Here is a 69,583-nt window from a genome sequence, read left to right on the forward strand (position 1 = left end):
GGGCTCCTCTCGAATTGAGTCCGTAAAGTGTGTTCTCCTTTCCAAAGGGGACGGCTGTGTGAGGGAACTTTCTGAGTCGAATAAAGGGTGTCAAGTACCTTTTTGCCTTTCCAGAGGGAATGTGGTATTTCTCTTGAGATGCTGCATCGCCAAATTTCCTCAACTCGCATGGAGGCGATAATTTTGGGGTGTTTCTCGAGTAGCGGCGGGAAGCTGGGTGTGCTTCTCGAGTTGCGACCGAAACCTCAGGAACTCGCTGGGGTTGCTTCAGGAAAGTCAGGTCCCCTTTTTTGTTGGAAGGAGAACTTCCGGTTTCCTCTCGAGCCCTTCAATGTGCACAGGGGCTCCTCTCGAACTGAGTCCGTGAAGTGTGTACTCCTCTGAAAGGGGATGGCTGTGTGAGGGAACTTTCTGAGTCGAATAAAGGGTGTCAAGTATCTTTTTGCCTTTCCAGAGGGAATGTGGTATTTCTCTTGAGATGCTGCATCGCCAAATTTCCTCATCTCGCATGGAGGGGATAATTTTGGGGTGTTTTTCGAGTTGCGGCGGGAAGCTGGGGGTGCTTCTCGAGTTGCGACGGGGACCTCAGGAACTCGCTGGGGTTGCTTCAGGGAAGTCAGGTCCCCTTTGGTGTTGGAAGGGGAACTTCCGGTTTCCTCTCGAGTCCTTCAATGTGCACAGGTGCTCCTGTCGAATTGAGTCCGTAAAGTGTGTTCTCCTCTCAAAGGGGACGGCTGTGTGAGGGAACTTTCTGAGTCGAATAAAGGGTGTCAAGTACCTTTTTGCCTTTCCAGAGGGAATGTGGTATTTCTCTTGAGATGCTGCATCGTCAAATTTCCTCATCTCGCATGGAGGGGATAATTTTGGGGTGTTTCTCCAGTTGCGGCAGGAAGCTGGGGGTGCTTCTCGAGTTGCGACGGGGACCTCAGGAACTCGCTGGGGTTGCTTCAGGGAAGTCAAGTCCCCTTTGGGGATGGAAGGGGAACTTCCGGATTCCTCTCGAGCCCTTCAATGTGCACAGGGGCTCCTCTCGAATTGAGTCGGTGAAGTGTGTTCTCCTCTCAAAGGGGATGGCTGTGTGAGGGAACTTTCTGAGTCGAATAAAGGGTGTCAAGTACCTTTTTGCCTTTCCAGAGGGAATGTGGTATTTCCCTTGAGATGCTGCATCGCAAATTTCCTCATCTGGCATGGAGGGGATAATTTTGGGGTGTTTCTCGAGTTGCGGCGGGAAGCTGGGGGTGCTTCTCGAGTTGCGACGGGGACCTCAGGAACTCGCTGGGGTTGCTTCAGGGAAGTCAGGTCCCCTTTGGTGTTGGAAGGGGAACTTCCCGTTTCCTCTCGAGCCCTTCAATGTGCACAGGGGCTCCTCTCGAACTGAGTCCGTAAAGTGTGTTCTCCTCTCCAAAGGGGACGGCTGTGTGAGGGAACTTTCTGAGTCGAATAAAGGCTGTCAAGTACCTTTTAGCCTTTCCAGAGGGAATGTGGTATTTCTCTTGAGATGCTGCATCGCCAAATTTCCTCAACTCGCATGGAGGGGATAATTTTGGGGTGTTTCTCGAGTAGCGGCGGGAAGCTGGGGGTGCTTCTCGAGTTGCGACCGAAACCTCAGGAACTCGCTGGGGTTGCTTCAGGAAAGTCAGGTCCCCTTTTTTGTTGGAAGGAGAACTTCCGGTTTCCTCTCGAGCCCTTCATTGTGCACAGGGGCTCCTCTCGAATTGAGTCCGTGAAGTGTGTTCTCCTCTCAAAGGGGACGGCTGTGTGAGGGAACTTTCTGAGTCGAATAAAGGGTGTCAAGTACCTTTGTGCCTTCCAGAGGGAATGTGGTATTTCTCTTGAGATGCTGCGTCGCCAAATTTCCTCATCTCGCATGGAGGGGATAATTTTGGGGTGTTTCTCGAGTTGCGGCGGGAAGCTGGGGGTGCTTCTCGAGTAGCGACGGGGACGTCAGGAACTCGCTGAGGTTGCTTCAGGGAAGTCAGGTTCCCTTTGGTGTTGGAAGGGGAACTTCCGGTTTCCTCTCGAGCCCTTCAATGTGCACAGGGGCTCCTCTAGAATTGAGTCCGTAAAGTGTGTTCTCCTCTCCAAAGGGGACGGCTGTGTGAGGGAACTTTCTGAGTCGAATAAAGGGTGTCAAGTACCTTTTTGCCTTTCCAGAGGGAATGTGGTATTTCTCTTGAGATGCTGCATCGCCAAATTTCCTCATCTCGCATGGAGGGGATAATTTTGGGCTGTTTCTCGAGTTGCGGTGGGAAGCTGGGGGTGCTTCTCGAGTTGCGACGGGGACCTCAGGAACTCGCTGGGGTTGCTTCAGGGAAGTCAGGTCCCCTTTGTAGAAAGAAGGGGAACTTCCGGTTTCCTCTCGAGTCCTTCAATGTGCACAGGGGCTCCTCTCGAATTGAGTAAGTGAAGTGTGTTCTCCTCTCAAAGGGGACGGCTGTGTGAGGGAGCTTTCTGAGTCGAATAAAGGGTGTCAAGTACCTTTTTGCTTTCCAGAGGGAATGTGCTATTTCTCTTGAGATGCTGCATCGCCAAATTTCCTCATCTCGCATGGAGGGGAGAATTTTGGGGTGTTTCTCGAGTTGCGGCGGGAAGCTGGGGGTGCTTCTCGAGTTGCGACGGGGACCTCAGGAACTCGCTGGGGTTGCTTCAGGGAAGTCAGGTCCCCTTTGGTGTTGGAAGGGGAACTTCCGGTTTCCTCTCGAGCCCTTCAATGTGCACAGGGGCTCCACTGGAATTGAGTCCGTAAAGTGTGTACTCCTCTCCAAAGGGGACGGCTGTGTGAGGGAACTTTCTGAGTCGAATAAAGGGTGTCAAGTACCTTTTTGCCTTTCCAGAGGGAATGTGGTATTTCTCTTGAGATGCTGCATCGCCAAATTTCCTCATCTCCCATGGAGGGGATAATGTTGGGGTGTTTCTCGAGTTGCGGCTGGAAGCTGGGGGTGCTTCTCGAGTTGCGACAGGGACCTCAGTAACTCGCTGCGGTTGCTTCAGGAAGTCAGGTCCCCTTTGGTGTTGGAAGGGGAACTTCCGGTTTCCAGAGGGAATGTGGTATTTATCTTGAGTTGCTGCTTCGCCAAATTTCCTCATCTCGCATGGAGGGTATAATTTTGGGGTGTTTCTCGAGTTGCGGCGGGAAGCTGGGGGTGCTTCTCGAGTTGCGACGGGGACCTCAGGAACTCGCTAGGCTTGCTTCAGGGAAGTCAGGTCCCCTTTGGTGTTGGAAGGGCAACTTCCGGTTTCCTCTCGAGCCCTTCAATGGGCACAGGTGCTACTCTCGAATTCAGTCCGTGAAGTGTGTTCTCCTCTCCAAAGGGGACGGTTGTGAAGGAACTTTCTGAGTCGAATAAAGTTTGTCAAGTACCTTTTTGCCTTTCCAGAGGGAATGTGGTATTTCTCGTGAGATGCTGCATCGCCAAATTTCCTCATCTCGCATGGAGGGGAGAATTTTGTGCTTTTTCTAGAGTTGCAGTGGGAAGCTGGAGGTGCTTCTCGAGTTGCGATGGGAACCTCAGGAACTCGCTGGGGTTGCTTCAGGGAAGTCAGGTCCCCTTTGGTGTTGCAAGGGGAACTTCCGGTTTCCTCTCGAGCCCTTCAATGTGCACCGGGGCTCCTCTCGAATTGAGTCCGTAAAGTGTGTTCTCCTCTCCAAAGGGGACGGCTGTGTGAGGGAACTTTCTGAGTCGAATAAAGGGTGTCAAGTACCTTTTTGCCTTTCCAGAGGGAATGTGGTATTTCTCTTGAGATGCTGCATCGCCAAATTTCCTCATCTCGCATGGAGGGGATAATTTTGGGGTGTTTCACGAGTTGCGGCAGGAAGCTGGGGGTGCTTCTTGAGTTGCGACGGGGACCTCAGGAACTCGCTGGGGTTGCTTCAGGGAAGTCAGGTCCCCTTTGGTGTTGGAAGGGAACTTCCGTTTTCCTCTCTAGCCCTTCAATGTGCACAGGGGCTCCTCTCGAATTGAGTCCGTAAAGATTCTTCTCCTCTCCAAAGGGGACGGCTGTGTGAGGGAACTTTCTGAGTCGAATAAAGGGTGTCAAGTACCTTTTTGCCTTTCCAGAGGGAATCTGGTATTTCTCTTGAGATGCTGCATCGCCAAATTTCCTCATCTCGCATGGAGGAGATAATTTTGGGGTGTTTCTCGAGTTGCGGCGCGAAGCTGGGGGTGCTTCTCGAGTTGCGACGGGGACCTCAGGAACTCGCTGGGGTTGGTTCAAGGAAGTCAGGTCCCCTTTGGTATTGGAAGGGGAACTTCCGGTTTCCTCTCGAGCCCTTCAATGTGCACAGGGGCTCCTCTCGAATTGAGTCCGTAAAGTGTGTTCTCCTCTCCAAAGGGGACGGCTGTGTGAGGGAACTTTCTGAGTCGAATAAAGGGTGTCAAGTACCTTTTTGCCTTTCCAGAGGGAATGTGGTATTTCTCTTGAGATGCTGCATCGCCAAATTTCCTCATCTCGCATGGAGGGGATAATTTTGGGGTGTTTTTCGAGTTGCGGCGGGAAGCTGGGTGTGCTTCTCGAGTTGGGACGGGGACCTCAGGAACTCGCTGGGGTTGCTTCAGGGAAATCAGGTCCCCTTTGGTGTTGGAAGTGGAACTTCCGGTTTCCTCTCGAGCCCTTCAATGTGCACAGGGTCTCCTCTCGAATTGAGTCCGTAAAGTGTGTTCTCCTCTCCAAAGGGGACGGCTGTGTGAGGGAACTTTCTGAGTCGAATAAAGGGTGCCAAGTACCTTTTTGCCTTTCCAGAGGGAATGTGGTATTTCTCTTCAGATGCTGCATCGCCAAATTTCCTCATCTCGCATGGAGGGGATTATTTTGGGGTGTTTGCGAGTTGCGGCAAGAAGCTGGGGCTGCTTCTCGAGTTGCGACGGGGACCTCAGGAGCTCGCTGGGGTTGCTTCAGGGAAGTCAGGTCCCCTTTGGTGTTGGAAGGGGAACTTCTGGTTTACTCTCGAGCCCTTCAATGTTTACATGGGCTCCTCTAGAATTGAGTCTGTAAACTGTGTTCTCCTCTCCAAAGGGGGCGGCAGTGTGAGGGAACTTTCTGAGTCGAATAAATGGTGTCAAGTACCTCTTTGCCTTTCCAGAGGGAATGTGGAATTTCTCGTGAGATGCTGCATCGCCAAATTTCCTCATCTCGCATGGAGGGGAGAATTTTCTGGTGTTTCTCGAGTTGCGGCGGGACGCTGGAGGTGCTTCTCGAGTTACGACGGGGACCTCAGGAACTCGCTGGTGTTGCTTCAGGGAAGTCAGGTCCTGTTTGGTGTTGGAAGGGGAACTTCCGGTTTCCTCTCGAGCCCTTCAAAGTGCACAGGGGCTCCTCTCGAATTGAGTCCGTGAAGTGTGTTCTCCTCTCCAAAAAAGACGGCTGTGTGAGGGAAGTTTCTGAGTCGAATAAAGAGTGTCAAGTACCTTTTTGCCTTACAAGAGGGAATGTGGTATTTCTCTTGAGATGCTGCATAGCCATATTTCCTCATCTAGCATGGAGGGGATAATTTTGGGGTGTTTCTCGAGTTGCGGCGGGAAGCTGGGGGTGTTAATCTACTTGCGACGGGGACCTCAGGAATTCGCTGGGGTTGCTTCAGGGAAGTCAGGTCCCCTTTGCTGTTGGAAGGGGAACTTCTGGTTTACTCTCGAGCCCTTCAATGTTTACAGGGGCTCCTCTCGAATTGAGTCTGTAAACTGTGTTCTCCTCTCCAAAGGGGACGGCTGTGTGAGGAAACTTTCTGAGTCGAATAAAGGGTGTCAAGTACCTTTTTGCCTTTCCAGAGGGAATGTGGTATTTCTCGTGAGATGCTGCATCGCCAAATTTCCTCATCTTGCATGGAGGGGAGAATTTTCTGGTGATTCTCGAGTTGCGGCTGGAAGCTGGAGGTGCTTCTCGAGTTACGACGGGGACCTCAGGAAGTCGCTGGGGTTTCTTCAGGGAAGTAGGTCCCCTTTGGTATTGGAAGGGGAACTTCCGATTTCCTCTCGAGCCCTTCAATATGCACAGGGGCTCCTCTCGAATTGAGCCCATAAAGTGTGCTCTCCTCTCCAAAGGGGACGGCTGTGTGAGGGAACTTTCTGAGTCGAATAAAGAGTGTCAAGTCCCTTTATGCCTTTCCAGAGGAAATGTGTTATTCTCGTGAGATGCTGCATCGCCAAATTTCCTCATCTCGCATGGAGCGGAGAATTTTGGTGTGTTTCTCGAGTTGTGGCGGGAAGCTGGGGGTGCTTCTCGAGTTGCGACGGGGACCTCAGGAACTCGCTGGGGTTGCTTCAGGGAAGTCAGGTCCCCTTTGGTGTTGGAAGGGGAACTTCCGATTTTCTCTCGAGCCCTTCCATGTGCACAGGGGCTCCTCTCGAATTGAGTCCGTAACGTGTGCTCTCCCTTCCAAAGGGGACGGCTGTGTGAGGGAACTTTCTGAGTCTAATAAAAGGTGTCAAGTACCTTTTTGCCTTTCAAGAGGGAATGTGATATTTCTCGTGATATGCTGCATACCCAAATTTCCTCATCTCGCATGTAGGGGAGAATTTTGGGCTGTTTCTCGAGTTTTGGCGGGAAGCTGGGGGTGCTTCTCGAGTTGCGACGAGGACCTCAGGAACTCGATGGGGATGCTTCAGGGAAGTCAGGTCCCCTTTGGTGTTGGAAGGGGAACTTCCGGTTTCCTCTCGAGCCCTTCAATGTGCACAGGGGCTCCTCTCGATTTGAGTCCGTAAAGTGTGTTCTCCTCTCCAAAGGGGACGGCTGTGTGAGGGAACTTTCTGAGTCGAATAAAGGGTGTCAAGTACCTTTTTGCCTTTCCAGAGGGAATGTGGTATTTCTCGTGCGATGCTGCATCGCCAAATTTCCTCATCTCGCATGGATGGGAGAATTTTGAGCTGTTTCTCGAGTTGTGGCGGGAAGCTGGGGTTGCTTCTCGAGTTGCGACGGGGCCCTCAGGAACTCGCTGGGGTTGCTTCAGGGAAGTCAGGTCCCCTTTGGTGTTGGAAGGGGAACTTCCGGTTTCCTCTCGAGCCCTTCAATGTGCACAGGGTCTCCTCTCGAATTGAGTCCGTAAAGTGAGTTCTCCTCTCCAAAGGGGAAGGCTGTGTGAGGGAACTTTCTGAGTCGAATAAAGGGTGTCAAGTACCTTTTTGCCTTTCCAGAGGGAATGTGGTATTTCACTTGAGAGGCTGCATCGCCAAATTTCCTCATCTCGCATGGAGGGGAGAATTTTGTGCTTTTTCTCGAGTGGCGGTGGGAAGCTGGAGGTGCTTCTCGAGTTGCGATGGGGACCTCAGGAACTCGCTGGGGTTGCTTCAGGGAAGTCAGGTCCCCTTTGGTGTTGGAAGGGGAACTTCTGGATTCCTCTCGAGCCCTTCAATGTGCACAGGGGCTCCTCTCGAATTGAGTCCGTAAAGTGTTCTCCTCTCCAAAGGGGACGGCTGTGTGAGAGAACTTTCTGATTCGAATAAAGGGTGTCAAGTACCTTTTTGCCTTTCCAGAGGGAATGTGGCATTTCTCGTGAGATGCTGCATCGCCCAATTTCCTCATTTCGCATTGAGGGGATAATTTTGGGGTGTTTCTCGAGTTGCGGCGGGAAGCTGGGGGTGCTTCTCGAGTTGCGACGGGGACCTCAGGAACTCGCTGTGGTTGCTTCGGGGATGTCAGGTCCCCTTTGGTGTTGGAAGGGAAAATTCCGGTTTCCTCTCGAGCCCTTCAATGTGCACAGGGGCTCCTCTCGAATTGAGTCCGAAAATTGTGTTCTGTCCAAAGAGGACGGCTGTGTGAGGGAACTTTCTGAGTCGAATAAAGGGTGTCAAGTACCTTTTTGCCTTCCAGAGGAAATGTGGTATTTCACGTGAGATGCTGCATCGCCAAATTTCCTCATCTCGCATGGAGGGGATAATTGTGGGGTGTTTCTCGAGTTGCGGCGGGAAGCTGGGGGTGTTTCTCGAGTTGAGACGGGGACCTCAGGAACTCGATGTGGTTTCTTCAAGGATGTCAGGTCCCCTTTGGTGTTGGAAGGGCAACTTCCGGTTTCCTCTGGAGCCCTTCAATGTGCACAGGGGCTCCTCTCGAATTGAGTCCGTAAAGTGTGTTCTCCTCTCCAAAAGTGACGGCTGTGTGTGGGAAATTTCTGAGTCGAACAAAGGGTGTCAAGTACCTTTTTGCCTTTCCAGAGGGAATGTGGTATTTCTCGTTAGATGCTGCATCGCCAAATTTCCTCATCTCGCAGGGAGGGGATAATTTTGGCGTGTTTCTCGAGTTGCGGCGGAAAGCTGGGGGTGCTTCTCGAGTTGCGACGGGGACCTCAGGAACTCGCTGGGGTTGATTCAGGGAAGTCAGGTCCCCTTTGGTGTTGGAAGGGGAACTTTCGGTTTCCTCTCGAGCCCTTCAATGTGCACAGGGGCTCCTCTCGAATTGAGTCCGTATACTGTGTTCTCCTCTCCAAAGGGGACGGCTGTGTCAGGGAAATTTCTGATTCGAATAAAGGGTGTCAAATACCTTTTTTCCTTTCCAGAGGGAATGTGGTATTTCTCGTGAGATGCTGCATCGCCAAATTTTCTCATCTCGCATGGAGGGGATAATTGTGGGGTGTTTCTCGAGTTGCGGCGGGAAGCTCGTGGTGCTTCTGGAGTGCGACGGGGACCTCAGGAACTCGCTGGGGTTGCTTCAGGGAAGTCAGGTCCCCTTTGGTGTTGGAAGGGGAACTTCCGGTTTCCTCTCGAGCCCTTCAATGTGCACAGGGGCTCCTCTCGAATTGAGTCCGTAAAGTGTGTTCTCCTCTTCAAGGGGACGGCTGTGTGAGGGAACTTTCTGAGTCGAATAAAGGGTGTCAAGTAGCCTTTTGCCTTTCCAGAGGGAAAGTGGCATTTCTCTTGAGATGCTGCATCGCTAAATTTCCTCATCTCGCTTGGACGGGATAATTTTGGGGTGTTTATAAAGTTGCGGTGGCAAGCTGGGGGTGCTTCTCGAGTTGCGACGGGGACCTCAGGAACTCGCTGGGGTTGCTTCAGGGAAGTCAGGTCCCCTTTGGTGTTGGAAGGGGAACTTCCAGTTTCCTCTCGAGCCCTTCAATGTGCACAGGGGCTCCCCTCGAATTGAGTCCGTAAAGTGTGTTATCCTCTCCAAAGGTGACGGCTGTGTGAGGGAAATTTCTGTGTCGAATAAAGGGTGTCAAGTACCTTTTTGCCTTTCAGAGGGAATGTGGTATTTCTCGTGAGATGCTGCATCGCCAAATTTCCTCATCTCGCAAGGAGGGGATAATTTTGGGGTGTTTCTCGAGTTGCGGCGGGAAGCTGGGGGTGCTTCTCGAGTTGCGACGGGGACCTCAGGAACTCGCTGTGGTTGCTTCGGGGAAGTCAAGTCCCCTTTGGTGTTGGAAGGGAAACTTCCGGTTTACTCTCGAGCCCTTCAATGTGCACAGGGGCTCCTCTCGAATTGAGTCCGAAAATTGTGTTCTGTCCAAAGAGGACGGCTGTGTGAGGGAACTTTCTGAGTCAAATACCGGGTGTCAAGTACCTTTTTGCCTTTCCAGAGGGAATGTGGTATTTCTCGTGAGATGCTGCATCGCCAAATTTCCTCATCTCGCATGGAGGGGAGAATTTTGGGTGGTTTCTCGAGTTGCGGCGGGAAGCTGGGGGTGCTTCTCGAGTTGCGACGGGGACTTCAGGAACCCGATGTGGTTGCTTCAGGGAAGTCAGGCCCCCTGTGGTGTTGGAAGGGGAACTTCCGGTTTCCTCTCGAGCCCTTAATGTGCACAGGGGCTCCTCTCGAATTGAGTCCGTAAAGTGTGTTCTCCTCTCCAAAGGGGACGGCTGTGTGAGGGAACTTTCTAAGTCGAATAAAGGGTGTCAAGTACCTTTTTGCCTTTCCAGAGGGAATGTGGCATTTCTCTTGAGATGCTCCATCGCTAAATTTCCTCATCTCGCATGGAGAGGATAATTTTGGGGTGTTCCTAAAGTTGCGATGGCAAGCTGGGGCTGCTTCTGGAGTTGCTACGGGGAACTCAGGAACTCGCTGGGGTTGCTTCAGGGAAGTCAGGTCCCCTTTGGTGTTGGAAGGGGAACTTCCGGTTTCCTCTCGAGCCCTTCAATGTGCACAGGGGCTCCTCTCGAATTGAGTCCGTAAAGTGTGTTCTCCTCTCCAAAGGTGACGGCTGTGTGAGGGAACTTTCTGAGTCGAATAAAGGGTGTCAAGTACCTTTTTGCCTTTCCAGAGGGAATGTGGTATTTTTCTTGAGATGCTGCATCGCCAAATTTCCTCATCTAGCATGGAGGGGATAATTTTGGGGTGTTTCGCTTGTTGCGGCGGGGACCTCAGTTACTCGCTGGGGTTGCTTCAGGGAAGTCAGGTCCCCTTTGTTGTTGGTAGGGGAACTTCCCGTTTCCTCTCGAGCCCTTCAATGTGCACAGGGGCTCCTCTCGAATTGAGTCCGTAAAGTTTGTTCTTCTCTCCAAAGGGGCGGCTGTGTGAGGGAACTTTCTGAGTCGATTAAAGAATGTCAAGTACCTTTTTGCCTTTCCAGAGGGAATGTGGTATTTCCCTTGAGATGGTGCATCGCCAAATTTCGACATCTCGCATAGAGGGGATAATTTTGGGGTGTTTCTCGAGTTGCGGCGGGGACCTCAGGAATTCGCTGGGGTTGCTTCAGGGAAGTCAGGTCCCCTTTGGTGTTGGAAGGGGAACTTCCGGTTTCCTCTCGAGCCCTTCAACGTGCACAGGGGCTCCTCTCGAATTGAGTCCCTAAAGTGTATTCTCCTCCCCAAAGGGGACGGCTGTGTAAGGGAACTTCCTGAGTCGAATAAAGGGTGTCAAGTACCTATTTGCCTTTCCAGAGGGAATGTGGTATTTCTCGTGAGATGCTGCATCGCCAAATTTCCTCATGTCGCATGGAGGGGAGAATTTTGGGGTGTTTGTCGAGTTGCGGCGGGAAGCTGGGGGTGCTTCTTGAATTGAGACGGGGATCCCAGGAACTCGCTGGGGTTGCTTCAGGGAAGTCAGGTCCACTTTGGTGTTGGAAGGGGAACTTCCGGTTTCCTCTCGAGCCATTCAATGTGCACAGGGGCTAATCTCGAATTGTGTCCCTAAAGTGTGTTCTGCTTTCCAAAGGGGACGGCTGTGTGACGGAACTTTCTGAGTCGAATAAAGGGTGTCAAGTACCTTTTTACCTTTCCAGAGGGAATGTGGTATTTCTCGTGAGATGCTGCATCGCCAAATTTCCTCATCTCGCATGGAGGGGATAATTTTGGGGTGTTTCTCGAGTTACGGCCTGAAGCTGGGGGTGCTTCTTTAGTTGCGACGGGGACCTCAGGAACTCGCTGGGGTTGCTTCAGGGAAGTCAGGTCCCCTTGGTGTTGGAAGGGGAACTTCCAGTTTCCTCTGGAGCCCTTCAATGTGCACAGGGGCTCCTCTCTAATTGAGTCCGTACAGTGTGTTCTCCTCTCCAAAGGGGACGGCTGTGTGAGGGAACTTTCTGACTCGAATAAAGGGTGTCAAGTACCTTTTTGCCTTCCAGAGGGAATGTGGTATTTCTCTTGAGATGCTGCATCGCCAAATTTCCTCATCTCGCATGGAGGGGATAATTTTGGGGTGTTTCTCGAGTTCCGGCGGGAAGCTGGGGGTGCTTCTCGAGTTGCGACGGGGACCTCAGGAACTCGCTGGGGTTGCTTCAGGGAAGTCAGGTCCCCTTTGGTGTTGGCAGGGGAACTTCCGGTTTCCTCTCGAGCCCTTCAATGTGCACAGGGGCTCCTCTCAAATTGAGTCCGTAAGGTGTGTTCTCCTCTCCAAAGGGGACGGCTGTGTGAGGGAACTTTCTGAGTCGAATACAGGGTGTCAAGTACCTTTTTGCCTTTCCAGAGGGAATGTGGTATTTCTCTTGAGATGCTGCATCGCCAAATTTCCTCATCTCGCATGGAGGGGATAATTTTGGGGTGTTTCTCGAGTTGCGGCGGGAAGCTGGGGGTGCTCCTGGAGTTGCGATGGGGACCTCAGGAACTCGCCGGGGTTGCTTCAGGGAAGTCAGGTCCCCTTTGGTGTTGGAAGGGGAACTTCCGGTTTCCTCTCGAGCCCTTCAATGTGCACAGGGGCTCCTCTTGAATTTCGTCCGTAAAGTGTGTTCTCTTCTCCAAAGGGGACGGGTGTGTGAGGTAACTTTCTGAATCGAATAAAGGGTGTCAAGTATCTTTCTGCCTTTCCAGGGGGAATGTGGTATTTCTCTTGAGATGTTGCGTCGCCAAATTTCCTCATCTCGGACGGAGGGGTAATTTTGGGGTGTTTCTCGAGTTGCGGCGGGAAGCTGGGGGTGTTTCTCGAGTTGCGACGGGGACCTCAGGAACTCGCTGGAGTTGCTTTAGGGAAGTCAGGTCCCCTTTGGTGTTGGAAGGGGAACTTCCGGTTTCCTCTCGAGCCCTTCATTGTGCACAGGGGCTCCTCTCGAATTGAGTCCGTAAAGTGTGTTCTCCTCTCCAAAGGGGACGGCTGTGTGAGGGAAATTTCTGAGTCGAATAAAGGGTGTCAAGTACCTTTTTGCCTTTCCAGAGGGAATTTGCTATTTCTCTTGAGATGCTGCATCGCCAAATTTCCTCGTCTCGCATGGAGGGGATAATTTTGGGGTGTTTCTCGACTTCCGGCGGGAAGCTGGGGGTGCTTCTCGAGTTGCGACGGGGACCTCAGGAACTCGCTGGGGTTGCTTCAGGGAAGTCAGGTCCCCTTTGGTGTTGGAAGGGGAACTTCCGGTTTCCTCTCGAGCCCTTCAATGTGCACAGGGGCTCCTCTCGAATTGAGTCCGTGAATTGTGTTCTCCTCACAAAGGGTACGGCTGTGTGAGGGAACTTTCTGAGTCTAATAAAGGGTGTAAAGTACCTTTTTGCCTTTCCAGAGGGAATGTGGTAATTCTCCTGAGATGCTGCATCGCCAAACTTCCTCATCTCACATGGAGGTAAGAATTTTGTGGTGTTTCCCGAGTTGCGGCGGGAAGCTGGGGGTGTTTCTCGAGTTAATCGGAGACCTCAGGAACTCGCTGGGGTTGCTTCAGGGAAGTCAGGTCCCCTTTGATGTTGGAAGGGGAACTTCCGGTTTCCTCTCGAGCCCTTCAATGTGCACAGGGGCTCCTCTCGAATTGAGTCCGTAAAGTGTGTTCTCCTCTCCAAAGGGGACGGCTGTGTGAGGGAACTTTCTGAGTCGAATAAAGGGTGTCAAGTACCTTTTTTCCTTTCCAGAGGGAATGTGGAATTTCTCTTCAGATGCTGCATCGCCAAATTTCCTCATCTCACTTGGAGGGGAGAATTATGGGGTGTTTCTCGAGTGGCGGCGGGAAGCTGGGTGTGCTTCTCGAGTTGCGACGGGGACCTCAGGAACTCGCTGGGGTTGCTTCAGGGAAGTCAGGTCCCCTTTGGTGTTGGAAGGGGAACTTCCGGTTTCCTCTCGAGCACTTCAATGTGCACAGGGGCTCCTCTCGAACTGAGTCCGTAAAGTGTGTTCTCCTCTCCAAAGGGGACGGCTGTGTGAGGGAACTTTCTGACTCGAATAAAGGGTGTCAAGTATCTTTTTGCCTTTCCAGAGGGAATGTGGTATTTCTCTTGAGATGCTGCATCGCCAAATTTCCTCATCTCGCATGGAGGGGATAATTTTGGGGTGTTTCTCGAGTTGCGGCGGGAAGCTGGGGGTGCTTCTCGAGTTGCGACGTGGACCTCAGGAACTCGCTGGGGTTGCTTCAGGGAAGAAGGTCCCCTTTGGTGTTGGAAGGGGAACTTCCGATTTCCTCTCGAGCTCTTCAATGTGCACAGGGGCTCCTCTCGAATTTAGTCCGTGAAGTGTTTTCTCCTCTCAAATTGGACGGATCTGTGAGGTAACTTTCTGAGTCGAATAAAGGGTGTCAAGAACCTTTTTGCCTTTCCAGAGGGAATTTGGTATTTCTCTTGAGATGCTGCGTCGCCAAATTTCCTCATCTCGCATGGAGGGGATAATTTTGGGGTGTTTCTCGAGTTGCGGCGGGAAGCAGGGGGTGCTTCTCGAGTTGCGACGGGGACCTCAGGAACTCGCTGGGGTTGCTTCAGGGAAGTCAGGTCCCCTTTGTTGTTGGAAGGGGAACTTCCGGTTTCCCCTCGAGCCCTTCATTGTGCACAGGGGCTCCTCTCGAATTGAGTCCGTAAAGTGTGTTCTCCTCTCCAAAGTGGACGGCTGTGTGAGGGAAGTTTCTGAGTCGAATAAAGGGTGTCAAGTACCTTTTTGCCTTTCCAGAGGGAATGTGCTATTTCTCTTGAGATGCTGCATCGCCAAATTTCCTCGTCTCTCATGGAGGGGATAATTGTGGGGTGTTTCTCGAGTTGCGACGGGAAGCTGTGGGTGCTTCTCGAGTTGCGACGGGGACCTCAGGAACTCGCTGGGGTTGCTTCAGGGAAGTCAGTTCCCCTTTGGTGTTGGAAGGGGAACTTCCGGTTTCCTCTCGAGCCATTCAATGTGCACAGGGGCTCCTCTCGAATTGAGTCTGTAAAGTGTGTTCTCCACTCCAAAGTGGACGGCTGTGTGAGGGAAATTTCTGAGTCGAACAAAGGGTGTCAAGTACCTTTTGTTCCTTTCCAGAGGGAATGTGGTATTTCTCTTGAGATGCTGCATCCCCAAATTTCCTCATCTCGCATGGAGGGGATAATTTTGGGTTGTTTCTCGAGTTGCGGTGGGAAGCTGGGGGTGCTTCTCGAGTTGCGACGGGGACCTCAGGAACTCGCGGGGGTTGCTTCAGGGAAGTCAGGTCCCCTTTGATGTTGGAAGGGGAACTTCCGGTTTCCTCTCGAGCCCTTCAATGTGCACAGGGGCTCCTCTCGAATTTAGTCAGTAAAGTGTGTTCTCCTCTCAAAGGAGAGGGCTGTGTGAGGGAACATTCTTAGTCGAATAAAGGGTGTCAAGTACCTTTTTGCCTTTCCAGAGGGAATGTGGTATTTCTCTTGAGATGCTGCATCGCCAAATTTGCTCATCTCGCATGGAGGGGATAATTTTGGGGTGTTTCTCGAGTTGCGGCGGGAAGCTGGGGGTGCTTCTCGAGTTGCGACGGGGACCTCAGGAACTCGCTGGGGTTGCTTCAGGGAAGTCAGGTCCCCTTTGGTGTTGGAAGGGTAACATCCGGTTTCCTCTCGAGCCCTTCAATATGCACAGGGGCTCCTCTCGAATTGAGTCCGTGAAGTGTGTTCTCCTCGCAAAGGGGACGGCTGTGTGAGGGACCTTTCTGAGTCGAATAAAGGGTGTCAAGTACCTTTTTGCCTTTCCAGTGGCATGTGGTATTTCTCTTGAGATGCTGCATCGCCAAATTTCCTCATCTCTCATGGAGGGAAGAATTATGGGGTGTTTCTCGAGTTGCTGCGGGAAGTTGGGGGTGCTTCTCGAGTTGCGACGGCGACCTCAGGAACTCGCTTGGGTTGCTTCAGGGAAGTCAGGTCCCCTTTGGTGTTGGAAGGGGAACTTCCGGGTTCCTCTCGAGCCCTTCAATGTGCACAGGGGCTCCTCTCGAATTGAGTCCGTAAAGTGTGTTCTCATCTCCAAAGGGGACGGCTGTGTGAGGGAACTTTCTGAGTCGAATAAAGGGTGTCAAGTACCTTTTTGCGTTTCCAGAGGGAATGTGGTATTTCTCTTGAGATGCTACATCGCCAAATTTCCTCATCTCGCATGGAGGGGATAATTTTGGGTTTTTTCTCGAGTTGCGGCGGGAAGCTCGCGGTGCTTCTCGAGTTGCGACGGGGACCTAAGGAACTCGCGGGGGTTGCTTCAGGGAAGTCAGGTCCCCTTTGGTGTTTCAAGGGGAACGTCCGGTTTCCTCTCGAGGCCTTCAATGTGCACAGGGTCTCCTCTCGAATTGAGTCAGTGAAGTGTGTTCTCCTCTCAAAGGGGACGGCTGTGTGAGGGAACTTTCTGAGTCGAATAAAGGGTGTCAAGTACCTTTTTGCCTTTCCAGTGGCATGTGGTATTTCTCTTGAGATGCTGCATCGCCAAATTTCCTCATCTCTCATGGAGGGAAGAATTATGGGGTGTTTCTCGAGTTGCTGCGGGAAATTGGGGGTGCTTCTCGAGTTGCCACGGGGACCTCAGGAACTCGGTTGGGTTGCTTCAGGGAAGTCAGGTCCCCTTTTTGTTGGAAGGGGAACTTCCGGGTTCCTCTCGAGCCCTTCAATGTGCACAGGGGCTCCTCTCGAATTGAGTCCGTAAAGTGTGTTCTCCTCTCCAAAGGGTACGGCTCTGTGAGGGAACTTTCTGAGTCGAATAAAGGGTGTCAAGTACCTTTTTGCTTTTCCAGAGGGAATGTGGTATTTCTCGTGAGATGCTGCATCGCCAAATTTCCTCATCTCGCATGGAGGGGATAATTTTGGGGTGTTTCTCGAGTTGCGGCGGGAAGCTGGGGGTGCTTCTCCTGTTGCGACGGGGACCTCAGGAACTCGCTGGGGTTGCTTCAGGGAAGTCAGGTACCCTTGGTGTTGGAAGCTGAACTTCCGGTTTCCTCTCGAGCCCTTCAATGTGCACAGGGGCTCCTCTCGATTTGAGTCCGTAAAGTGTGTAGTCCTTTCCAAAGGGGATGGCTGTGTGAGGGAACTTTCTGAGTCGAATAAAGGGTGTCAAGTACATTTTTGCCTTTCCAGAGAGAATGTGATATATCTCTTGAGATGCTGCATCGCCAAATTTCCTCAACTCGCTTGGAGGGGATAATTTTGGGGTGTTTCTCGAGTTGCGGCGGGAAGCTGGGGGTGCTTCTCGAGTTGCGACGGGGACCTCAGGAACTCGCTGGGGTTGCTTCAGGGAAGTCAGGTCCCCTATGGTGTTGGCAGGGGAAGTTCCGGTTTCCTCTTGAGCCCTTCAGTGTGCACAGGGGCTCCTCTCGAATTGAGACCGTAAAGTGTGTTCTACTCTCAAAGGGGACGGCTGTGTGAGGAAACTCTCTGAGTCGAATAAAGGGTGTCAAGTACCTTTTTGCCTTTCCAGAGGGAATGTGGTATTTCTCTTGAGATGCTGCATCGCCAAATTTCCTCATCTCGCATGGAGGGGATAATTTTGGGGTGTTTCTCGAGGTGCGGCGGGAAGCTGGGGGTGTTTCTCGAGTTGCGACGGGGACCTCAGGAACTCGCTGGGGTTTCTTCAGGGAAGTCAGGTCCCCTTTGGTGTTGGAAGGGGAACTTCCGGTTTCCTCTCGAGCCCTTCAATGTGCACAGGGGCTCCTCTCGAATTTAGTCAGTAAAGTGTGTTCTCCTCTCAAAGGAGAGGGCTGTGTGAGGGAACATTCTTAGTCGAATAAAGGGTGTCAAGTACCTTTTTGCCTTTCCAGAGGGAATGTGGTATTTCTCTTAAGATGCTGCATCGCCAAATTTGCTCATCTCGCATGGAGGGGATAATTTTGGGGTGTTTCTCGAGTTGCGGCGGGAAGCTGGGGGTGCTTCTCGAGTTGCGACGGGGACCTCAGGAACTCGCTGGGGTTGCTTCAGGGAAGTCAGGTCCCCTTTGGTGTTGGAAGGGGAACGTCCGGTTTCCTCTCGAGCCCTTCAATATGCACAGGGGCTCCTCTCGAATTGAGTCAGTGAAGTGTGTTCTCCTCGCAAAGGGGACGGCTGTGTGAGGGACCTTTCTGAGTCGATTAAAGGGTGTCAAGTACCTTTTTGCCTTTCCAGAGGGAATGTGGTATTTCTCTTGAGATGCTGCATCGCCAAATTTCCTCATCTCGGATGGAGGGGAGAATTTTGGGGTGTTTCTCGAGTTGCAGCGGGAAGCTGGGGGTGCTTCTCAAGTTGCGACGGGGACCTCAGGAACTCGTGTGGTTGCGTCAGGGAAGTCAGGTTCCCTTTGGTGTTGGAAGGGGAACTTCCGGTTTCCTCTCGAGCCCTTCAATGTGCACAGGGGCTCCTCTCGAATTGAGTCCGTAAAGTGTGTTCTCCTCTCCAAAGGGGACGGCTGTGTGAGGGAACTTTCTGAGTCGAATAAAGGATGCGAAGTACCTTTTTGCCTTTCCAGAGGAATGTGGTATTTCTCTTGAGATGCTGCATCGCCAAATTTCCTCATCTCGCATGGAGGGGATAATTTTGGGGTGTTTCTCGAGTTGCGGCGGGAAGCTGATGGTGCTTCTCGAGTTGCGACGGGGACCTCAGGAATTCGCTGGGGTTGCTTCAGGAAAATCAGGTCCCCTTTGGTGTTGGAAGGGGAACTTCCGGTTTCCTCTCGAGCCCTTCAATGTGCACAGGGGCTCCTCTCGAATTGAGTCCGTAAAGTTTGTTCTTCTCTCCAAAGGGGCGGCTGTGTGAGGGAACTTTCTGAGTCGAATAAAGGATGTCAAGTACCTTTTTGCCTTTCCAGAGGGAATGTGGTATTTCCCTTGAGATGGTGCATCGCCAAATTTCGTCATCTCGCATAGAGGGGATAATTTTGGGGTGTTTCTCGAGTTGCGGCGGGGACCTCAGGAATTCGCTGGGGTTGCTTCAGGGAAGTCAGGTCCCCTTTGGTGTTGGAAGGGGAACTTCCGGTTTCCTTTCGAGCCCTTAAACGTGCACAGGGGCTCCTCTCGAATTGAGTCACTAAAGTGTATTCTCCTCCCCAAAGGGGACGGCTGTGTAAGGGAACTTCCTGAGTCGAATAAAGGGTGTCAAGTACCTATTTGCCTTTCCAGAGGGAATGTGGTATTTCTCGTGAGATGCTGCATCGCCAAATTTCCTCATGTCGCATGGAGGGGAGAATTTTGGGGTGTTTGTCGAGTTGCGGCGGGAAGCTGGGGGTGCTTCTTGAGTTGAGACGGGGATCCCAGGAACTCGCTGGGGTTGCTTCAGGGAAGTCAGGTCCACTTTGGTGTAGGAAGGGGAACTTCCGGTTTCCTCTCGAGCCATTCAATGTGCACAGGGGCTAATCTCGAATGGAGTCCCTAAAGTGTGTTCTGCTTTCCAAAGGGGACGGCTGTGTGACGGAACTTTCTGAGTCGAATAAAGGGTGTCAAGTACCTTTTTACCTTTCCAGAGGGAATGTGGTATTTCTCGTGAGATGCTGCATCGCCAAATTTCCTCATCTCGCATGGAGGGGATAATTTTGGGGTGTTTATCGAGTTACGGCCTGAAGCTGGGGGTGCTTCTTTAGTTGCGACGGGGACCTCAGGAACTCGCTGGGGTTGCTTCAGGTAAGTCAGGTCCCCTTTGGTGTTGGAAGGGGAACTTCCAGTTTCCTCTGGAGCCCTTCAATGTGCACAGGGGCTCCTCTCAAATTGAGTCCGTATAGTGTGTTCTCCTCTCCAAAGGGGACGGCTGTGTGAGGGAACTTTCTGAGTCGAATACAGGGTGTCAAGTACCTTTTTGCCTTTCCAGAGGGAATGTGGTATTTCTCTTGAGATGCTGCATCGCCAAATTTCCTCATCTCGCATGGAGGGGATAATTTTGGGGTGTTTCTCTAGTTGCGGCGGGAAGCTGGGGGTGCTTCTCGAGTTGCGACGGGGACCTCAGGAACTCGCTGGGGTTGCTTCAGGGAAGTCAGGTCCCCTTTGGTGTTGGCAGGGGAACTTCCGGTTTCCTCTCGAGCCCTTCAATGTGCACAGGGGCTCCTCTCAAATTGAGTCCGTAAGGTGTGTTCTCCTCTCCAAAGGGGACGGCTGTGTGAGGGAACTTTCTGAGTCGAATACAGGGTGTCAAGTACCTTTTTGCCTTTCCAGAGGGAATGTGGTATTTCTCTTGAGATGCTGCATCGCCAAATTTCCTCATCTCGCATGAAGGGGATAATTTTGGGGTGTTTCTCGAGTTGCGGCGGGAAGCTGGGGGTGCTCCTGGAGTTGCGACGGGGACCTCAGGAACTCGCCGGGGTTGCTTCAGGGAAGTCAGGTCCCCTTTGGTGTTGGAAGGGGAACTTCCGGTTTCCTCTCGAGCCCTTCAATGTGCACCGGGGCTCCTCTCGAATTTCGTCCGTAAAGTGTGTTCTCCTCTCCAAAGGGGACGGGTGTGTGAGGGAACTTTCTGAATCGAATAAAGGGTGTCAAGTATCTTTCTGCCTTTCCAGGGGGAATGTGGTATTTCTCTTGAGATGCTGCGTCGCCAAATTTCCTCATCTCGCACGGAGGGGTAATTTTGGGTTGTTTCTCGAGTTGCGGCGGGAAGCTGGGGGTGTTTCTCGAGTTGCGACGGGAACCTCAGGAACTCGCTGGAGTTGCTTTAGGGAAGTCAGGTCCCCTTTGGTGTTGGAAGGGGAACTTCCGGTTTCCTCTCGAGCCCTTCATTGTGCACAGGGGCTCCTCTCGAATTGAGTCCGTAAAGTGTGTTCTCCTCTCCAAAGGGGACGGCTGTGTGAGGGAAATTTCTGAGTCGAATAAAGGGTGTCAAGTACCTTTTTGCCTTTCCAGAGGGAATTTGCTATTTCTCTTGAGATGCTGCGTCGCCAAATTTCCTCGTCTCGCATGGAGGGGATAATTTTGGGGTGTTTCTCGACTTCCGGCGGGAAGCTGGGGGTGCTACTCGAGTTGCGACGGGGACTTCAGGAACTCGCTGGGGTTGCTTCAGGGAAGTCAGGTCCCCTTTGGTGTTGGAAGGGGAACTTCCGGTTTCCTCTCGAGCCCTTCAATGTGCACAGGGGCTCCTCTCGAATTGAGTCCGTGAATTGTGTTCTCCTCACAAAGGGTACGGCTGTGTGAGGGAACTTTCTGAGTCTAATAAAGGGTGTCAAGTACCTTTTTGCCTTTCCAGAGGGAATGTGGTAATTCTCCTGAGATGCTGCATCGCCAAATTTCCTCATCTCGCATGGAGGGGATAATTTTGGGGTGTTTCTCTAGTTGCGGCGGGAAGCTGGGGGTGCTTCTCGAGTTGCGACGGGGACCTCAGGAACTCGCTGGGGTTGCTTCAGGGAAGTCAGGTCCCCTTTGGTGTTGGCAGGGGAACTTCCGGTTTCCTCTCGAGCCCTTCAATGTGCACATGGGCTCCTCTCAAATTGAGTCCGTAAGGTGTGTTCTCCTCTCCAAAGGGGACGGCTGTGTGAGGGAACTTTCTGAGTCGAATACAGGGTGTCAAGTACCTTTTTGCCTTTCCAGAGGGAATGTGGTATTTCTCTTGAGATGCTGCATCGCCAAATTTCCTCATCTCGCATGGAGGGGATAATTTTGGGGTGTTTCTCGAGTTGCGGCGGGAAGCTGGGGGTGCTTCTCGAGTTGCGACGGGGACCTCAGGAACTCGCTGGGGTTGCTTCAGGGAAGTCAGGTCCCCTTTGGTGTTGGAAGGGGAACTTCCGGTTTCCTCTCGAGCCCTTCAATGTGCACAGGGGCTCCTCTCGAATTGAGTCCGTAAAGTGTGTTCTCCTCTCCAAAGGGGACGGCTGTGTGAGGGAACTTTCTGAGTCGAATAAAGGGTGTCAAGTACCTTTTTGCGTTTCCAGAGGGAATGTGGTATTTCTCTTGAGATGCTACATCGCCAAATTTCCTCATCTCGCATGGAGGGGATAATTTTGGGTTTTTTCTCGAGTTGCGGCGGGAAGCTCGCGGTGCTTCTCGAGTTGCGACGGGGACCTAAGGAACTCGCGGGGGTTGCTTCAGGGAAGTCAGGTCCCCTTTGGTGTTGCAAGGGGAACGTCCGGTTTCCTCTCGAGCCCTTCAATGTGCACAGGGTCTCCTCTCGAATTGAGTCAGTGAAGTGTGTTCTCCTCTCAAAGGGGACGGCTGTGTGAGGGAACTTTCTGAGTCGAATAAAGGGTGTCAAGTACCTTTTTGCCTTTCCAGTGGCATGTGGTATTTCTCTTGAGATGCTGCATCGCCAAATTTCCTCATCTCTCATGGAGGGAAGAATTATGGGGTGTTTCTCGAGTTGCTGCGGGAAGTTGGGGGTGCTTCTCGAGTTGCCACGGGGACCTCAGGAACTCGCTTGGGTTGCTTCAGGGAAGTCAGGTCCCCTTTGGTGTTGGCAGGGGAACTTCCGGGTTCCTCTCGAGCCCTTCAATGTGCACAGGGGCTCCTCTCGAATTGAGTCCGTAAAGTGTGTTCTCCTCTCCAAAGGGTACGGCTGTGTGAGGGAACTTTCTGAGTCGAATAAAGGGTTTCAAGTACCTTTTTGCCTTTCCAGAGGGAATGTGGTATTTCTCGTGAGATGCTGCATCGCCAAATTTCCTCATCTCGCATGGAGGGGATAATTTTGGGGTGATTCTCGAGTTGCGGCGGGAAGCTGGGGGTGCTTCTCCTGTTGCGACGGGGACCTCAGGAACTCGCTGGGGTTGCTTCAGGGAAGTCAGGTACCCTTTGGTGTTGGAAGCTGAACTTCCGGTTTCCTCTCGAGCCCTTCAATGTGCACAGGGGCTCCTCTCGATTTGAGTCCGTAAAGTGTGTAGTCCTTTCCAAAGGGGATGGCTGTGTGAGGGAACTTTCTGAGTCGAATAAAGGGTGTCAAGTACATTTTTGCCTTTCCAGAGAGAATGTGCTATATCTCTTGAGATGCTGCATCGCCAAATTTCCTCAACTCGGTTGGAGGGGATAATTTTGGGGTGTTTCTCGAGTTGCGGCGGGAAGCTGGGGGTGCTTCTCGAGTTGCGACGGGGACCTCAGGAACTCGCTGGGGTTGCTTCAGGGAAGTCAGGTCCCCTATGCTGTTGGCAGGGGAAGTTCCGGTTTCCTCTTGAGCCCTTCAATGTGCACAGGGGCTCCTCTCGAATTGAGACCGTAAAGTGTGTTCTACTCTCAAAGGGGACGGCTGTGTGAGGAAACTCTCTGAGTCGAATAAAGGGTGTCAAGTACCTTTTTGCCTTTCCAGAGGGAATGTGGTATTTCTCTTGAGATGCTGCATCGCCAAATTTGCTCATCTCGCATGGAGGGGATAATTTTGGGGTGTTCCTAAAGTTGCGATGGCAAGCTGGGGGTGCTTCTCGAGTTGCGACGGGGAACTCAGGAACTCGCTGTGGTTGCTTCAGGGAAGTCAGGTCCCCTTTGGGGTTGGAAGGGGAACTTCCGGTTTCCTCTCGAGCCCTTCAATGTGCACAGGGGCTCCTCTCGAATTGAGTCTGTAAAGTATGTTCTCCTCTCCAAAGGGGACGGCTGTGTGAGGGAACTTTCTGAGTCGAATAAAGGGTGTCAAGTACCTTTTTGCCTTTCCAGAGGGAATGTGGTATTTCTCGTGAAATGCTGCATCGCCAAATTTCCTCATCTCGCATGGAGGGGATAATTTTGGGGTGTCTCTCGACTTGCGCCGGAAGCTGGGGGTGCTTCTCTATTTTTCGACGGGTAGCTCAGGAACTCGCTGGGGCTGCTTCAGGGAAGTCAGGTCCCCTTTGATGTTGGAAGGGAAACTTCCGGTTTCCTCTGGAGCCCTTCAATGTGCACAGGGGCTCCTCTGGAATTGAGTCCGTAAAGTGTGTTCTACTCTGCAAAGGGGACGGCTGTGTGAGGGAACTTTCTGAGTCGAATAAAGGGTGTCAAGTACAATTTTGCGTTTCCAGATGCAATGTGGAATTTCTCGTGAGATGCTGCATTGCCAAATTTCCTCATCTCGCATGGAGGGGATAATTTTGGGGTGTTTCTCGAGTTGCGGCGGGAAGCTGGGGGTGCTTCTCGAGTTGCGACGGGGACCTCAGGAACCCGCTGGGGTTGCTTCAGGAAAGTCAGGTCCCCTTTGGTGTTGGAAGGGGAACTTCCGGTTTCCTCTCGAGCCCTTCAATGTGCACAGGGGCTCCCCTCGAATTGAGTCCGTATAGTGTGTTCTCCGCTCCAAAGGGGACGGCTGTGTGAGGGAAATTTCTGATTCGAATAAAGGGTGTCAAATACCTTTTTTCCTTTCCAGAGGGAATGTGGTATTTCTCGTGAGATGCTGCAACGCCAAATTTTCTCATCTTGCATAGAGGGGATAATTGTGGGGTGTTTCTCGAGTTGCGGCGGGAAGCTCGGGGTGTTTCTCGAGTGCGACGGGGACCTCAGGAACCCGCTAGGGTTGCTTCAGGAAAGTCAGGTCCCCTTTGGTGTTGGAAGTGGAACTTCCGTTTACCTCTCGAGCCCTTCAATGTGCACAGGGGCTCCTCTCGAATTGAGGCCGCTTTGTGTGTTCTCCTCTCCAAAGGGGACGGCTGTGTGAGGGAACTTTCTGAGTCTAATAAAGGGTGTCAAGTAACTTTTTGCCTTTCCAGAGGGAATGTGGTATTTCTCGTGAGATGCTGCATCGCCAAATTTCCTCATCTCGCATGGAGGGGATAATTTTGGGGTGTTTCTCGAGTTACGGCGTGAAGCTGGGGGTGCTTCTCGAGTTGCGACGGGGACCTCAGAAACTCGCCGGGGTTGCTTCAGGGAGGTCAGGTCCCCTTTGGGTTGGAAGGGGAACTTCCAGTTTCCTCTGGAGCCCTTCAATGTGCACAGGGGCTCCTCTCGATATTGAGTCCGTATAGTGTGTTCTCCTCTCCAAAGGGGACGGCTGTGTGAGGGAACTTTCTGAGTCGAATAAAGGGTGTTAAGTACACTTTTTGCCTTTCCAGAGGGAATGTGGTATTTCTCGTGAGATGCTGCATCGCCAAATTTCCTCATCTCGCATGGAGGGGAGAATATTGGGGTGTTTCTCGAGTTGCGGCGGGAAGCTGGGGGTGCTTCTCAAGTTGCGACGGGGACCTCAGGAACACGCTGGGGTTGCTTCGGGGAAGTCAGGTCCCCTTTCATGTTGGAAGGGGAACTCCGGTTTCCTCTCGAGCCCTTCAATGTGCACAGTGGCTCCTCTCGAATTGAGTCCATAAAGTGATTTCTCCTCTCCAAAGGGGACGGAAGTGTGAGGGAACTTTCTGAGTCGAATAAAGAGTGTCAAGTAACTTTTTGCCTTTCCAGAGGAAATGTGGTATTTCTCGTGAGATGCTGCATCGCCAAATTTCCTCATCTCTCATGGAGGGGATAATTGTGGCGTGTTTCTCGAGTTGCGGCGGGAAGCTCGGGGTGCTTCTCGAGTGCGACGGGGACCTCAGGAACTCGCTGGGGTTGCTTCAGGGAAGTCAGGTCCCTTTTGGTGTTGGAAGAGGAACTTTCGGTTTCCTCTCGAGCCTTTCAATGTGCACAGGGGCTCCTCTCGAATTGAGTCCGTAAAGTGTGTTCTCCTCTCCAAAGGGGACGGCTGTGTGAGGGAACTTTCTGAGTCGAATAAAGGGTGTCAAGTACCTTTTTGCCTTTCCAGAGGGAATGTGGCATTTCTCTTGAGATGCTCCATCGCTAAATTTCCTCATCTCGCATGGAGGGGATAATTTTGGGGTGTTCCTAAAGTTGCGATGGCAAGCTGGGGGTGCTTCTCTAGTTGCGACGGAGACCTCAGGAACTCGCTGGGGTTGCTTCATGGAAGTCAGGTCCCCTTTGGTGTTGGAAGGGGAACTTCCGGTTTCCTCTCGAGCCCTTCAATGTGCACAGGGGCTCCTCTCGAATTGAGTCCGTAAAGTGTGTTCTCCTCTCCAAAGGGGACGGCTGTGTGAGGGAACTTTCTGAGTCGAATAAAGGGTGTCAAGTACCTTTTTGCCTTTCCAGAGGGAATGTGGTATTTCTCTTGAGATGCTTCATCGCCAAATTTCCTCATCTCGCATGGAGGGGATAATTTTGGGGTGTCTCTCGACTTGCGGCGGGAAGCTGGGGGTGCTTCTCTATTTTTCGACGGGTAGCTCAGGAACTCGCTGGGGTTGCTTCAGGGAAGTCAGGTCCCCTTTGGTGTTGGAGGGCAACTTCCGGTTTCCTCTGGAGCCCTTCAATGTGCACAGGGGCTCCTCTGGAATTGAGTCCGTAAAGTGTGTTCTACTCTCCAAAGGGGACGGCTGTGTGAGGGAACTTTCTGAGTCGAATAAAGGGTGTCAAGTACAATTTTGCCTTTCCAGAGGCAATGTGGAATTTCTCGTGAGATGCTGCATTGCCAAATTTCCTCATCTCACATGGAGGGGATAATTTTGGGGTGTTTCTCGAGTTGCGGCGGGAAGCTGGGGGTGCTTCTCGAGTTGCGACGGGGACCTCAGGAACCCGCTGGGGTTGCTTCAGGAAAGTCAGGTCCCCTTTGGTGTTGGAAGGGGAACTTCCGGTTTCCTCTCGAGCCCTTCAATGTGCACAGGGGCTCCTCTCGAATTGAGGCCGCTTTGTGTGTTCTCCTCTTCAAAGGGGACGGCTGTGTGAGGGAACTTTCTGAGTCGAATAAATTGTGTCAAGTACCATTTTGCCTTTCCAGAGGGAATGTGGAATTTCACGTGAGATGCTGCATCGCCAAATTTCCTCATCTCGCATGGAGGGGATAATTGTGGGGTGTTTCTCGAGTTGCGGCGGGAAGCTGGGGGTGCTTCTCGAGTTGAGACGGGGACCTCAGGAACTCGATGTGGTTTCTTCAAGGATGTCAGGTCCCCTTTGGTGTTGGAAGGGCAACTTCCGGTTTCCTCTGGAGCCCTTCGAAGTGCACAGGGGCTCCTCTCGAATTGAGTCCGTAAAGTGTGTTCTCCTCTCCAAAAGGGACGGCTGTGTGTGGGAATTTCTGAGTCGAACAAAGGGTGTCAAGTACCTTTTTGCCTTTCCAGAGGGAATGTGGTATTTCTCGTGAGATGCTGCATCGCCAAATTTCCTCATCTCGCAGGGAGGGGATAATTGTGGCGTGTTTCACGAGTTGCGGCGGCAAGCTGGGGGTGCTTCAAGAGTTGCGACGGGGACCTCAGAAACTCGAAGTTGCTGCTTCAGGGAAGTCAGGTCCCCTTTGCTGTTGGAAGGGGAACTTCCGGGTTCCTCTCTAGCCATTAAATGTGCACAGGGGTCATCTCGAATTGAGTCCATAAAGTGTTTTCTCTCCAAAGTGGACGGCTGTTTTCGGGAACTTTCTGAGTCGAATAAAGGGTGTCAGTAACATTTTGCCTTTCAAGAGGGAATGTGGTATTTCTCTTGAGATGCTGCATCGCAAAATTTCCTCATCTCGCATTGAGGGGATAATTTTGGGGTGTTTCTCGAGTTGCAGTGGGAAGGTGTGTGTGCTTCAAGAGTTGCAACGGAGACCTCAGGTACTCGCTGGCGTTGCTTCAGGGAAGTCAGGTCCCCTTTTGTGTTGGAAGGGGAACTTCCGGGTTCCTCTCGAGCCCTTAAATGTGCACATGGGCTCATCTCGAATTGAGTCCATAAAGTGTGTTCTCCTCTAAAAGGGGACGGCTGTGTGAGGGAACTTTCTGAGTCTAATAAAGGTTGTCAGGTACCTTTTTACCTTTCAAGAGGAAATGTGGTATTTCTCTTGAGATGCTGCATCGCAAAATTTCCTCATCTCGCATTGAGCGGATAATTTTGGGGTGATTCTCGAGTTGCGGTGGGAAGCTGGGGGTGCTTCTCGAGTTGCGACGGGGACCTCAGGAACTCCCTGGGGTTGCTACAGGGAAGTCAGTTCCCCTTTGGTGTTGGAAGGGGAAATTCCGGGTTCCTCTCGAGCCCTTAAATGTGCACAGGGGCTCATCTCGAATTGAGTCCGTAAAGTGTGTTCTCCTCTAAAAGTGGACGGCTGTGTGAGGGAACTTTCTGAGTCGAATAAAGGGTGTCAAGTAAATTTTTGCCTTTCAAGAGGGAATGTGGCATTTCTCTTGAGATACTGCATAGCAAAATTTCCTCTTCTCGCATTGAGGGGATAATTTTGGTGTTTTCTCGACTTGCGGCGGGAAGATGGGGGTGCTTCTCGAGTTGCGACGGGGACCTCAGGAACTCGCTGGGGTTGCTTCAGGGAAGTCAGGTCCCCTTTGGTGTTGGAAGGGGAACTTCCGGGTACCTCTCGAGCCCTTAAATGTGGACAGGGGCTCATCTCGAATTGAGACCATAAAGTGTTTTCTCTCCAAAGGGGACGGCTGTGTGAGGAAACTTTCTGAGTCGAATAAAGTGTGTCAAGTACCTTTTTGCCTTTCAAGAGGGAATGTGGTATTTCTCTTGACATGCTGCATCGCAATATTTCCTCATCTCGCATTGAGGGGATAATTTTGGGGTGTTTCTCGTGTTGCGGCGGAAAGCAGGGGATGTTTCTTGAGTTGCGACGGGGACTTCAGGAACTCGCTGGGGTTTCCTCAGGGAAGTCAGTTCCTTGTTGGTGTCAGAAGGTGAACTTCCGGGTTCCTCTAAAGCCCTTCAATGTGCACAGGGGCTCCTCTCAAATTGAGTACATAAAGTGTGTTCTCCTCTCCAAAGGAATGTCTGTGTGAGGAAACTTTCTGATTCGAATAAAGGGTGTCAAGTACCTTTTTGCCTTTCAAGAGGGAATGTGTTATTTCTCTTGAGATGCTGCATTGCAAAATTTCCTCATCTCGCATTGAGGGAATAATTTTGGAGTGTTTCTCCAGTTTCGGCGGGAAGCTGGGTGTGCTTCAAGAGTTGCGACGGGGACCTCAGAAACTCGAAGTTGCTGCTTCAGGGACGTCAGGTCCCCTTTGCTGTTGGAAGGGGAACTTCCGGGTTCCTCTCTAGCCATTAAATGTGCACAGGGGTCATCTCGAATTGAGTCCATAAAGTGTTTTCTCTCCAAAGTGGACGGCTGTTTTCGGGAACTTTCTGAGTCGAATAAAGGGTGTCAGTAACATTTTGCCTTTCAAGAGGGAATGTGGTATTTCTCTTGAGATGCTGCATCGCAAAATTTCCTCATCTCGCATTGAAGGGATAATTTTGGGGTGTTTCTTGAGTTGCAGCGGGAAGCTGGGGGTGCTTCTCGAGTTGCGACGGGGACCTCAGGAACTCGCTGGGGTTGCTTCAGGGAAGTCAGGTCCCCTTTGCTGTTGGAAGGGGAACGTCCGGTTTCCTCTCAAGCCCTTCAATGTGCACAGGGGCTCATCTCTAATTGAGTCCATAAATTGTGGTCTCTCCAAAGGGTATGGCTGTGTGAGGGAACTTTATGAGTCGAATAAAGCGTGTCAAGTACCTTTTTGCCTTTCAAGAGGGAATGTGGCATTTCTCTTGAGATTCTGAATTCCAAAATATCCTCATCTCGAATTGAGGGGACAATTTGGGGTGTTTCTCGAGTTGCAGCCGGAAGCTGGGGGTGCTTCTCGAGTTGCGACGGGGACCTCAGGAACTCTCTGGGGTTGCTTCAGGGAAGTCAGGTCCCCTTTGGTGTTGGAAAGGGAACTTCCGGGTTCCTGTGGAGACCTTAAATGTGCACAGGGGCTCTTCTCGAATTGAGGACATAACGTGTGTTTTCCTTTAAAAGGGGACGGCATGTGAGGGAAATTTCTGAGTCGAATAAAAAGTGTCAAGTACCTTTTTGCCTTTCAAGAGTGAATGTGGTATTTTTCTTGAGATGCTGCATCGCAAAATTTCCTCATCTCGCATTGAGGGGATAATTTTGGGGTGTTTCTCAGGTTGTGGCGGGAAGCTGGGGGTGCTTCAATAGTTGCGACGGGGACCTCAGGAACTCGCTGGGGTTGCTTCAGGGAAGTCAGGTCCCCTTTGGTGTTGGAAGGGGCACTTCCGCTTTCCTCTCGAGCCATTAATGTGAACAGGGGCTCATCTCGAATTGAGTCCATCATGTGTGTTCTCCGCTCCAAAGGGGACGGCTGTGTGAGGGAACTTTCTGAGTCGAATAAAGGGTGTCAAGTAAATTTTTTGCCTTTCCAGAGGGAATGTGGTATTTCTCTTGAGATGCTGCATCGCCAAATTTCCTCATCTCGCATGGAGGGGATAATTTTGTGGTGTTTCTCGAGTTGCAGCGGGAAGCTGGGGGTGCTTCTCGAGTTGCGACGGGGACCTCAGGAACTCGCTGGGGTTGCTTCAGGGAAGTCAGGTCCCCTTTGCTGTTGGAAGGGGAACGTCCGGTTTCCTCTCGAGCCCTTCAATGTGCACAGGGGCTCATCTCTAATTGAGTCCATAAATTGTGGTCTCTCCAAAGGGTATGGCTGTGTGAGGGAACTTTATGAGTCGAATAAAGCGTGTCAAGTACCTTTTTGCCTTTCAAGAGGGAATGTGGCATTTCTCTTGAGATTCTGAATTCCAAAATATCCTCATCTCGAATTGAGGGGACAATTTGGGGTGTTTCTCGAGTTGCAGCCGGAAGCTGGGGGTGCTTCTCGAGTTGCGACGGGGACCTCAGGAACTCTCTGGGGTTGCTTCAGGGAAGTCAGTTCCCCTTTGGTGTTGGAAAGGGAACTTCCGGGTTCCTGTGGAGACCTTAAATGTGCACAGGGGCTCTTCTCGAATTGAGGACATAACGTGTGTTTTCCTTTAAAAGGCGACGGCATGTGAGGGAAATTTCTGAGTCGAATAAAAAGTGTCAAGTACCTTTTTGCCTTTCAAGAGTGAATGTGGTATTTTTCTTGAGATGCTGCATCGCAAAATTTCCTCATCTCGCATTGAGGGGATAATTTTGGGGTGTTTCTCAGGTTGCGGCGGGAAGCTGGGCGTGCTTCAATAGTTGCGACGGGGACCTCAGGAACTCGCTGGGGTTGCTTCAGGGAAGTCAGGTCCCCTTTGGTTTTGGAAGGGGCACTTCCGCTTTCCTCTCGAGCCATTAATGTGAACAGGGGCTCATCTCGAATTGAGTCCATCATGTGTGTTCTCCGCTCTAAAGGGGACGGCTGTGTGAGGGAACTTTCTGAGTCGAATAAAGGGTGTCAAGTAAATTTTTTGCCTTTCCAGAGGGAATGTGGTATTTCTCTTGAGATGCTGCATCGCCAAATTTCCTCATCTCGCATGGAGGGGATAATTTTGTGGTGTTTCTCGAGTTGCAGCGGGAAGCTGGGGGTGCTTCTCGAGTTGCGACGGGGACCTCAGGAACTCGCTGGGGTTGCTTCAGGGAAGTCAGGTCCCCTATGGTGTTGGAAGGGGAACTTCCGGTTTCCTCGCGAGCCCTTAAATGTGCACAAGGACTCATCTCGTATTGAGTTCATAACGTGTGTTCTCCTATCCAAAGGGGACGGCTGTCTGAGGGAACTTTCTGAGTCTAATAAAGGGTGTCAAGTACCTTTTTGCCCTTCAAGAGGGAATGTGGTATTTCTCTTGAGATGCTGCATCGTCGAATTTCCTCATCTGGCATTGAGGGGATAATTTTGGTGTGTCCTCGTGTTGCGGCGGGAAGCTGGGGGTGCTCCTCGAGTTGCGACGGGGACGTCAGGAACTCGCTGAGGTTTCTTCAGCGATGTCAGGTAACCTTTGTTGTTTGCAGGGGAACTTCCGGTTTCCTCTCGAGCCCTTAAATGTGCTCAGGGGCTCATCTCGAATTGAGTCCGTAAAATGTCTTCTCCTCTCCAAAGGGGACTGCTGTGTGAGGGAACTTTCTGAGTCGAATAAAGGGTGTCAAGTACCTTTTTGCCTTTCAAGAGTGAATGTGGTATTTCTCTTCAGATGCTGCATCGCAAAATTTCCTCATCTCGCAATGAGGGGATAAGTTTGGTGTGTTCTTGAGTTGCGGCCGGAAGCTGGGGGTGCTTCTCGAGTTGGGAAGGGGACCTCAGGAACTCGCTGGGATTGCTTCAGGGAAGTGAGGTCCCCTTTGGTGTTGGAAGGGGAACTTCCGGGTTCCTATTGAGCCCTTAAATGTGCACAGGGGCTCATTTCAAATTGAGTCCATAAAGTGTGTTCTCATGTAAAAGGGGACAGCTGTGTGAGGGAACTTTCTGAGTCGAATAAAGGGTGTTAGTACCTTTTTGCGTTTCCAGAGGGATTGTGGTATTTCTCTTGAGATGCTGCTTCGCAAAATTTTTTCATCTCGCATTGAGGAGATAATTGTGGGGTGTTTCTCGAGTTGCGGAGGGAACCTGGGGGTGCTTCTCGAGTTGGGATGGGACCTAAGGAACTCGCTGGGGTTGCTTCAGGGAAGTCAGGTCCCCTTTGGTGTTGGAAGGGGAACTTCCGGGTTCCTCTGGAGCCCTTAAATGTGCAGAGTGGCTCATCTCGAATTGAGCCCATAAATATTGTTCTCCTCTCCAAAGGGGACGGCTGTGGGAGGGAACTTTCTGAATCGAATAAAGGGTGTCAGGTACTTTTTGCCTTTCAAGAGGGAATGTGGTATTTCTCTTGAGATGCTGCATCGCAAAATTTCCTCATCTCGCATTGAGGGGATAATTTTGAGGTGTTTCTCGAGTTGCGGCGGGAAGCTGGGGGTGCTGCTAGAGTTTTGACAGGGACCTCAGGAACTCTCTGGGGTTGCTTCAGGGAAGTCAGGTTCCCTTTGGTGTTGGAAGGGGAACTTCCGGGTTCCTCTCGAGCCCTTAAATGTGCACAGGGGCTCATCTCGAATTGAGTCCATAGAGCATTTTCTCCTTTAAATGGGGGCCGCTGTGTGAGGGAACTTTCTGAGTCGACTAAAGGGTGTCAAGTACCTTTTTGCCTTTCAAGAGGGAATGTGGTATTTCTTTTGAGATGCTGCATCGCAAAATTTCCTCATCTCACATTGAGGGGATAATTTTGAGGTGTTTCTCGAGTTGGGGCGGGAAGCTGGGGGTGCTGCTAGAGTTGCGAAGGGGACCTCAGGAACTCGCTGGGGTTGCTTAAGGGAAGTCAGGTCCCGTTTGTTGTTGGAAGGGGAAGTTCCGGGTTCCTCTCCAGCCCTTAAATGTGCACAGGGGCTCATCTTGAATTGAGTCCATAAAGTGTGTTCTCTCCAAAGGGGACGGCTGTGTGAGGGAACTTTCTGAGTCGATTGAAGAGTGTCAAGTACCATTTTGCCTTTCAAGAGGGAATGTGGTATTTCTCTTCAGATGATGTATCGCAAAATTTCCTCATCTCGCATTGACGGGATAATTTTGGGGTGTTTCTCGAGTTGCGGCGGAAAGCTGGGGGTGCTTCTCAAGTTGCGACGGGGACCTCAGGAATTCGCTGTGGTTGCTTCAGGGAAGTCAGGTCCCCTTTAGTGTTGGAAGGAGAACTTCCGGGTCCTCTCGAGCCCTTAAATGTGCACAGGGGCTCATCTCGAGTTGAATCCTTAAAGTGTGTTCTCTCCAAAGGGGATGGCTGTGTGAGGGAACGTTCTGAGTCGAATAAAGGGTGTCAAGTACCTTTTTGCATTTCAAGAGGGAATGTGGTATTTCTCTTGAGATGCTGCATCGCAAAATTTCCTCATCTCGCATTGAGGGGATAATTTTGAGGTGTTTCTCGAGTTGCGTCGGGAAGGTGGGGGTGCTGCTAGAGTTGTGACGGGGACCTCAGGAACTCGCTGGGGTTGCTTCAAGGAAGTCAGGTCCCATTTGCTGTTGGAAGGGGAACTCCGGGTTCCTCTCGAGCCTTAAAATGTGCACAGGGGCTCATCTCAAATTGAGTCCTAAAGTGTGTTCTCCTCTCCAAAGGGGACGGCTGTGAGAGGGAACTTTCTGAGTCGAATAAAGGGTGTCAAGTACCTTTTTGCCTTTCAAGAGGCAATGTGGTATTTCTCTTGAGATGCTGCATCGCAGAATTTCCTCATCTCGCATTGAGGGGATAATTTTGGGGTGTTTCTCTAGTCGCGGAGGGAAGCTGGGGGTGCTTCTCGAGTTGCGAAGGTGACCTAAGGAACTCGCTGTGGTTGCTTCAGGGAAGTTAGGTCCATATTAGTATTGGAAGGGGAACTTCCGAGTTCCTCTCGAAGCCTTCAATGTGAACAGGGGCCATCTCGAACTGAGTCCATAAAGTGTGATCTCCTCTCCAAAGGGGACGGATGTGTGAGGAAACTTTCTCATTCGAATAAATGGTTTCAAGTACATTTTTTCCTTTCAAGAGGAAGTGTGGTATTTCTCTTGAGATGCTGCATCGCAAAATTTCCTCATCTAGCATTGAGGGGATAATTTTGGTGTGTTTCCCGAGTTGCGGCGGGAAGCTGGGGGTGCTTCTCGAGTTGAGACGGGGACCTCCGGAACTTGCTGGGATTGCTTCAGGGAAGTCAAGTCCCCTTTGGTGTTGGAAGGGGAACTTCCGGGTTCCTCTCGAGCCCTTAAATGTGCACAGGGGCTCTTCTCGAATTGAGTCCTTAAAGTGTGTTCTCTCCAAAGGGGTCGGCTGTGTGAGGGAACTTTCTAGGTCGAATAAAGGGTGTCTGGTACCTTTTTGCCTTTCAAGAGGGAATGTGGTATTTCTGTTGAGATGCTGCATCGAAAATTTCCTCATCTCGCATTGATGGGATAATTTTGGGGTGTTTCTCGAGTTGCGGCGGGAAGCTGGGTGTGCTTCTCGAGTTGCGACGGGGACCTCAGGAACTCGCTGGGGTTGCTTCAGGGAAGTCAGGTCCCCTTTGTTGTTGGAAGGGGAACTTCCGGGTTCCTCTGGATCCCTTAAATGTGCATTGGGGCTCATCTCGAATTGAGTCCATAAAGTGTGTTCTCTCCAAAGGGGACGGCTCTGTGAGGGAAATTTCTGAGTGGAATAAAGGGTGTCAAGTAACTTTTTGCCTTTCAAGAGGGAATGTGGTATTTCTCTTGAGATGCTGCATCACAAAATATCCTCATCTCTCATTGAGGGAATAATTGTGGGGTGTTTCACGAGTTGCGGCGGGAGCTAGGGGTGCTTCAAGAGTTGCGACGGGGACCTCAATAACTCGCTGGGGGTGCTTCAGGGAAGTCACGTACCCTTTGGTGTTGGAAGGGGAACATCCGGGTTCCTCTCGAGCCCTTCAATATTCACAGGGGCTCATCTCAAATTGAGTCCATAAAATGTGTTCTCCTTTAAAAGGGGACGGCTGTGTGAGGGAACTTTGTGAATCGAATAAAGGGTGTAAAGTACCTTTTTGCGTTTCAAGAGGGAATGTGGTATTTCTCTTGAGATGCTGCATCGCAAAATTTCCTCATCTCGCATTGAGGCGATAATTTTGGGGTGTTTCTCGAGTTGCGACGGGAAGCTGGGGGTGCTTAAAAAATTGTGACGGGGACCTCAGGAACTCGCTGGGGTTGCTTCAGGGAAGTCAGTTCCCCTTTGGTGTTGGAAGGGGAAATTCTGGGTTCCTCTCGAGCCCTTAAATGTGCACAGGGGCTCATCTCGATTTGGGTACATAAAGTGTGTTCTCTCCAAAGGCGACAGCTGTGTGACGGAATTTTCTGACTCGAATAAATGGTTTCAAGTAGCTTATTGCCTTTCAAGAGGGAATGTAGTATTTCTCTTGAGATGCTGCATCGCAAAATTTCCTTATCTGGCATTACGTGTATAATTTTGGGGTGTTTTTCGAGCTAAGGCGGGAATCTGGGGGTGCATCTCCAGTTGTGATGGGGACCTCAGGAACTCGGAGGGGTTGCTACAGGGAATTCAGTTCCCATTTGGTGTTGGAAGGGGATTTTCCAGGTTCCTCTCGAGCCCTTAAATGTGCACAGAGGCTCATCTCTAATTGAGTCCATAAAGTGTGTTCTCCTCTAAAAGGGTCGGCTGTGTGAGGGAACTTTCTGAGTCGAATAAAGGGTGTCAAGTACCTTTTTGCCTTTCAAGAGGGAATGCGGTATTTATCTTGAGTTGCTGCATCGCAAAATCTCCTCATCTCGCATTGAGGGGATAATTATGGGGTGTTTCTCGAGTTGAGGCGGGAAGCTGGGGTTGCTTAAAAAATTGCGACAGGAACCTCAGGAACTCGCTCGGGTTGCTTCAGGGAAGTAGGTTCCCCTTTGGTGTTGGAAGGGGAACTTCTGGGTTCCTCTCGAGCCGTTAAATATGCACAGTGGCTCATCTCGATTTGAGTCCATAAAGTGTGTTCTCTCCAATGGGGACAGCTGTGTGAGGGAATTTTCTGACTCGAATAAAGGGTTTCAAGTAGCTTTTTGCCTTTCAAGAGGGAATGTGGTATTTCTCTTGAGATGCTGCATCGCAAAATTTCCTTATCTGGCATTAAAGGTATAATTTTGCGGTGTTTTTCGAGTTGCGGCGGGAAGCTGGGGGTGCATCTCCAGTTGCGACGGGGACCTCAGCAACTTGGAGGGGTTGCTTCAGGGAAATCTGGTCCCCTCTTCTGTTGGAAGGGGAACTTCCGGGTTCCTCTGGAGCCCTTACATGTGCACAGGGGCTCATCTCGAATTGAGGGAATAATTTTGGTGTTTCTCGTGTTGCGGCGGGAAGCTGGGGGTGCTTCTCGAGTTGCGACGGGCACCTCAGGAACTCGCTGGGGTTGCTTCAGGTAAGTCAGGTCCCCTTTGGTGTTGGAAGGGGAACTTCCGGTTTCCTCTCGAGCCCTTAAATGTGCACAGGGGCTCATCTCGAATTGAGTCCATAAAGTGTGTTCTCCTCTCCAAAGGGAACGGCTGTGTGAGGGAACTTTCTGAGTCGAATAAAGGGTGTCAAGTACCTTTTTTCCTTTCAAGAGGGAATGTCGTATTTCTCTTGAGATGCTGCATCACAAAATTTCCTCATCTCGCATTGAGGGGATAATTTTGGTGTGTTTCTCAGGTTGCGGCTAGAAGCTGGGGGTGCTTCTCGAGTTGCAACGGGGACCTCACGAATTCGCTGGGGTTGCTTCAGGGAAGTCAGGTCCCCTTTGGTGTTGGAAGGGGAACTTCCGGTTTCATTTCGAGCCTTTAAATGTGCACAGGGGCTCATCTCGAATTGAGTCCATAAAGTGTGTTCTCCTCTAAAAGGGGACGGCTGTGTGAGGGAACTTTCTGAGTCGAATAAAGGGTGTCAAGTAACTTTTTGCCTTTCAAGAGGGAATGTGGTATTTCTCTTGAGATGCTGCATTGTAAAATTTCCTCCTCTCGCATTGAGGGGATAATTTTGGGGTGTTTCTCGAGTTGCGGTGGGAAGCTAGGGGTGCTTCTCGAGTTGCGACGGGGACCTCAGGAACTCGCTGGGATTGCTTCAGGGAAGTCAGGTCCCCTTTGTTGTTGGAAGGGGAACTTCCGGTTTCCTCTCGAGCCCTTCAATGTGCACAGGGACTCATCTCGATTTGAGTCCATAAAGTGTATTCTCATCTCAAATGGCGACGGCAGTGTGAGGGAACTTTCTAAGTCGAATATAGGGTGTCAAGTACTTTTTCCCTTTCAAGAGGGAACGTGGTATTTCTCTTGAGATTCTGCATCGGAACATTTCCTCCTCTCGCATTGAGGGTATATTTTTTGGTGTTTCTCCAGTTGCTTCGGGAAGAGGAGGTATATCTTGAGTTGCAACGGGGACTTCAGGAACTCGCTGGTGTTGCTTCAGGGAAGTCAAGTCCTTTTTTGTGTTCGAAGGGGAACTTCTTGATTACTCTCTAGGCTTTAAATGGGAATATTTCCTGTTTTTGATTTCAGTCCATTAGGTGTGTTTTCCTCTCCACTGAGGCAGGATGTTAGGGAACATTCTGAGTCGCATGAACGGAATCAGTACCCTTTTGCCTTTCTAGACGGAATGTAGGATTTCTCTTGAGATTCTGCACTGCAAAATTTCCTCATCTCGCAGTAAGGGGAATATTTTGTGGTGTTTCTCGAATTGTGGCGGGACGCTGGGGTTTCTTCTTGAGTTTAGATGGCGAACCCAGGAACTCACTCGAGTTTCTTCAGGGAAGTCAAGTCCCCTTTTGTGCTGTAGGGGAACTTCCTGATTAGTCTAGAGCCCTTAAATAGAAATAGGGCCTCTTCTAGAGTTGAGTCCATAAAGTGTGTATGCCGCTCCAATGGGGACGGATGTTAGAGAACATTCTGAGTGGCATAAAGTCTTTAAGTTCCCTTTTGCTTTCAAGCGGGAATGCGGGATTTCTCTTGAGACTCTACAGCAGAAAATTACCTCATCTCGCACTGAGGGGATAATATTGTGTCATTTCTCGAGTTGGGGCCGGAAGCAGGGGACACTTTTGGAATTGAGACGGAACCCTCAGGAACTCGCTCAAGTTGCTTCAGGGAAGTCAAGTCCTTTTTTGTGTTGGAAGGGGAACTTCTTGATTACTCTTGATCCTTTAAATGGGAATATTGCCTCTTTTCGATTTGAGTCCATGAAGTGTGTTTTCCTCTCCAATGAGGAAGGACGTTAGGGAACATTCTGAGTCGTCTAAAAGTAGTCAGGTACCCTTATGCCTTTCAAGCTGGAATGTGGGATTTCTCTTGAGATTCTGCAGCGAAAATTTTCCTCTTCTCGCATTGAGGGTATATTTTTTGGTGTTTCTCCAGTTGCTTCGGGAAGAGGAGGTATGTCTCGAGTTGCGACGGGGACCTCAGGAACTCGCTCGGGTTGCTTCAGGGAAGTCAAGTCCCCTTTTGTGTTGGAAGGGGAACTTTCCGATGACTCTTGAGCTGTTAAATGTGAATAATGCCTCTTCTCTATTTGAGTCCATAAAGTGTGTTTTCCTCTCCAGTGAGGAAGGATGTTAGGGAAATTTCTGAGTCGCCTAAAGGGAGTCAAGTATCCTTTTGCCCTTCAAGCGGGAATGTGGGATTTCTCTTGAGATTCTGCAGCGCAAAATTTCCTCATCTCGCATTGAGGGGATAATTTTGTTGTGTTTCTCGAGTTTCGATGAGGACCTCAGGAACTTTCTCGAGTTACTTCAGGGAATCAGGCCCCTTTTTTCCTGGAAGGAGTACTTCCGGATTACTCTTGAGCCCTTTAATGGGATTATGGCCTCTTCTGGAGTTGAGTCCATAAAGTGTGTTTTCCTCTCCACTGAGGACAAATGTTAGGGACCATTTTGAGTCGCCTAAAGGGAGTCAAGTAACCTTTTGCCTTTCAAGTGGAAATGTGGGACTTCACTTGAGATTCTGTAGCGCAAAATTTCCTCATCTCACATTGTGGGGATAATTTTGTGGTGTTTCTCGAGTTGCGAATATCTCAGAAACTTACTCGAAATACTTCAGGGAATCAGGTGCCATTTGTGCTGGAAGGGGAACTTCCGGAATACTTTTGAGCCCTGTAATGGGAATAGGGCCTCTTTTCCAGTTGAGTCCCTAAAGTGTGATTTCCTCTCCAATGGAGACGGAGCTTAGGGAACTTTCTGAGTGGCGTAAAGTGTGTCAAGTAAGCTTCTGCCTTTCAATGGTAATATGGATTTTCTTCTGAGATTCTGCAGTGAAAAATTTCCTCATCTCGCATTGAGGGGATAATTTTGTGGTGTTTCTCCAGTTGTGGTGGGTAGCAGGGGGCACTTCTCTAGCTATGGCGGGGACCTCAGTAACTCGCTCGGTTTGCTTCAGGGAAGTCAAGTCGCCTTTTGTGTTGGAAGGGGAACTTCCGGATTACTGTCCAGACGTTAAAAGGGAATATTGCCTCCTCTCCATTTAAGTAAATAAAATATGTTCTCCTCTCCACTGAGGATGGATGTTAGGGAACATTCTGATTCGCCTAAAGGGAGTCAAGTACCCTTCTGCCTTTCAAGCGGGAATGTGGGATTTCTCTTGAGATTCTGCAGCGCAAAATGTCCTCATATCACATTGAGGGGATAATTTTGTGGTGTTTCTCGAGTTGCGGCAGGAAGCTGGGGGTACTTCTCGAGTTGCAGCGGGGACCTCAGGAACTCGCTCGGGGTGCTTCAGGGAAGTCAAGTCCTTTTTTGTGTTGGAAGGGGAACTTCCGGTTTCCTCTCGAGCCATTAAATGTGAACAGGTGATCATCTCGAATTGAGTCCATAAAGTGTGTTCTCCTCTCCAAAAGGACTGGTGTGTGAGGGAACATTCTGAGTCGAATAAAGGGTGTCAAGTACTTTTTGCCTTTCAAGAGGGAATGTGGTATTTCTCTTGAGATGCTGCATCGCAAAATTTCCTCATCTCGCATTGAGGAAATAATTTTGTGGTGTTTCTCGGGTTGTGGCGGGAAGCTGGGGGAGCTTCTCGAGTTGCGACGGGGACCTCAGGAAATCGCTCTGGTTGCTTCAGGGAAGTCAGGTCCCCTTTGGTGTTGGAAGGGGAACTTCCGGTTTCCTCTCGAGCCCTTAAATATTAACAGGGGCTCATCTCAAGTTGAGTCCAAAAGTGTGTTCTCCTCTAAAAGGGGACGGCTGTGTGAGAGAAATTTCTGAGTCGAATAAACGGTGTCAAGTACCTTTCTGCCTTTCAAGAAGTAATGTGGTATTTCTCTTAAGATTCTGCTTGGCAAAATTTCCTCATCTCGCATTGAGGGGATCATTTTGTGGTGTTTCTCGAGTTGCGGCGGGAAGCTGGGGGTGATTCTCGAGTTGGGACGGGGACCTTAGCAACTCGCTGGGGTTGCTTCAGGGAAATCACGTCCGCTTTTGTGCTGGAAGGCTATTTCCGGGTTACTCTGGAGCCTTTAAATGGCAATATTGCCTCTTCTCGATTTGAGTCCATAAAGTGTGTTCTCCTCTCCACTGAGGACAGATGTTAAGGAACTTTCTGAGTCGTATAAAGGGAGTCAAGTACCCTTTTGCCTTTCAAGCGGGAATGTGGGAATTCTCTTCAGATCTGCAGTGCAAAATGACCTCATCTCGAATTGAGGGGATAATTTTGTGGTGTTGGTCAAGTTGCCGGCTGAAGCAGTGATTACTTCTCGAGTTGCGACGGGGACCTCAGAAACTCACTCACTTGCTTCAGTGATGTCAAGTCCCCTTTGGTGTTCGAAGGGGAACTTCTGGATTACTCTCGAGCCGTTAAATGGGAATATTAGGTCTTCTCGATTTCAGTCCATAAAGTGCGTTCCCCTCTCCACTGAGGACGGATGTTAGGGACCATTCTGAGTCGCCTAAAGGTTGTCAAGTACCCTTTTGCCTCAAGCGGGAATGTGGGATTTCTCTTGAGATTCTGCAGGGCAAAATTACCTCATCTCACATTGAGAGCATAATTTTGTGGTGTTTCTCGAATTGCAATTGCGGCGGGAACCTGGGGGTACTTCTCCAGTTGCGATGGAACCTTAGGAACTCACTCGAGTTACTTCAGGGAAGTCAGATCCCCTTTTTTGCTGTAAGGGAACTTCCGGATTACTCTCGAGCACTTTACTGGGAATAGGGTCTCTTCTCTAGTCCATAAAATGTGTTCTCCTCTCCAATAAGGAAGGTTTTTCGGGACCAACCTGAGTCGCCTAAGGGGAGTCAAGTACCGTTTTGCCTTTCAAGCGGGAATGTGGGATTCCTCTTTAGATTCTGTAGCACAAAATTTCATCTCGCATTGAGTGGATAATTTTATGCTGTATCTCGAATTGCGGCGGGAAGCTGGCGGTACTGCTCCAGTTGCGAGGGGACCTCAGGAACTCACTCGAGTTGCTTCAGGGAAGTCAGGTCCCCTTTTGTGCTTGAAGGGGAACTTCCGGATTACTCTCGAGCCCTTTAAGGGGAATATGGCCTATTCACTATTTGAGTCAATAAGGTGTGTTCTCCTCTCCAATGGGGACAGATGTTAGGGAACTTTCTTAGTGGCATAAAGTGAGTCAAGTACCCTTTTGCCTTTCAATCGGGAATACGGGAATTGTCTTAAGATTCTGTAGCGCAAAATTACCTCATCTCGCATTGAGGGGATAATATTGTGGTGTTTCTCGAGTTTCGCCGGGAAGTAGAGGGTACTTCTCGAGTTGCGACGGAGACCTCAGAAACTCGTTCAGGATGATTCAGGGCGGGCAGGTCCCCTTTTGAGTTGGAAGGGGAACTTCCAGTTTACTCTCGAGCCATTAATTGGGGATAGGACCTAAACTCAAATTGAGTCCATAAGGTGTGTTCTCCTCTCCAGTGGGAACTGACATTAGTGAAATTTCTGAGTCACATAAAGGGAGTCAAGTACCCTTTTGCCTTTCAAGAGTGAATGTGGTATTTCTCTTGAGATTATGCAGCGTATATTTTCCTCATCTCGCATTAGGGGATAATTTTTAGTGTTTCTCAGTTGCGAAGTGAAGATGTGGGTACTTCTCAAGGTTCGACGGGGACCTCAGGAACTCCCTTGGGTTTCATCAGGGAAGTCAGGTCCCCTTTGGTGTTGGAATGTGAATTTCCGGTTTACTCTCGAGCCGTTAAATGGGAATAGGTTCTGATCTCGAACTGAGTCCTGAAAATGTGTTCTCCTTTCCAATGGGGACTGAGGTTAGTGAAATTTCTGAGTCGTATAAAGGGTGTCAAGTACCCTTTTGCCTTTCAAGAGGTAATGTGGTATTTCTCTTGAGATTCTGCAACGTAAAATTTCCTCATCTCGCATTGAGGGGATAATTTTGTGGTGTTTCTCGAGTTGCGACGGGGACCTCAGGAAATCTCTCGGGTTTCTTCAGGGAAGGCAGGTCCCCTTTTTTGTTGGAACGGAACTCCCGTTTTACTCTCGAGCCGTTAAATGGGAATAGGTCCTCAACTCGAATTGAGTCCATAAAGTGTGTTCTCCTCTCCAATGGGGACGGCTGTGTGAGGAAACTTTCTGAGTCGCATAAAGAGTGTCAAGTACCCTTTTGCCTTTCAAGCGGGAATGTGGGAATTCTCTTCAGATCTGCAGCGCAAAATGACCTCATCTCGAATTGAGGGGATAATTTTGTGGTGTTTGTCAAGTTGCCGGCAGAAGCAGTGATTACTTCTCAAGTTGCGACGGGGACCTCAGGAACTCTCACTTGCTTCAGTGAAGTCAAGTCCCCCTTGGTGTTGGAAGGGGAACTTCCGGATTACTCTCAAGCCGTTAAATGGGAATATTAGCTCTTCTCGATTTCAGTCCATAAAGTGTGTTCTCCTCTCCACTGAGGACGGATGTTAGGGAACATTCTGAGTCGCCTAAAGGGAGTCAAGTACCCTTTTGACTTTCAAGCCGGAATGTGGAATTTCTCTTGAGATTCTGCAGCGCAAAATTTCCTCATCTCGCATTGAGGGGATAATTTTGTGGTGTTTCTCCACTTGTGGTGGGAAGCAGGGGACACTTCTCTAGCTATGGCGGGGACCTCAGGAACTCGCTCGGGTTGCTTCAGGGAAGTTAAGTCGCCTTTTGTTTTGGAAGGGGAACTTCCGGATTACTGTCGAGATGTTAAAAGGGAATATTGCCTCCTCTCCATTTGAGTCCATAAAATATGTTCTCCTCTCCACTGAGGATGGATGTTAGGGAACATTCTGAGTCGCCTAAAGGGAGTCAAGTACCCTTTTGACTTTCAAGCGGAAATGTGGGATTTCTCTTGAGATTCTGCAGCGCAAAATTTCCTCATCTCCCATTGAGGGGATAATTTTGTGGTGTTTCTCCAGTTGCGGCGGGAAGCTGGGAGTACTTCTCGAGGTGCGTCAGGGACCTCAGAAACTCGCTTGGGTTGCTTCAGGGAAGTCAAGTCCTTTTTTGTGTTGGAAGGGGAACTTCCCGATTACTCTCGAGCTGTTAAATGGGAAAAATGCCTCTTCTGGATTTGAGTCCATAAAGTGTGTTTTCCTCTCCACTGAGGAAGTATATTAGGGAACATTCTGAGTCGCATAAACGGAGTCAGTACCCTTTTGCCTTTCAAGCCGGAATGTAGGATTTCTCTTGAGATTCTGCAGCGCAAAAAACCTCACCTCTCATTGAGGGGAATATTTTGTGGTGTTTCCCGAATTGTGGCGGGACGCTGGGGGTACTTCTTGAGTTTAGATGGGACCTCAGGAACTCACTCGAGTTTCTTCAGGGAAGTCAGGTCCCCTTTTGTGCTGGAAGGGGAACTTCCGGATTAGTCTCGAGCCCTTTAATGGGAATAGGGCCTCTTCTGGAGTTGAGTCCATAAAGTGTGTATACCTCTCCAATGGGGACGGATGTTAGGGAACATTCTGAGTGGCATAAAGTGTGTCAAGTTCCCTTTTGCTTTCAAGCGGGAAGGCGGGATTTCTCTTGAGATTCTGCAGAGAAAATTACCTCATCTCGCACTTGTGTCGTTTCTCGAGTTGGGGCGGGAAGCAGGGGGTACTTCTGGAGTTGAGACGGGACCCTCAGGAACTCGCTCAGGTTGCTTCAGGAAAGTCAAGTACTTTTTTGTGTTTGAAGCGGAACTTCTTGATTACTCTCGAGCCTTTAAATGGGAATATAGCCTCTTTTCGATTTGAGTCCATGAAGTGTGTTTTCCTCTCCACTGAGGACGGATGTTAGGGAACATTCTGAGTCGCCTAAAGGGAGTCAGGTACCATTATGCCTTTCAAGCGGGAATGTGGGATATCACTTGAGACTCTGCAGCGCAAAATTTCCTCATTGAGGGGATAATTTTGTTGTGCTTCTCGAGTTGCGAAGGGGACCTCAGGAACTTTCTCGAGTTACTTCAGGGAATCAGGCCCTTTTTTTCCTGGAAGGAGAACTTCCGGATTACTCTTGAGCCCTTTAATGGGAATAGGGCCTCTTCTGGAGTTGAGTCCATAAAGTGTGTTATCCTCTCCACTGAGGACGAATGTTAGGGACCATTCTGAGTCGGCTAAAGGGAGTCAAGTACCCTTTTGCCTTTCAAGCGGATATCTGGGATTTCACTTGAGATTCGGCAGTGCAAATTTTCCTCATCTCACATTGTGGGGAAAATTTTGTGGTGTTTCTCCAATTGCGATGGGGACCTCAGAAACTTACTCGAGTTACTTCAGGGAATCAGGTACCATTTGTGCTGGAAGGGGAACTTCCGGAATACTTTTGAGCCCTTTAATGGGAATAGGGTCTCTTCTCCAGTTGAGTCCCTAAAGTGTGTTATCTTCTCCAATGGGACGGATATTATTGAACTTTCTGAGAGGCATAAAGTTTTTCAAGTACGCTTTTGCCTTTCAAGCGGGAATGTGGGATTTCTCTTGAGATTCTGCAGCGCAAAAAACCTCATCTCTTATTGAGGGGATAATTTTGTGGTGTTTCTCGAATTGCGGCGGGAAGCTGGGGGTACTTCTCGAGTTGCGGCGGGGATCTCAGGAACTCGCTCGGGTTGTTTCAGGGAAGTCAAGTCCACTTTTGTGTCAGAAGGGGAACTTCCGGAATACTCTCGAGCCATTAAAAGGGAATATTGCCTCTTCTCCATTTGAGTCCATAAAATATGTTCTCCTCTCCACTGAGGATGGATGTTAGGGAAAATTCTGAATCGCATAAAGGGAGTTAAGTACCCTTTTGCCTTTCAAGCGGGAATGTGGGATTTCTCTTGAGATTCTGCAGCGCAAATTTTCCTCATCTCGCATTGAGGGGATAATTTTGTGCTGTATCTCGAATTGAGGCGGGAAGATGGGGGTACTTCTGGAGTTGCGATGGGGACCTCAGGAACTCACTCCAGTTACTTCAGGGAAGTCAGGACCCCTTTTGTTCTTGAAGGGGACCTTCAGGATTACTCTGGAGCCCTTTAAATGGAATAGGGCCTCTTCTGGAGTTGAGTCTATAAAGTGTGTTCTCCTCTCCAATGGGGAAGGATGTTAGGGAACTTTCTGAGTGACATAAAGGGAGTCAAGTAAGCTTTTGCCTTTCAATTGGGAATGTGCGATTTCTCTTCAGATTCTGCAGCGCAAAGTTTCCTCCTCTCGCATTGAGGGGATAATTTTGTGGTGTTTCCCGAATTTCGGCGGGAAGCGGGGGGTACTTCTCGAGTTTCAACGGGGACCTCAGGAACTCACTGGAGTTACTTCAGGGAAGTCAGTTCCCCCATTGTGCTGGATGGGGAACTTCCGGATTACTCTGGAGCCCTTTAATGGGAATAGGGGCTCTTCTGGAGTTGAGTCCATAAATTGAGTACGCCTCTGCAATGGGGACGGATTTTAGGGAACTTTCTGAGGGGCATAAAGTATGCCAAGTTCCCTTTTGCCTTTCAAGCGGGAATGTGGGATTTCCCTTGAGATTCTGCAGCGCAAAATTACCTCATGTCGCATTGAGGGGATAATATTGTGTTGTTTCTCGAGTTGTGGTGGGAAGTAGGGGATACTTCTGGAGTTGAAACGGGAACCTAAGGAACTCTCTCGGTTTGCTCCAGGGAAGTCAAGTTCCCTTTTGTGTTGGAAGGGGAACTTCTTGATTACTCTTGAGCCTTTAAATGGGAATATTGCCTCTTTTCGATTTGAGTCCATGAGGTGTGTTTTCCTCTCCACTGAGGAAGGATGTTAGGGAACATTCTGAGTCGCATAAACGGAGTCAGTACCCTTTTGCCTTTCAAGCCGGAATGTAGGATTTCTCTTGAGATTCTCAGCGCAAAATTTCCTCATCGCGCAGTGAGGGGAATATTTTGTGGTGTTTCTCGAATTGCGGCGGGATGCTGGGGGTACTTCTTGAGTTTAAATGGCTACATCCGGAACTCACTCGAGTTTCTTCAGGGAAGTCAGTTCCCCTTTTGTGATGGAAGGGGAACTTCCGGATTAGTCTCGAGCCCTTTAATGGGAATGGGGCCTCTTCTGGAGTTGAGTCCATAAAGTGTGTATGCCTCTCCAATGGGGACGGATATTAGGGAACATTCTGAGTGGCATAAAGTGTGTCAAGTTCCCTTTTGCTTTCAAGCGGGATGGTGGGATTTCTCTTGAGATTCTACAGCAGAAAATTACCTCATCTCGCACTGAGGGGATAATATTGTGTCGTTTCTCGAGTTGGGGCCGGAAGCAGGGGATACTTCTGGAGTTGAGACGGGACCCTCAGGAACTCGCTCAGGTTGCTTCAGGGAAGTCAAGTACTTTTTTGTGTTGGAAGGGGAACTTCTTGATTACTCTCGAGCCTTTAAATGGGAATATAGCCTCTTTTCGATTTGAGTCCATGATGTGTGTTTTCCTCTCCAATGAGGAAGGATGTTAGGGAACATTCTGAGTCACCTAAAGGGAATCAGGTACCCTTATGCCTTTCAAGCTGGAATGTGGGATTTCTTTTGAGATTCTGCAGCGCAAGATTTCCTCATCTCACATTGAGGGGATAATTTTGTGGTGTTTCTCGAGTTGTGGCAGGAAGCAGGGAGTACTTCTCTAGTTCCAGCGGGGACCTCAGGAATTCGCTCGGGTTGCTTCAGGGAAGTCAAGTCTCCTTTTGTGTTGGAAGGGGAACTTCCGGATGACTCTCGAGCTGTTAAATGTGAATAATGCCTCTTCTCGATTTGAGTCCATAAAGTGTGTTTTCCTCTCCACTGAGGAAGGTTGTTAGGGAACATTCTGAGTCGCCTAAAGGGAGTCAAGTACCCTTTTGCCCTTCAAGCGGGAATGTGGGATTTCTCTTGAGATGCTGCAGCGCAAAATTTCCTCATCTCGCATTGAGGGAATAATTTTGTTGTGTTTCTCGAGTTGCGAAGGGGACCTCAGAAACTTACCCGAGTTACTTCAGGGAATCAGGCCCCTTTTTTCCTGGAAGGAGAACTTCCGGATTACTCTTGAGCCCTTTAATGGGAATATGGCCTCTTCTGGAGTTGAGTCCATAAAGTGTGTTTTCCTCTCCACTGAGGACAAATGTTAGGGACCATTTTGAGTCGCCTAAAGGGAGTCAAGTAACCTTTTGCCTTTCAAGCGAAAATGTGGGATTTCACTTGAGATTCTGCAGCGCAAAATTTGCTCATCTCACATTGTGGGCATAATTTTGTGGTGTTTCTCGAGTTGCGAATACCTCAGAAACTTACCCGAGTTACTTCAGGGAATCAGGTGCCATTTGTGCTGGAAGGGGATCTTCCGGAATACTTTTGAGCCCTGTAATGGGAATAGGGCCTCTTCTCCAGTTGAGTCCCTAAAGTGTGATTTCCTCTCCAGTGGAGACGGAGCTTAGGGAACCTCTGAGTGGCATAAAGTGTGTCAAGTAAGCTTTTGCCTTTCAATGGTAATGTGGATTTTATTTTGAGATTCTGCAGCGCAAAATTTCCTCATCTCGTATTGAGGTGATAATTTTCTGGTGTTTCTCCAGTTGTGGTGGGAAGCAAGGGGCACTTCTCTAGCTATGGCGGGCACCTCATGAACTCGCTCGGGTTGCTTCAGGGAAGTCAAGTCGCCTTTTGTGTTGGAAGGGGAACTTCCGGATTACGGTCAAGACGTTAAAAGGGAATATTGCCTCCTCTCCATTTAAGTCCATAAATTATGTTCTCCTCTACTGAGGATGGATGTTAGGGAAAATTCTGAGTCGCCTAAAGGGAGTCAAGTACCCTTCTGCCTTTCAAGCGGGAATGTGGGATTTCTCTTGAGATTCTGCAGCGCAAAATTTCCTCATCTTCCATTGAGGGGATAATTTTGTGGTGTTTCTCGAGTTGCGGCGGGAAGCTGGGGGTACTTCTCGAGGTGCGTCGGGGACCTCAGAAACTCGCTCAGGTTGCTTCAGGGAAGTCAAGTCATTTTTTGTGTTGGAAGGGGAACTTCCGGATTACTCTTGAGCTGTTAAATGGGAAAAATGCCTCTTCTCGATTTGAGTCCATAAAGTGTGTTTTCCTCTCCACTGAGGAAGTATGTTAGGGAACATTCTGTGTCGCATAAACGGAGTCAGTACCCTTTTGCCTTTCAAGCCGGAATGTGGGATTTCTGTTGAGATTCTCAGCGCAAAATTTCCTCATCTCGCAGTGAGGGGAATATTTTGTGGTGTTTTTCGAATTGCGGCGGGACGCTGGGGGTAGTTTTTGAGTTTAGATGGGGACCTCAGGAACTCACTCGAGTTTCTTCAGGGAAGTCAGGTCCCCTTTTGTGCTGGAAGGGGAACTTCCGGATTAGTCTCGAGCCCCTTAATGGGAATAGGGCCTCTTCTGGAGTTGAGTCCATAAAGTGTGTTCTCCTCTCCAATGGGGAAGGATGTTAGGGAACTTTCTGAGTGACATAAAGGAAGTCAAGTGCGCTTTTGCCTTTCAAGCGGGAATGTGGTATTTCTCTTGAGATTCTGCAGCGCACAATTTCCTCATCTCGCATTGAGGGGATAATTCTGTGGTGTTTGTAGAGTTGCGGCGGGATGCTGGGGGTGCTTCTCGAGTTGCAACGGGGACCTCAGGAAGTGGCTCGGGTTGCTTCAGGGAAGTCAGGTCCCCTTTTGTGTTGGAACGGGTACTTCCGGTTTACTTTCGAGCCGTTAATTGGGAATAGGGATTCATCTGGAGTTGAGTCCAAAAGGTGTTTTTTACTCTCCAATGGGTACGGCTCTGTGAGCGAAATTTCTGGGACACATAAAGTGTGTCAAGTGACCTTCTGCCTTTCAAGCGGGTATGCGGGAATTCTCTTGAGATTTCGGAGCGCAAAATTTCCTCATCTCGCATTGTGGGGATAATTTTGTTGTGTCTCGAGTTTCGGCTTGGATCTCGGGGTACTTCTCGAGTTGCAGCGTGGACCTCAGGAACTCGTTCGTGTTGCTTCAGGGAAGTCAGGTCCCCTTTTTTTGGAAGTGGAACTTCCAGATTACTCTCGAGCCCTTAAATGGGAATAGGTCCTCTTCTAGATTTGAGTCCATGAAGTGTGTTCTCCGCTCCAATAAGTACGGGTGTTAGGAAACTATCTGAATCGCATAAAGTGTGTCAAGTGCCCTTTTGCCTTTCAAGCGGGAATGTGGGATTTCTATTTAATTGTGCAGTGCAAAATTTCCTCATCTCACATTGAGCGGATAATTTTTTGGTGTTTCCCCTTTTGAGGCGGGAAGCTGGGGGTACCTCTTGAGTTGCGACGGGGACCTCAGGAACTCGCTTGTGTTGCTTCAGGGAAGTTAGTCACCCTTTTTACTGGAACGGGAATTTCGGGATTACTCTCGAGCCGTTAAATGGGAATAGGGCCTCTTCCCAAGTTGAGTCCATAAATTGTGTTCTCCTCTCCAATGGGGATGGCTGTGTGAGGGAATTTTCTGAGTCGCATAAAGGGTGTCAAATACAGTTTTGCCTTTCCAGTGGAACGTGGGATTTCTCTTGAATTGTGCAGCGGAATATTTTCCTGATCTCGCATTGAGGGGATAATTTTGTGGTGTTTCTAGAGTTGCAGCGGGAACCTGGTTGAACTTCTCAGGTAGCGAACAGGACCTCAGGAATTCTCTCTGGCTGCTTCAGGGAAGTCAGGAACCCTTTTGTGTTGGAAGGGGAATTTCGGGATTACTGTTGAGCCTGTAGATGGGAATAGGGCCTCTTCTCGAGTTAAGTCCGTCAAGTGTGTTCTCCTCTCCAATGGGGACGACTGTTTGAGGGAATTTTTTGAGTCTCACCCGGCTGTGCAAACGTGAGAAATACCAGCCCCACCCGCGCAGACACGAGAGATGCAAGCCCAGGCGGCTGAGATGCCAGAGACACGGGCCTTGCCGGTGGAGACGCGAGAGAGGCCTTCCCCACCCGAGCAGACGGGAGAGAACCCGGCCCCTCCCGCGCAGACTCGAGAGACCCCGGCCCCGCCCGCTCAGACGCTACCATTTCTGGCGCTGCCCAAGCAGAGGCAAGAGAAGCCGGCCCCGCCTGCGCAGATGCGAGAGACCCTTGCCCCGCCCACGCAGACGCGAGAGACCCCGGCCCCGCCCGCCCAGATGGGAGAGACCCCGGCCCCGCCCACCAGACCCGGGATACGCAGGCCCCGCCCACGCATACTCAAGAGAAGCCGGCCCTGGCACAACCGACCATGCAAAGATGTGCAGCGGTGAAGAGTTACCCCATGCCTGAGGCCAGGGCAGGCGGCCAAGAGGAGGTACCCCACCTGCAATAGGCGGTGGCTGTGCGGGGGAGGGCCGAGAGGAGGTATTCACGTTCAAGGTCAGGAGGGGCGGCCTTGAGGACATACTCCTCATCCAAGGTAAGTTGCAGCAGCTGTGCTTTCTTGGAGCAGCTGTGAAGAGATATCCCACACCCAAGGTAAGAGAAACTCAAATCAGATGGTAGGTATTGCGAGGGGGCTTCAGATGGCAGACACACTGAAATCATAATCACAGGAATCTACTCGATCTGATCACATGGACCACAGCCGAATGTGGTCCACTGGAGAAGGGAATGGCAAACCACTTCAGTATATTTGCACTGAGAACCCCATGAACAGTATCAAAGGGCAAAATGACAGGATACTGAATGAGAATTCCCCAGGTCTGTAGGTGCCCAGTATGCTACTGCAGATCAGTGGAGAAATAACTCTAGAAGGAATGAAGGGATGGAGCAAAAGCAAAACCAGTACCCAGTTGTGGATGTGACCGGTGATAGAAGCAAGGTCTGGTGCTGTAAAGAGCAATATTGCATAGGAACCTGGAATGTAAGGTCCAGGAATCAAGGCAAATTGGAAGTGGTCAAACAGGAGATGGCAAGAGTGAACATAGACATTCCAGGAATCAGTGAATTAAAATGGACTGGAATGTGTGAATTTAACTCAGATGACCATTATATATATACTACTGTGGGCAGAAATCCCTTAGAAGAAATGGAGTAGCCATCATGGTCAACAAGAGACTCCGAAATGCAGTACTTGGATGCAATCTTAAAAACGACAGAATGATTTCTGTTCGTTTCCAAGGCAAACCATTCAACATTACAGTAATCCAGGCCTATGCCCCAACCACTAACGCTGAAGAAGCCGAGTTGAACGGTTCTATGAAGACCTACAAGACCTTTTAGAACTAACACCCAAAAAGATGTCCTTTTCATTCTAGGGGACTGGAATGCAAAAGGAGGAAGTCAAGAAACACCTGGAGTAACAGGCAAATTTGGCCTTGGAGCACGGAATGAAGCAGGGCCAAGTCTAATAGAGTTTTGTCAAGAGAACGCACTGGTCATAGCAAACTCCCTCTTCCAACAACACAAGAGAAGACTCTACACGTGGACATCACCAGATGGTCCACACCGAAATCAGATTGATTATATTCTTTGCAGCCAAAGATGGAGAAGCTGTATACAGTTAGCAAAAACAAGACCAGGAGCTGACTGTGGCTCAGATCATGAACTCCTTATTGCCAAATTCAGACTTAAATTGAAGAAAGTAGGGAAAACCCCTAGACCATTCAGATATGACCTCAATCAAATCCCTTATGATTATACAGTGGAAGTGAGAAATAGATTTAAGGCACTAGATCTGATAGATAGAGTGCCTGATGAACTCTGGATGGAGGTTCGTGACATTGTACAGGAGACAGGGACCAAGAGCATCCCCATGGAAAAGAAATGCAAAAAAAAGCAACATGGCTGTCTGAGGTGGCCTTACAAATAGCTGTGAAAAGAAGAGAAGCGAAAATCAAAGGAGAAAGGGAAAGATATAAGCATTAGAATGCAGAGTTTCAAAGAATAGCAAGGAGAGATAAGAAAGCCTTCCTCAGTGATCAATGCAAAGAAATAGAGGAAAACAACAGAATAGGAAAAACAAGAGATCTCTTCAAGAACATTAGAGATTTCAAGGGAACATTTCATGCAAAGATGGGCTCGATAAAGGACAGAAATGGTATGGACCTAACGGAAGCAGAAGATATTAAGAAGAGGTGGCAAGAATACACAGAAGAACTGTACAGAAAAGATCTTCACGACCAGGATAGTCACGAAAATGTGATCACTGGCCTAGAGCCAGATATCATGGAATGTGAATTCAAGTGTGGCTTAGAAAGCAACACTACGAACAAAGCTAGTGGAAGTGATGGAATTCCAGTTGAGCTATTTCAAATCTTGAAAGATGATGCTGTGAAAGTGCTGCACTCAATATGCAAACAAATTTGGAAAACTAATCAGTGGCCACAGGACTGGAAAAGGTCAGTCTTCATTCTAATCCCAAAGAAAGGCAATGCCAAAGAATGCTCAAGCTACCGCACAGTTGCACTCATCTCACACGCTAGTACAGTCATGCTCAAAATTCTCCAAGCCAGGCTTCAGCAATATGTGATCCGTGAACTCCCAGATGTTCAAGCAGGTTTTAGAAAAGGCAGAGGCACCAGAGATCAAATTGCCAACATCCGCTGGATCATGTAGAAAGCGAGAGAGTTCCAGAAAAACATCTATTTCTGCTTCATTGACTATGCCAAAGCCTTTGACTGTGTGGATCACAATAAACTGTGGAAGATTCAGAAAGAGATGGGAATACGAGACCACCTGACCTGCCTCTTTAGAAACCTGTATGCAGGTCAGGAAGCAGCAGTCAGAACTGTGCATGGAACTACAGACTGGTTCCAAATAGGAAAAGGAGTACGTCAAGGCTGTATATTGTAATCTTGCTTATTTAACTTATATGCAGAGTGCATCATGAGAAATACTGGGCTTGAAGAAGAACAACTGGAATCAAGATTGCTGGGAGAAATATCAATAACCTCAGATATGCAGATGACACCACCTTTAGGGCAGAAAGTGAGGAGGAACTCAAAAGCCTCTTGATGAAAGTGAAAGAGGAGAGTGAAAAGGTTGGCTTGAAGCTCAACATTCAGAAAACAAAGGTGATGGAATCTGGTCCCAACACTTCAGGAAAATAGATGGAAAAACAGTGGAAACAGTGTCACACTTTATTCTTGGGGGCTCCAAAATCACTGCAGATGCTGATTGAAGCCATGAAATTAAAAGGCGCTTACTCCTTGGAAGGAAAGTTATGATCAAACTTGATAGTATATTAAAAAGCAGAGACATCACTTTGCCAAAAAAGCTCCATCTAGTCAAAGCTATGGTTTTTCCCGTGGTCATGTATGGATGTGAGAGTTGGACTGTGAAGAAAGCTGATCGCCGAAGAACTGAGGCTTTCGAACTGTGGTATTGGAGAAGACTCTTGAGAGTCCCTTGGACTGCAAGAAGATCCAACCAGTCCATTCTAAGGCAGATCAATCGTCGGTGTTCATTGGAAGGACTGATGCTAAAGCTGAAATTGCAATACTTCGGCCACCTCATGCGATGAGTTGACTCACTGGAAAATATTCTGATGCTAGGAGAGGTTGGGGGCTGGAGGAGAAGGGGACGACAGAGAATGAGATGGCTGGATAGCATCACCGGCTCTGTGGCCATGAGTTTGAGTGAACTCCGGAAGTTGGTATAGGACAGGGAGGCCTAGCGTACAGTGATTCATGGGGTCGCGGAGAGTCGGACACGACTGAGAGACTGAACTGAACTGAACTGAATAAAGTGTGTCAAATACCCTTTTCCCTTTCAGGCAGGAATGTGGGATTTCTCTTGAAATTCTGCAGCGCAAAATTTCTTCATCTCGCATTGAGGGGATAATTTTGTGGTGTTTCTCGAATTGCGGCGGGAAGCTGGGGGTATTCCTCGAGGTGCGAGGGGACCTCAAGAACTCACTCGAGTTACTTCAGGGAAGTCAGGTCCCCGATTGTGCTGGAAGGGGAACTTCTGGATTACTCTCGAGCCGTTAAATGGGAATATTGCCTCTTCTCGATTTGAGTCCTTAAAGTGTATTCTCCTCTCCACTGAGGACGGATGTTAGGGACCATTCTGATTCGCCTAAAGGGAGTCAAGTACCCTTTTGCCTTTCAAGCGGGAATGTGGGATTTCTCTTGAGATTCTGCAGCGCAAAATTTCCTCATCTCGCATTGAGTCTATAATATTGTGGTGTTTCTATAGTTGCGGAGAGAAGCTGGGAGTACTTCTCGAAGTGCGTCGGGGACCTCAGGAACTCGCTCGGGTTGATTCAGGGAAGTCAGGTCCCCTTTAGTTTTGGAATAGGAACGTCCGGTTTACTCTGGAGCCGTTAAAAGGAATAGGGCCTTCTCTGGAATTGAGTCCTTAAAGTGTGTTCTCCTCTCCAATGGGGACGGCTGTGTGAGGGAACTTTCTGAGTTGCAAAAAGGGTGTCCTGTACCCTTTTGCCTTGCAAGAGAGAATGTGATATTTCTCTTGAGATGCAGCACAAAATTACCTCACCTCGCATTGCGGGGAAAATTTTGTGGTTTTTTTCTGGTTGCGGCGGGAAGTTGGGGTAACTGCTCGAGTTGCGGCGGGGACCCCAGGAAGTCGCTCTGGTTGCTTCAGGGCAGTCAGGTCCCCATTGGAGTTGGAAGCGGAACTTCTGGTTTACTCTCGAGCCATTAAATGGGAATAGGGGCTCATCTCGTATTGAGTCCATAAAGTGTGTTCTCCTCTCCAAAGGGGACGGCTGTGTGAGGGAACTTTCTGAGTTGCAAAAAGGGTGTCCTGTACCCTTTTGCCTTGCAAGAAGGAATGTGGAATTTCTCTTGAAATTCTGCAGCGCAAAATTTCTTCATCTAGCATTGAGGAAATAACTTTGTGGTGTTTCTCGAGTTGCGGCGGGATCTGGGGGTACTTCTCGAGGTACAATGGGGACCTCAGGACCTTGCTCGGGTTTCTTCAGGGAAGTCAGGTCCCCTTTTTGTTGGAAGGGAAAATTTAGGTTTACTCCAGAGCCGTTAAATGGGAATAGGGGCTCATCTCGAATTGAGTTCATAAAGTTTATTTTCCTCTCCAATGGGGATGGATGATAGTGAAATTTCTGCGTCCCAAAAAAGGCTGTCAAGAAAACTTTACCTTTCAAGAGGGAAGGTGGTATTTCTCTTGAGATTCTGCAGCGCAAAATTTCCTCATCTCGCATTGAGGGGATAATTTTTTGGTGTTTCCCGAGTTGCGGATGGAAGCTGGGGGTACATCTCAATTTGCTACGGGGACGTCAGGAACAAGCTCGGGTCGCTTCAGGGAAGTCAGGTCCCCTTTGGTGTTGGAATGGGAACTTCCGGATTCCTCTCAATCCCTTCAAGGTGAACAGGGGCTCATTTCGAATTGACTTCATAAAGTCTGTTCTCCTCTCCAAAGGGGTTGGCTGTGTGAGAGAACTTTCTGAGTCGAATAAAGGGTGTCAAGTAGCTTTATGCCTTTCAAGAGGGAATGTGGTATTTCTCTTGAGATGCTGCTTCGCAGAATTTCCTCATCTCGCATTGAGGGGATAATTTTGGGGTGTTTCTCGAGTTGCGGCGGGAAGCTGGGGGTGCTTCTCGAGTTGCGACGGGGACCTCAGGAATTCGCTGGGGTTGCTTCAGAGAAGTCAGATCCCCTTTGGTGTTGGAAGGGGAAATTCCGGTTTCCTCTCGAGCCCTTAAATGTGAACAGTTGCTCATCTCGAATTGAGTCCATAAATTGTGTTCTCCTCTCCAAAGGGGACGGCTGTGTGAGGGAACTTTCTGAGTCGAATAAAGGGTGTCATGTACCTTTTTGCCTTTCAAGACGGAATGTGGCATTTCTCTTGAGATGCTGCATCGCATAATTTCCTCATCTCGCATGGAGGGGATAATTTTGGCATGCTTCTCGAGTTGCGGTAGGAAGCTGGGGGTGCTTCTCGAGTTGTGACGGGGACCTAAGGAACTCGCTGGGGTTGCTTCAGGGAATTCAGGTCCCCTTTGGTGTGGGAAGGGGAACTTCCGATTTTCTCTCGAGCCCTTAAATGTGCACAGGGGCTCATCTCGAATTGAGTCCATAAAGTGTGTTCTCCTCTCCAAAGGGGATGGCTGTGTGAGTGAACATTCCGAGACGAATAAAGGTTGTCAAGTATATTTTTGCCTTTCAAGAGGGAATGTGGTCTTTCTCTTGAGATCCTGCATCACAGAATTTCCTCATCTCGCATTGAGGGGATAATTTTGGCGTGTTTCTCGAGTTGCGGCGGGAAGCTGGGGGTGCTTCTGGAGTTGCGACGGGAACCTCAGGAACTCCCTGGGGTTGCTTCAGGGAAGTCAGGTCCCCTTTGGTGTTCGAAGGGGAACTTCCGGTTTCCTCTCGAGCCCTTAAATGTGCACAGGGGCTCATCACGAATTGAGTCCACAAAGTGCCTTCTCCTCTCCAAAGGGGACGGCTGTGTGAGGGAACTTTCTGAGTCGAATAAAGGATGTCAAGTAACTTTTTGCCTTTCAAAAGGGAATTGGTATTTTTCTTGAGATGCTTCTTCTCAGAATTTCCTAATCTCGCATGGAGGGGATAATTTTGGGGTGTTTCTCGAGTTGCGGCGGGAAGCTGGGCGTACTTCTCGAGTTGCGACGAGGAACTCAGTAATTAGCTGGGGTTGCTTCAGTGAAGTCAGATCCCCTTTGGTGTTGGAAGGGGAACATCCGGTTTCCTCTCTAGCCCTTAAATGTGAACAGTTGCTCTCGAATTGAGTCCATAAATTGTGTTTTCCTCTCCAAAAGGGACGGCTGTGTGAGGGAAGTTTCTGAGTCGAATCAAGGTTGTCAAGTACCTTTTTGCCTTTCAAGAGGGAATGTGGTATTTCTCTTGAGATGCTGCATCGCATAATTTCCTCAGCTCGCATGGAGGGGATAATTTTGGGGTGTTTCTCGAGTTGCGGTAGGAAGATGGGGGTGCTTCTCTAGGTGCGACAGGGACCTAAGGAACTCGCTGGGGTTGCTTCAGGCAAGTCAGGTCCCCTTTCGTTTTGGGAGGGGAACTTCCGGTTTTCTCTCGAACCCTTCAATATGCACAGGGGCTCATCTCGAATTGTGTCCATAAAGTGTGTTCTCCTCTACAAAGGGGATGGCTGTGTGAGTGAACATTCCAAGACGAATAAAGGTTGTCAAGTATCTTTTTGCCTTTCAAGAGGGAATGTGGTATTTCTCTTGAGATGCTGCATCGCAGAATTTCCTCATCTCGCATTGAGGGGATCATATATGGGTGTTTCTCGAGTTGCAGAGGGAAGCCTGGGGTGCTTCTGGAGTTGCGACAGGGAACTCAGGAACTCTCTGGGGTTGCTTCAGGCAAGTCAGGTCCCCTTTGGTGTTGGAAGGGGAACTTCGGGTTCCTCTCTAGCCCTTAAGTGTGCACAGGGGCTCATCTCGAATTGAGTCCATAAAGTGTGTTCTCCTCTAAAAGGGGACGGCAGTGTGAGGGAACTTTCTGAGTCGAATAAAGGGTGTCAAGTACCTTTTTGCCTTTCAAGAGGGAATGTGGTATTTCTCTTGAGATGCTGCATCGCCAAATTTCCTCATCTCGCATGGAGGGGATAATTTTGGGGTGTTTCTCGAGTTGGGGCGGGAAGCTGGGGGTGCTTTTCGAGTTGCGACGGGGCCCTGAGGAATTCGCTGGGTTTGTTTCAGGGAAGTCAGGTCCCCTTTGTTGTTGGAAGGGGAACTTCCGGGTTCCTCTCGAGCCCTTAAATTTGCACAGGGGCTCATCTCGAATTGAGTCCATAAAGTGAGTTCTCCTCTAAAATGGGACGGCTGTGTGAGGGAACTTTTTGAGTTCCATAAAGGGTGTCAAGTACCTTTTTGCCTATCAAGAGGGAATGTGGTATTTTTCTTGAGATGCTGCATCGCAAAATTTCCTCATCTCGCATTGAGGGGATAATTTTGGGGTGTTTCTCGAGTTGCGGCGATAAGCTGATGGTGCTTCTCGAGTTGCGAACGGGACCTCAGGAACTCGCTGGGGTTGCTTCAGGGAAGCCAGGTCCCCTTTGGTGTTGGAAGGGGAAATTCCGGGTTCCTCTCGAGCCCTTAAATGTGCACCTGGGCTCATCTCGAATTGAGTCCATAAAGTGTGTTCTCTCCAAAGGTGACTGCTGTGTGAGGGAACTTTCTGAGTCTAATAAAGGGTGTCAAGTACTTTTCGCCTTTCAAGATGGAATGTGGTAGTTCTCTTGAGATGCTGCATCTCAAAATTTCCTCATCTCGCATTGAGGGGATAATTTTCGGGTGTTTCTCGAGTTGCGGCAGGAAGCTGAGGGTGCTTCTCGAGTTGCGACAGGGACCTCAGGAAATCCCTTGGGTTGCTTCAGGGAAGTCAGGTCCCATTTCCTGTTGGAAGCGACATTTCCAGGTTCCTCTCGAGCCCTTAAATGTGCACAGGGGCTCATCTCGTATTGAGACCATAAAGTGTGTTCTCCTCTAAAGGGGACGGCTGTGTGAGGGAACCTTCTGAGTCGAATAAAGGGTGTCAAATACCTTTTGCCTTTCAAGAGGGAATGTGGTATTTCTCTTGAGATGCTTAATCGCAAAATTTCCTAATCTAGCATTGAGGGGATAATTTTGGGGTGTTTCTCGAGTTGCGGCGGGAAGCTGGGGGTGCTTCTCGAGTTGCGACGGGGACCTAGGAACTCGCTGGGGTTGCTTCAGGGAATCAGGTCCCCTTTGCTGTTGGAAGGGGAACTTCCGGGTTCCTCTCGAGCCCTTAAATGTGCACAGGGGCTCATCTTGAATTGAGTCAATGAAGTGTATACTCCTCTCAAATGGGACGGTTGTGTGAGGGAACTTTCTGAGTCGAATAAATCGTGTCAAATAACTTTTTGCCTTTCAAGAGGGAATGTGGTATTTCTCTTGAGATGCTGCATCGCAAAATTTCCTCATCTCGCATTGAGGGGTTAATTTAGGTCTGTTTTTCGAGTTGAGGCGGAAAGCTGGGGGTGCTTCTGGAGTTGCGACGGGGCCTCATGAACTCGCTGGGGTTGCTTCAGGGAAGTCAGGTCCCCATTGCTGCTGGAAGGGGAACTTCCGAGTACCTCTCGAGCCCTTAAATGTGCACAGTGGCTCATCTCGAATTGAGTACATAAAGTGTGTTCTCCTCTAAAAGGGGACGGCTGTGTGAGGAAACTTTCTGAGTCGAATAAAGGGTGTCAAGTACCTTTTTGTCTTTCAAGAGGGATTGTGGTATTTCTCTTGAGATGCTGCATCTCAAAATTTCCTCATCTCGCATTGAGGGGATAATTTTGGACTGCTTCTCGAGTTGCGGTGGGAAGCTGGGGGTGCTTCTCGAGTTGCGATGGGTCCTAAGGAACTCGCTGGGGTTGCTTCACGGAAGTCATGTCCCCTTTGCCTTTGGAAGGGGAACTTTGGGGATCCTCTCCAGCCCTTAAATGTGCACAGGGGCTCATGTCGAATTGAGTCCATAAAGTGTGTTCTCCTCTAAAAGGGGAAAGCTGTGTGAGGGAACTTTCTGAGTCGAATAAAGGGTGTCAAGTACCTATTTGCCTTTCAAGAGGGAATGTGGTATTTCTCTTGAGATGCTGCATCTCAAAATTTCCTCATCTCGCATTGAGGGGATAATTTTGGGGTGTTTCTCGAGTTGCGGCGGGAAGCTGGGGTTGCTTCTAGAGTTGCGACGGGGACCTAAGGAACTCGCTGGGGTTGCTTCAGGGAATCAGGTCCCCTTAGCTGTTGGAAGAGGAACTTCCGGGTTACTCTCGAGCCCTTAAATGTGCCCAGGGTCTCTTCTCGAATTGAGTCCATAAAGTGTGTTCTCCTCTCCAAAGTTGACGGCTGTGTGAAGGAACTTTCTGAGTCGAATAAAGGGTGTCAAGTACCATTTTGCCTTTCAAGCTGGAATGTGGTATTTCTCTTGAGATGCTGCATCGCAAAATTTCCTCATCTCGCATGGAGCGGATAATTTTGGGGTGTTTCTCGAGTTGCGGCGGGACGCTGGGGGTGCTCTAGAGTTGCGACGGGGACCTCAGGAACTCGCTGGGGTTGCTTCAGGGAAGTCAGGTCCCCTTTGCTGTTGGAAGGGGAACTTCCGGGTTCCTCTCGAGCCCTTAAATGTGCACAGGGGCTCATCTTGAATTGAGTCAATGAAGTGTATACTCCTCTCAAATGGGACGGTTGTGTGAGGGAACTTTCTGAGTCGAATAAATCGTGTCAAATACCTTTTTGCCTTTGAAGAGGGAATGTGGTATTTCTCTTGAGATGCTGCATCGCAAAATTTCCTCATCTCGCATTGAGGGGTTAATTTAGGGCTGTTTTTCGAGTTGAGGCGGAAAGCTGGGGGTGCTTCTCCAGTTGTGACGGGGCCTCATGAACTCGCTGGGGTTGCTTCAGGGAAGTCAGGTCCCCATTGCTGTTGGAAGGGGAACATCCGAGTACCTCTCGAGCCCTTAAATGTGCACAGTGGCTCATCTCGATTTGAGTCCATAAAGTGTGTTCTCCTCTAAAAGGGGACGGCTGTGTGAGGAAACTTTCTGAGTCGAATAAAGGGTGTCAAGTACCTTTTTGCCTTTCAAGAGGGATTGTGGTATTTCTCTTGAGATGCTGCATCTCAAAATTTCCTCATCTCGCATTGAGGGGATAATTTTGGGGAGTTTCTCGAGTTGTGGCGGGAAGCTTCGATTGCTTGTCGAGTTGCGACAGGGACCTCAGGAACTGGCTGGGGTTGCTTCAGGGATGTCAGGTCCCCTTTCCTGTTGGAAGGGGAACTTCCGGGTTCCTCTCGAGCCCTTAAATGGCACAGGGGCTCATCTCGAATTGAGTCCATAAAGTGTGTTCTCCTCTAAAAGGGGACGGCTTTGTGAATGAACTTTCTGAATCGAATAAATGGTGTCAAATACCTTTTGCCTTTCAAGAGGGAATGTGGTATTTCTCTTGAGATGCTGCATCGCAAAATTTCCTCATCTCACATTGAGGGGATAATTTTGGGGTGTTTCTCGAGTTGCGGCGGGAAGCTGGGGGTACTTCTCGTGTTGCGACTTAGACCTCAGGAACTACCTGGGGTTGCTTCAGGGAAGTCAGGTCCCCTTTGGTGTTGGAAGGGGAATTTCCGGATTCCTCTCGAGCCCTTAAATGTGTACAGGGGCTCATCTCGAATTGAGCCAATAAAGTGTGTTCTCCTCTAAAAGGGTACGGCTGTTAGAGGGAACTTTCTGAGTCGAATAAAGGGTGTCAAGTACCTTTTTGCCTTTCAAGAGGGAATGTGGTATTTCTCTTGAGATGCTGCATCACAAAATTTCCTCATCTCGCCTTGAGGGGATAATTTTGGGGTGTTTCTCGAGTTGTGGCGGGAAGCTGGGGGTGCTTCTCGAGTTGCGACGGGGACCTCAGGAACTCGCTAGGGTTGCTTCAGGGAAGTCAGGTCCCCTTTGCTGTTGGAAGGGAACTTCCGGGTTCCTCTCGAGCCCTTAAATGTGCACAGGGGCTCATCTCGAATTGAGTGCATAAAGTGTGTTCTCTTCTAAAAGGGGACGGCTGTGTGAGGGAACTTTCTGAGTCGAATAAAGGGTGTCAAGTATCTTTTGGCCTTTCAAGAGGGAATGTGGTATTTCCCTTGAGATGCTGCATAAAAAAATTTCTTCATCTCGCATGGAGTGGATAATTTTGGGGTGATTCTCGAGTTGCGGCTTGAAGCTAGGGGTGCTTCTCGAGTTGCGACGGGGATCTCAGGACCTCGCTGGGGTTGCTTCAGGGAAGTCAAGTCCCCTTTTGTGTTGGAACGGGAACGTCCGGGTTCCTCTCGAGCCCTTAAATGTGCACACGGGCTCATCTCGAATCGAGTCCATAAAGTGTGCTCTCCTCGAAACGGGGACGGCTGTGTGAGGGAACTTTCTGTGTCGAATAAAGGGTGTCAAGTAACTTTTTGCCTTTCAACAGGGAATGTGGTATTTTTCTTGAGATGCTGCATCGCAAAATTTCCTCATCTCGCATTGAGGGGATAATTTTGGGCTGCTTCTCGAGTTGCGGTGGGAAGCTGGGGGTGCTTCTCGAGTTGCGACGGGGACCTAAGGAACTCGCTGGGGTTGCTTCACGGAAGTCATGTCCCCTTTGACTTTGGAAGGGGAACTTCCGGGATCCTCTCCAGCCCTTAAATGTGCACAGGGGCTCATGTCGAATTGAGTCCATAAAGTGTGTTCTCCTCTAAAAGGGGAAAGCTGTGTGAGGGAACTTTCTGAGTCGAATAAAGGGTGTCAAGTACCTATTTGCCATTCAAGAGGGAATGTGGTATTTCTCTTGAGATGCTGCATCTCAAAATTTCCTCTTCTCGCTTTGAGGGGATAATTTTGGGGTGTTTCTCGAGTTGCGGCGGGAAGCTGGGGGTGCATCTCGAGTTGCGACAGGGACCTCAGGAACTCGCTGGGGTTGCTTCAGGGAAGTCAGGTCCCATTTCCAGTTGGAATCGAAACTTCCGAGTTCCTCTTGAGCCCTTAAATGTGCACAGGGGCTCATGTCGAATTGAGTCCATAAAGTGTGTTCTCCTCTAAAAGGGGAAGGCTGTGTGAGGGAACTTTCTGAGTCGAATAAAGGGTGTCAAATACCTTTTGCCTTTCAAGAGGGAATGTGGTATTTCTCTTGAGATGCTGCATCGCAAAATTTCTTCATCTCGCATTGAGGGGATAATTTTTGGGTGTTTCTCGAGTTGCGGCGGGAAGCTGGGGTGCTTCTCGAGTTGCGACGGGGACCTAAGGAACTCGCTGGTGTTGCTTCAGGAAATCAGGTCCCCTTACCTGTTGGAAGAGGAAATTCCGGGTTACTCTCGAGCCCTTAAATGTGCCCAGGGTCTCATCTCGAATTGAGTCCATAAAGTGTGTTCTCCTCTCCAAAGTGGACGGCTGTGTGAAGGAACTTTCTGAGTCGAATAAAGGGTGTCAAGTACCATTTTGCCTTTCAAGCGGGAATGTGCTATTTCTCTTGAGATGCTGCATCGCAAAATTTCCTCATCTCGCATTGAGCGGATAATTTTGTGGTGTTTCTCGAGTTGCGGCGGGAAGCTGGGGGTGCTCTCGAGTTGGGACGGGGACCTCAGGAACTCGCTGGGGTTGCTTCAGGGAAGTCAGGTCCCCTTTGCTGTTGGAAGGGGAACGTCTGGGTTCCTCTCGAGCACTTAAATGTGCACAGGGGCTCATCTTGAATTGAGTCAATGAAGTGTATACTCCTCTCACATGGGACGGTTGTGTGAGGGAACTTTCTGAGTCGAATAAAGGGTGTCAACTAACTTTTTGCCTTTCAAGAGGGAATGTGGTATTTCTCTTGAGATGCTGTATCGCAAAATTTCCTCTTCTCGCATTGAGGGGATAGTTTTGGGGTGTTTCTCGTGTTGCGGATGGAAGCTGCGGGTGTTTCTTGAGTTGCGTCGGTGACCTCAGGAACTCACTGGGCTTGCTTCAGGGAAGTCAGGTCCCCTTTGCTGTTGGAAGGGGAACTTCCGGTTTCCTCTCGAGCCCTTAAAACTGAACAGGGCCTCATCTCGAATTGAGTCCATAAAGTGTGTTCTCCTCTAAAAGGGGAAAGCTGTGTGAGGGAACTTTCTGAGTCGAATAAAGGGTGTCCAGTACCTTTTTGCCTTTCAAGAGGGAATGTCGCATTTCTCTTGAGATGCTGCATCGCAAAATTTCCTCATCTCGCATTGAGGAGATTATTTTGGGGTTTTTCTCGAGTTGCGGCGGGAAGCTAGGGGTGCTTCTCGAGTTGCGACGGGGATCTCAGGAACTCGCTTGGGTTGCTTCAGGGAAGTCAGGTCCCCTTTGCTGTTGGAAGGGGAACGTCCGGGTTCCTCTCGAGCCCTTAAATGTGCACAGGGGCTCATCTCGAATTGAGTCCATAAAGTGTGCTCTCCTCTAAACGGGGACGGCTGTGTGAGGGAGCTTTCTGTGTCGAATAAAGGGTGTCAAGTATCTTTTTGCCTTTCAAGAGGGAATGTGGTATTTCTCTTGAGATGCTGTATCGCAAAATTTCCTCTTCTCGCATTGAGGGGATAATTTTGGGGTGTTTCTCGTGTTGCGGATGAAGGCTGGGGGTGTTTCTCGAGTTGCGTCGGTGACCTCACGAACTCGCTGGGCTTGATTCAGGGAAGTCAGTTCCCCTTTGCTGTTGGAAGGGGAACTTCCGGTTTCCTCTCGAGCCCTTAAAAGTGAACAGGGCCTCATCTCGAATTGAGTTCATGAAATGTGTTCTCCTCTCCAAAGGGGTCGGCTGTGTGAGGGAACTTTCTGAGTCGAATAAATGGTGTCCAGTACATTTTTGCCTTTCCAGAGGGAATGTAGCATTTCTCTTGAGATGCTGCATCGCAAAATTTCCTCATCTCGCATTGAGGAGATTAATTTGGGGTTTTTCTCGAGTTGCGGCGGGAAGCTAGGGGTGCTTCTCGAGCTGCGACGGGGACCTCAGGAACACGCTGGGGTTGCTTCAGGGTGGTCAGTTCCCCTTTGCATTTGGAAGGGGAACTTCCGGGTTTCTCGCGAGCCCTTAAAAGTGCACATGGCCTCATCTCGAATTGAGTTCATAAACTGTGTTCACTCCAAAGGGGACGGCTGTGTGAGGGAACTTTCTGAGTTGAATAAAGGGTGTCAAGTACCTTTTTGCCTTTCAAGAGGGAATGTGGTATTTCTCTTGAGATGCTGCATCGCAAAATTTCTTCATCTCGCATTGAGGGGATAATTTTTGGGTGTTTCTCGAGTTGCGGCGGGAAGCTGGGGTGCTTCTCGAGTTGCGACGGGGACCTAAGGAACTCGCTGGTGTTGCTTCAGGAAATCAGGTCCCCTTACCTGTTGGAAGAGGAAATTCCGGGTTACTCTCGAGCCCTTAAATGTGCCCAGGGTCTCATCTCGAATTGAGTCCATAAAGTGTGTTCTCCTCTCCAAAGTGGACGGCTGTGTGAAGGAACTTTCTGAGTCGAATAAAGGGTGTCAAGTACCATTTTGCCTTTCAAGCGGGAATGTGCTATTTCTCTTGAGATGCTGCATCGCAAAATTTCCTCATCTCGCATTGAGCGGATAATTTTGTGGTGTTTCTCGAGTTGCGGCGGGAAGCTGGGGGTGCTCTCGAGTTGGGACGGGGACCTCAGGAACTCGCTGGGGTTGCTTCAGGGAAGTCAGGTCCCCTTTGCTGTTGGAAGGGGAACGTCTGGGTTCCTCTCGAGCACTTAAATGTGCACAGGGGCTCATCTTGAATTGAGTCAATGAAGTGTATACTCCTCTCACATGGGACGGTTGTGTGAGGGAACTTTCTGAGTCGAATAAAGGGTGTCAACTAACTTTTTGCCTTTCAAGAGGGAATGTGGTATTTCTCTTGAGATGCTGTATCGCAAAATTTCCTCTTCTCGCATTGAGGGGATAGTTTTGGGGTGTTTCTCGTGTTGCGGATGGAAGCTGCGGGTGTTTCTTGAGTTGCGTCGGTGACCTCAGGAACTCACTGGGCTTGCTTCAGGGAAGTCAGGTCCCCTTTGCTGTTGGAAGGGGAACTTCCGGTTTCCTCTCGAGCCCTTAAAACTGAACAGGGCCTCATCTCGAATTGAGTCCATAAAGTGTGTTCTCCTCTAAAAGGGGAAAGCTGTGTGAGGGAACTTTCTGAGTCGAATAAAGGGTGTCCAGTACCTTTTTGCCTTTCAAGAGGGAATGTCGCATTTCTCTTGAGATGCTGCATCGCAAAATTTCCTCATCTCGCATTGAGGAGATTATTTTGGGGTTTTTCTCGAGTTGCGGCGGGAAGCTAGGGGTGCTTCTCGAGTTGCGACGGGGATCTCAGGAACTCGCTTGGGTTGCTTCAGGGAAGTCAGGTCCCCTTTGCTGTTGGAAGGGGAACGTCCGGGTTCCTCTCGAGCCCTTAAATGTGCACAGGGGCTCATCTCGAATTGAGTCCATAAAGTGTGCTCTCCTCTAAACGGGGACGGCTGTGTGAGGGAGCTTTCTGTGTCGAATAAAGGGTGTCAAGTATCTTTTTGCCTTTCAAGAGGGAATGTGGTATTTCTCTTGAGATGCTGTATCGCAAAATTTCCTCTTCTCGCATTGAGGGGATAATTTTGGGGTGTTTCTCGTGTTGCGGATGAAGGCTGGGGGTGTTTCTCGAGTTGCGTCGGTGACCTCACGAACTCGCTGGGCTTGATTCAGGGAAGTCAGTTCCCCTTTGCTGTTGGAAGGGGAACTTCCGGTTTCCTCTCGAGCCCTTAAAAGTGAACAGGGCCTCATCTCGAATTGAGTTCATGAAATGTGTTCTCCTCTCCAAAGGGGTCGGCTGTGTGAGGGAACTTTCTGAGTCGAATAACTGGTGTCCAGTACATTTTTGCCTTTCCAGAGGGAATGTAGCATTTCTCTTGAGATGCTGCATCGCAAAATTTCCTCATCTCGCATTGAGGAGATTAATTTGGGGTTTTTCTCGAGTTGCGGCGGGAAGCTAGGGGTGCTTCTCGAGCTGCGACGGGGACCTCAGGAACACGCTGGGGTTGCTTCAGGGTGGTCAGTTCCCCTTTGCATTTGGAAGGGGAACTTCCGGGTTTCTCGCGAGCCCTTAAAAGTGCACATGGCCTCATCTCGAATTGAGTTCATAAACTGTGTTCACTCCAAAGGGGACGGCTGTGTGAGGGAACTTTCTGAGTTGAATAAAGGGTGTCAAGTACCTTTTTGCCTTTCAAGAGGGAATGTGGTATTTCTCTTGAGATGCTGCATCGCAAAATTTCTTCATCTCGCATTGAGGGGATAATTTTTGGGTGTTTCTCGAGTTGCGGCGGGAAGCTGGGGTGCTTCTCGAGTTGCGACGGGGACCTAAGGAACTCGCTGGTGTTGCTTCAGGAAATCAGGTCCCCTTACCTGTTGGAAGAGGAAATTCCGGGTTACTCTCGAGCCCTTAAATGTGCCCAGGGTCTCATCTCGAATTGAGTCCATAAAGTGTGTTCTCCTCTCCAAAGTGGACGGCTGTGTGAAGGAACTTTCTGAGTCGAATAAAGGGTGTCAAGTACCATTTTGCCTTTCAAGCGGGAATGTGCTATTTCTCTTGAGATGCTGCATCGCAAAATTTCCTCATCTCGCATTGAGCGGATAATTTTGTGGTGTTTCTCGAGTTGCGGCGGGAAGCTGGGGGTGCTCTCGAGTTGGGACGGGGACCTCAGGAACTCGCTGGGGTTGCTTCAGGGAAGTCAGGTCCCCTTTGCTGTTGGAAGGGGAACGTCTGGGTTCCTCTCGAGCACTTAAATGTGCACAGGGGCTCATCTTGAATTGAGTCAATGAAGTGTATACTCCTCTCACATGGGACGGTTGTGTGAGGGAACTTTCTGAGTCGAATAAAGGGTGTCAACTAACTTTTTGCCTTTCAAGAGGGAATGTGGTATTTCTCTTGAGATGCTGTATCGCAAAATTTCCTCTTCTCGCATTGAGGGGATAGTTTTGGGGTGTTTCTCGTGTTGCGGATGGAAGCTGCGGGTGTTTCTTGAGTTGCGTCGGTGACCTCAGGAACTCACTGGGCTTGCTTCAGGGAAGTCAGGTCCCCTTTGCTGTTGGAAGGGGAACTTCCGGTTTCCTCTCGAGCCCTTAAAACTGAACAGGGCCTCATCTCGAATTGAGTCCATAAAGTGTGTTCTCCTCTAAAAGGGGAAAGCTGTGTGAGGGAACTTTCTGAGTCGAATAAAGGGTGTCCAGTACCTTTTTGCCTTTCAAGAGGGAATGTCGCATTTCTCTTGAGATGCTGCATTGCAAAATTTCCTCATCTCGCATTGAGGAGATTATTTTGGGGTTTTTCTCGAGTTGCGGCGGGAAGCTAGGGGTGCTTCTCGAGTTGCGACGGGGATCTCAGGAACTCGCTTGGGTTGCTTCAGGGAAGTCAGGTCCCCTTTGCTGTTGGAAGGGGAACGTCCGGGTTCCTCTCGAGCCCTTAAATGTGCACAGGGGCTCATCTCGAATTGAGTCCATAAAGTGTGCTCTCCTCTAAACGGGGACGGCTGTGTGAGGGAGCTTTCTGTGTCGAATAAAGGGTGTCAAGTATCTTTTTGCCTTTCAAGAGGGAATGTGGTATTTCTCTTGAGATGCTGTATCGCAAAATTTCCTCTTCTCGCATTGAGGGGATAATTTTGGGGTGTTTCTCGTGTTGCGGATGAAGGCTGGGGGTGTTTCTCGAGTTGCGTCGGTGACCTCACGAACTCGCTGGGCTTGATTCAGGGAAGTCAGTTCCCCTTTGCTGTTGGAAGGGGAACTTCCGGTTTCCTCTCGAGCCCTTAAAAGTGAACAGGGCCTCATCTCGAATTGAGTTCATGAAATGTGTTCTCCTCTCCAAAGGGGTCGGCTGTGTGAGGGAACTTTCTGAGTCAAATAAATGGTGTCCAGTACATTTTTGCCTTTCCAGAGGGAATGTAGCATTTCTCTTGAGATGCTGCATCGCAAAATTTCCTCATCTCGCATTGAGGAGATTAATTTGGGGTTTTTCTCGAGTTGCGGCGGGAAGCTAGGGGTGCTTCTCGAGCTGCGACGGGGACCTCAGGAACACGCTGGGGTTGCTTCAGGGTGGTCAGTTCCCCTTTGCATTTGGAAGGGGAACTTCCGGGTTTCTCGCGAGCCCTTAAAAGTGCACATGGCCTCATCTCGAATTGAGTTCATAAACTGTGTTCACTCCAAAGGGGACGGCTGTGTGAGGGAACTTTCTGAGTTGAATAAAGGGTGTCAAGTACCTTTTTGCCTTTCAACAGGGAATGTGGTATTTCTCTTGAGATGCTGTATCGAAAAATTTCCTCATCTCGCATTGAGGGTTTAATATTCGGGTGTTTCTCGAGTTGCGGCGGGAAGCTGGGGGTGCTTCAAGAGTTGTGACGGGGACCTCAGGAACTCGCTGGGCTTGCTTCAGGGATGTCAGGTCCCCTTTTTTGTTGGAAGGGGAACTTCCGTGTTCCTCTCGAGCCCTTAAATGTGCACAGGGCCTCATCTCGAATTGAGTCCATAAAGTGTGTTCTCCTCTCCAAAGGTGTCGGCTGTGTGAAGGAACTTTCTGAGTCGAATAAAGGGTGTCAAGTACCTTTTTGCCTTTCAAGAGGGAATGTGGTATTTCTCTTGAGATGCTGCATCGCAAAATTTACTCAACTCGCATTGAAGGGATAATTTTGGGGTGTTTCTCGAGTTGTGGCGGGAAGCTGGGTGTGCTTCTCGAGTTACGAAGGGGAACTCAGGAACTCGCTGTGGTTGCTTCAGGGAAGTCAGGTCCCCTTTGGTGTTGGAAGGGGAACTTCCGGGTTCCTCTCGAGCACTTAAATGTGCACAGGGCCTCATCTCGAATTGAGTCCATAAAGTGTGTTCTCCTCTCCAAAGGGGACGGCTGTGTGAGGGAACTTTCTGAGTAGAATAAAGGGTGTCAAGTACCTTTTTGCCTTTCAAGAGGGAATGTGGTATTTCTCTTGAGATGCTGCATCGAAAAATTTACTCAACTCGCATTGCAGGGATAATTTTGTGGTGTTTCTCGAGTTGTGGCGGGAAGCTGGGGGTGCTTCTCGAGTTGCGAAGGGGACCTCAGGAACTCGCTGGGTTTGCTTCAGGGGAGTCAGGTCCCCGTTGCTGTTGGAAGGGGCACTTCCGGGTTCCTCTCGAGCCCTTAAATGTGCACAGGGGCTCATCTCGAATTGTGTCCATAAAGTGTGTTCTCCTCTAAAAGAGGACGGCTGTGTGAGGGAACTTTCTGAGTCGAATAAAGGGTGTCCAGTACCTTTTTGCCTTTCAAGAGGGAATGTCGTATTTCTCTTGAGATGCTGCATCGCAAAATTTCCTCATCTCGCATTGAGGAGATTATTTTGGGGTTTTTCTCGTGT

This window comes from Moschus berezovskii, unplaced genomic scaffold (assembly GCF_049115385.1).
Source record: "Moschus berezovskii isolate FMDL1 unplaced genomic scaffold, NW_MosBer_1.0 29, whole genome shotgun sequence".
In the NCBI taxonomy this organism is placed as follows: Eukaryota; Metazoa; Chordata; class Mammalia; order Artiodactyla; family Moschidae; genus Moschus; species Moschus berezovskii.